General features: G+C 38.9%; 3 protein-coding genes and 1 long non-coding RNA gene across 7 annotated transcripts in view; 2 read left to right on the top strand and 2 right to left on the bottom strand.

The window, feature by feature from the left end:
- The first annotated feature begins 26,463 nt into the window (after positions 1 to 26,463).
- Positions 26,464 to 29,699, top strand: LOC147631529 (RNA-binding KH domain-containing protein RCF3-like). 3 transcript variants are annotated; one of them, XM_086808035.1, is made up of 5 exons: positions 26,472 to 26,689; positions 27,253 to 27,886; positions 28,133 to 28,669; positions 28,761 to 29,021; positions 29,128 to 29,699. In XM_086808035.1, exons 2-5 carry the CDS (start codon positions 27,323 to 27,325, stop codon positions 29,479 to 29,481), a joined length of 1,716 nt encoding a protein of 571 aa, XP_086664161.1. In that variant the 5' UTR covers positions 26,472 to 26,689; positions 27,253 to 27,322; the 3' UTR covers positions 29,482 to 29,699. The 3 variants fall into 3 exon arrangements, with proteins under 3 accessions (XP_086664159.1, XP_086664161.1, XP_086664160.1); XM_086808034.1 differs by having other exon boundaries at positions 26,496 to 26,792; XM_086808033.1 differs by having other exon boundaries at positions 26,464 to 27,886.
- A 490-nt stretch (positions 29,700 to 30,189) lies between these two features.
- LOC147631528 (uncharacterized) lies at positions 30,190 to 31,282 on the top strand. Its single transcript, XR_015267309.1, has 3 exons — positions 30,190 to 30,392; positions 30,518 to 30,589; positions 31,074 to 31,282. It is a non-coding gene; the product is annotated as an uncharacterized LOC147631528 (long non-coding RNA).
- A 2,315-nt stretch (positions 31,283 to 33,597) lies between these two features.
- LOC147631527 (Melibiase family protein) lies at positions 33,598 to 38,359 on the bottom strand. 2 transcript variants are annotated; one of them, XM_086808031.1, is made up of 14 exons: positions 38,052 to 38,359; positions 37,718 to 37,880; positions 37,048 to 37,302; positions 36,793 to 36,946; positions 36,561 to 36,625; positions 36,151 to 36,314; positions 35,800 to 35,897; positions 35,651 to 35,709; positions 35,432 to 35,566; positions 35,148 to 35,344; positions 34,906 to 35,053; positions 34,722 to 34,815; positions 34,580 to 34,630; positions 33,598 to 34,463 (listed from the first exon to the last, which is right to left on the bottom strand). In XM_086808031.1, exons 1-14 carry the CDS (start codon positions 38,120 to 38,122, stop codon positions 34,171 to 34,173), a joined length of 1,947 nt encoding a protein of 648 aa, XP_086664157.1. In that variant the 5' UTR covers positions 38,123 to 38,359; the 3' UTR covers positions 33,598 to 34,170. The 2 variants fall into 2 exon arrangements, with proteins under 2 accessions (XP_086664157.1, XP_086664158.1); XM_086808032.1 differs by having other exon boundaries at positions 36,853 to 36,946; positions 38,052 to 38,318.
- A 32,829-nt stretch (positions 38,360 to 71,188) lies between these two features.
- The window catches only part of LOC147631526 (ABC transporter G family member 32-like), a 6,434-nt gene continuing 5,533 nt past the window's right edge, over positions 71,189 to 72,089 (bottom strand). The window contains exon 11 of the mRNA XM_086808030.1: positions 71,189 to 72,089. This exon is cut by the window's right edge and continues 1,683 nt beyond it. Within this exon, the coding sequence (XP_086664156.1) occupies positions 71,287 to 72,089 (803 nt within the window). The 3' untranslated portion in view covers positions 71,189 to 71,286.

Genomic DNA, 72,089 nt, shown 5'->3' with positions numbered 1-72,089 from the left:
AGAAACAACAAAAAGCTATAGGCTTTGCAATCCCCAAGGCACCTTTTTAGAGGCTAGTGAGAGAAATTTGTGATAGCTGGCACCTTGGTTTCAGGTGGAACAGGACTGCCATTCTTTCCTTACAGGAAATGGCAGAGGATTACTTGGAGAAGTACTTTGAAGATGCAATGCTTGTAGCAGCCCATGCTCACAGGGTAACTCTGATGGCCAAGGACTTCAACACATTGTCCAGAGTGAGGTGGAGGTATGACAAGCTGGTCCATCCTGTGGAATGGCAGGACATAAAAATGAGAGACATATTATTAATTCCACCTACAAGGAAATTGAAGGCAGACAAGGTGAAGGTTGTTGAAGTGACCCACTCAATGAGCACCAGAGGGAAAGCTGCTTATGAGGAGTCACTGAAGCAGCAAATAGAAGAATCCAAATCTGCTATAGATGTGGAGACTGTACAGATGGAGCTACAGATATAGAGAAGGTTGCAGGAGCTGGGCCCTAACATAGTTGTCCATATTGAAGATGATTTTTCAGAGAATAATTTTGACTTGACAAAAGCATGCTTGGCAGCATTGGCTCATAAGAATGAGTATTGCTCAGATACTATCATTCTTGTAATGCTCTAGTAAGTGTCTTTTATTTTACATTTGTTTGCAAAACAATCCTTATTGTACCTCCTTCCTTACACCTTACCTTAATTATTGTTTTGTCCAATGTAGCATGATGAGAAGCTGGCTGAACCATGCTGTACAGCATACAGTTTATATTATTGATCCTGCAATTTCCTTCAAGTTAAGAGATCCAAAGGAAACTCCCATGGATATTTCCAATTGGTTCAGACACTGTGATTTTGATCATGTTGATATTTTGCTACTTCCATACCATAACAAGTATGTGTGTGGCTGCTTCTTTTGGGATTTTTCTTCAAGATTGAGTACTCTTGTAGCCTTTGATTTCTTAATGCTTTTTCCTTATGCAGTGACCACTGGAGCTTTGCTTCTATTGACATCCAGCAGAAGCAATGCTTTTTATTCAACTCTCTTAGAAACACACACACAGAGGTGAAATTGTAAGTGGTTTGTGTGCTATTTTTAACTTTAAACTTCATTATTTGGATTTAATGCACACTAACTGAATTATATGTATTGCAGTTGTATTAAAAGACTTCTAGATGCATTGGATCAGTGTCCTCCTAATGTCAATCTTTTGGATTCAATAGAGCCAATAGATTTAGAGGTAGAAAGTTGTTCCCTCTACTGATGTCTATTTCATGCTATGCCTTTGAACTTATTGAATAATTTTATTTTGTTCAGACATTAACAGTTTCTAATATATCTTTCCAACTATCCAGACACCACAACAAGATGATTCAAGTAGCTGTGGCTGGAGAGTGCTGATTAGTGCCAAATATATACTTTCAAGCTATTTTGAGATAGGACAGCTAGAGCTTGTAAGAAAAAATAATTTTCATTTAGCTTCAAAAAATTTGATATTGGTACAAAGTGTTCTAAATCATCATATCTCATTGCAGATGAGAGAAGATAGCTTCAACTCGAGCTATGTGTATAGTTTCAGAGCTGATATAATTTGGAAGTTTTTGAAGTATGCCTTCCCCAAACCTATTGTACCAGCTACTGTCAAGTTGGGTGATACACCTTGATGACACAGATGATGCAGATGTGGTGCCACAAGAACAAGGACCTAGTGCTGATGAGGAGAAGCCACAAGAACAAGGACCTGCTGCTGCTGATGTTATTGAGGAAATGATGGAGCAGCAGCAAACAGATGCTCCAGGGGCAGTAGAGGAGACAATGGAGCAGCACCAAGAGACTGTACACGACAGGATGGAGCAGCAGAAAGTAGATTCTCCAAATAAAGATGATACGGTGAGCTTGGACCATGTAGAGCAGCCTCTAGATCAGCCTGTAGATAAATAGAAAATTGTTGTCAAGAATATGTTCTACATATATAATTAAACACTTCTGTACAGAATTTTACATTATTGAATATAATACCTTTGTTTATGGAGTCTGTGTTATCTCAATTTTCAAACTTTCAATGTCTTTGCATTTTATTGATCTCTCTCTTCTTTTGAGCACCTGCAAAAAAGCAATACGAAACAATAGGGTAAAGTAAACTAATAGCAGTGCTTAATGAGACTAGGATAAGTCACATGGTATACCTTCTTATTGTTGTAGATAAATAAAAAGTCCTTTGAAATAGAACCTTCTGTCTCAAATAGAATGTCATTGCGCAATTGAGCTAGGGAGCAACATTGTCTTAATGTGATATTGACTAGCACATCACCATTCTCAACAACATCAATATCAAGAAGTTTATTTTCTGTACCAAAAGAATCTTCATCTTGATCCATTGGGACTAGTTTTGTACCTAGCATTCGACTGCGCTTATAATAAAAAGAAAAAATGAAATTTTGTGATGCAACCATGTACTTCATTTGCATAGAAGGTTGGACAACCTCACAAAACACTGAACTACATGTCTTCTTATCCCAACCTTTATCCAAAAATTGTGGCATGCATGCCAGACTTGTTGCTTTAACTGTGAACATTGTTTTTGAAACCTTCACTGGAAAGGTATTAAACAAGTCTACAAAAACTGTGAGAGGCATGCATAAAGAAATTTTTATTATCCTTGTGGCAATATTGGGCCTCAGAGCTTTTTGTACTTCTTTGAAAAGCTTGGCTCTATATGCCTCTGTAACACTAAAATGTGGGAGAGGCCAATCCACTGAATTCCATGCCGGAAGGTCTTGTTTTCTTAACACACCATGTGTGTTTGCATTGTCCAACAACTGATAAAAATGATCAGTAAAAAATATACCGGATTGAGCTAGCTCTGTTGCACATCGACCTTGGTATTGTTGTTCTCCTATCGATCCATGCAAAACATCTATAAATCCCAGAATACAATCGATGTTTTGCCATGTCTCATACGATGAAGGGTATAAATCTGAAATAAAATAACACAAGAATATCAATAAGCAAAGAAAGAAAGCTTTGTCTTAAAAATCCATGCACCTCATAAAGAACAAAACCACAATAGAAAAATATACAATTAGGCCTGTGTTGCGGAAGATCATTTGGATAGTCTCGCAAGACAAGTTCTTTATGCATGTACACATGCTGAATCAAAACTTCTTTCACCAATATCTTTCCTCTGGTGATTTTAAAATCTCGTACTCTTCCCTTCCATGATGCCAAGAAAATGTTTTTTGTCTGGGGTCTCTTTCTTTTACTAGGTTGCATGAGCACCCATGCTCCTTTCGAAACAGTAAACCTTTCCCAAGTTCCTTCCGTTTTGACTGTACTTGAATTCTCTACCGAAGAAATAGAAGAAGCAGGTCGACGGGGTAAGGATGTGTGGTATAATTCTGCCTTCATAGCATTATCATCCACAGAGCGTCTTCCACAAGAACGACCATAGTTTTTATTCACCATGGATACCTTGTGAATCTGTAACCACAGCAGAGTAATGTAAACAAGATAACAAAGTGAAGTTTCAAGAAAGAGAAAGTGGGCAGACAGATAGTTGACAAGAAACATCTTACTCTAAGCCAAACAGGATCAAGGGAGCAGTTTTGGAAAAGAAGAGGTTGCTGCACAATGAGGCAGTGGTGTAGAATGGTAGACCTTTCGAAGGAAAGGCAGCACAACAATTCAAAGTTCAAAGGGAGGTGGAAGCGGGAAGGCCCTTGTCAGAGAAAATGTCAGACTAGATTCTATCTTCATGTCCAAAGATCTTGTGAGAATAAAAAACCAATCTCCACATTAATGTAGCACGCTTGTACCTACATAAAATATTGTTTCTTTTATCTATTTTCTTTTATTTTTGTGAATTTCCAACGTTACGTTGGCCCTCTGTTCATTGGTTGAGAGCTTATTTTTCCAAACCGTAAAAGGCCCCAAAATGAGCTCCCTTTTTCTCTAATGGCACGGTGCATTTAAGAAGCCAGGAGCATGGCATCGCATGGAAGTCAGGCGGGTATCACAAGGTATTTTTAATGGCCGAAATTTAAAACAGCTCGAGTTTTCCACGGCGTGCCCAAGTTCAACACAAAGTGCCAGAGCTTAGTACACCAGGCCGGATTTCGAATCCGCACCCTGCGTAGCTACGTGAATGCTCTACTATTACGCTACATGCGTTTCACAAGTCCATGGGTGTGCGACTTGCTTATAACCCAACCCCTGTCCGCTCGAGTTCACCCCACGAAAATCAAACGACTGTCCTTGTTTCGTTTCAAGCACCCGACTTGTAAGATTCCTCCCCAGCCTTCGAGGTATGCAGGAGTAAGAACCTCCTTTTTTGATCTTATAAATTATTCCCTCTCCAAAATAAAAGAAAGACTCTGTTTAAAAAAGGAAGACACTTTACCCAGAATACCTTCTCAGGAGCCCACTTGTTTTAAGGATTCAGAACAATGAGTTCAGAAGTGAAAATCGGTGTTTTGGATACCAAGGTTTTGGTTTTCATTCGAGTACGGCCCAAAAGAATTCCTTTATCTCTTGGGAAGTATAAGAAGTTATTCCCCAGATATTGTGAACCTTATATCTGAATTCAATGAAAGTAGGTGACTTAGCCTACAAGCTTCTTTTACCTCCTCATCTCAAAGTTCTTAATGTATTTCATAGAAATATGTGCCAAACCCAAATCATGGAAAGACGGTAAAACTTCAGTGACAAGATACCGTTGGCTTCTAAGTTACGCTAACTCCTTCCTTTATATAAGTCGTAACTTTTACCTGTCGCTCACAGTAATCTTACTTCCATCGATCTCCCTTCTTCTTAATCTCCTTCATGGCTTGGCAATAGGAATTAGTTTTATCCATGATGATTTCTCACCTTCAAGACGCAAACGAGTCTGTGAAGAAAGATTTTATAGAACAGTATGAGCGCTCACTTTTTCCTCACTTGGGAACTTCTGTAGCTCTGACCAAATGGCGGACCTATCAAGACATAACTAGGGTAACACCCTGGGTCAGCAGCACTTTCGTAACAATGTCCGCTTGGCCATGGTTATTGAAGCTTTGGGTTTGGGTCCCCGATACTACTGCGTCATGAGATCAAGACATCTTGGGTTTTCCGAGCGGGTCTTCTTACTGGCGTGTTTTCTTCCTCATCAGAAGATATGTCTTTACCCCGTTTTTGGCTTGCCTCTCAGAGATCCTTTTGTTAGATCACCTAATACCACTGAGATAGGTGCGGCAATAACCAACAAAATTATTCCCATAGATGAGTTACCTTATACATGCGCAGCTTGTGAGTGCTACTTTTGTGATCATATGATGGACGGGCTTATAGAAGTGTAAAGAGTTCTTCTATCTTTACTGTATATGTTCCAAGAATGAATAAAGTTTAAATCTTGTTCTTGTCTTGAATCTTACTCTCTTTGAGACTTTTTTTAATTGGTGGTTAATCTTAATTAAAAATCTTCTCTCAGTCTCATACTTGTGCATCTTGCGAAATTACCCCCAGTTTGCGAGATGAGGGCATCTCGCATTTTTCAAGTGGGAGAGAATGTAAGATTCCTCTCCAGCCTCTCAAAATGTCTAGCATCTTCCCCCTGTAATCAATCCCTCTTCAGAAATATAAAAGACTCGTTTCTAACTGTTTTAACTTAGAGAGAGAAAATATTCTAGAGAGAGAATATTTAGATTTTTAATATTTTTGGATAGAAAATTATCTCATCTTATTAAAATAAGTTCCCCTGAAATAGAAAGTCAAAAAGAACTTTCCAATGTGCAATTGGAATTAATTGGAAATGGGTATAAAGGACCTTAGCCTAAGGGTCTAGATTTTCACAAATTTTTGGATTATGGTCCAATTAAGGTTCCTATGGGCCAATAGCATCAATCCATGTGTAGGGAGGAGATAAATCCAATTTGTAAAAGAAGATACCCAAAAATAAGTAAATGCTCACATAAGATGAAGAGTTGAAAATGTACAAGGTTTATTAGTAAAAAACTATGAGCAATATTAAAAATATGAGATATTTTGTGACAAAATGGAATCATTATACCCAAAATATCTCATATTTTTAATATTGCTCATAGTTTTTTACTAATAAACCTTGTACATTTTCAACTCTTCATCTTATGTGAGCATTTACTCATTTTTGGATATCTTCTTTTACAAATTGGATTTATCTCCTCCCTACACATGGATTGATGCTATTGGCCCATAGGAACCTTAATTAGTCAATTTGCTCTGATACCAACTGTGAGATCCCCCTGTTCCCACCGAGCAACAGATTCGGGGTACTAGCAGCGGAAGTAGCACTTCTCGTGCGGGACAGGGGTCCCACATTTGGGGCCTCGCCCACGGATATCCGGACAAGAGACTAATCCGACGGTTGTTTCAAAACCGAACCCGGAAAAACTTCCTTTACCCGAAAAACACGGGCGATTCCACCAAAAATCTTTTTACTCCTACGTAGTCAAGACCATTACTGATCAAGTTAATCCGATTGTACCTATAAAGATATTCGGTCAGATCAAGGAAGAAACTTGCACTTGGATCATTGGGATCAATGCTTTTTTCCCCATCAAAGAGGCACAGCCGTTGATTCTTATCCATAGAATAATTACTATCCGAGATTTACTTTATCTATCGTAATAACAAAAGTTGAGTCTCGATTTACGGATCCATCAGTCCAGCCTAACCCCATCCAATCCCATGGGTTAACCAACCGCCCAACCACTGTAGTGATGGGATCCAATTAAGAATTTGGTTAGGTTTTGTCCCGAGTACCAAGGAAAAGAGTTCCAAGGCCCCCTAGCCGGATGTTCATGCAAAAATAAAACTAGTCACACCACTCACACACCCAATATGAAATTGCCTTTTCACAGATTCAACCAGTTTAAAATAATCCTTTAATAAAACCATAGTATCACTGATCACAATCTTCCAATTTATTCGGTTGATTCTTAATTTTCCCATCATTCCTTCATCAGAGTATCTATGGCATCATTGGCAACTAGGACGCTCACCACCTGTCCACACAGGGGCCGTTTCCTAATTCCTAGCCCATAATACTCAGCAATATAATCACTTATCAAGATGGACTCTCGTTGAAGATCAGCAAGATCAACCAACAGATCCATATAAAGAGCCATGGACTCATCCATTGAAGACTAGCAAGGTCAATCAACCAGATCCATCCCCGATTTCAGAAAACAACTCCTACTCTTGTTCCAATATCTTCCTCGACGCACGTGTGGGTATCCCAGGCGACCCAGAGCCCGAGCACCGTATGGTCAGCACCCTCTAGGATCCTTCGCAGGTGACCTAGCGCTTCACTCATAGGCCGCTTCCTTGGTCCCTCATCCACCGTACCGGAAGCTCACCATTTTAATCGAACCGAGGCTGGTCAAGACCTCGGCCGACTTTGCTACGCGAGACGTCCTCCATTGACTCTCCGTCAGCAGTTGCAACTTTATCAATTAGGTCTCCATGACCTTAATCACAAGACGATCAAAATGCTTCCCCAGCATTCTTGACATAAAACAGCCATTTACAAACAGCATTTACAAACAGTTTACAAATACAGTTTCTATATTAACTCTCATTTTTCCACATTATCTCTCATTAATCCACATTATTTATATGTGTACTCATCCAATCACCTCATTTTCCATCTCTTCACTTTAGATTTCTTCACATTATTTATTCCACATTCCATTTATATGTGTACTCATCCAATCACCTCATTTTCCATCTCTTCACTTTAGATTTCTTCACATCACATATCATATATTCACATCCATATCCACATCCATACATCCACATCCACATTCACATCCATATTTCCACATCCATATCCACATCCACATCCACATCTATACATCCACATCCATATCCACATCCATACATCCACATCCACATTCACATCCACATTCACATCCATATTTCCACATTCATGCATCCACATCTACATGCATACATCCATACATACACATCCACATTTACATCCGTGCATCCATACATACACATCCTCATTCACATCCATACATCCACATTCATGCATCCACATCTACATGCATACATCCATACATATCCATCCACATTCACATCCATATTCTCACCCTATCACAAACCATATACATCTTATCCCATCACATACACTTCTTACCTCATCCCATACACATCCTATCACTTCTTAACTCATCTTATCACATCCTAACTCATCTCATATGCATCTTATCATATCTTATCACTTCCCATATCTTTTATGCATACCTCTATGCATGAAATTCAATTATGCTAAAAGTAACTCTTTTATAATCAAATAATCATCTCTTATGCATACCTCTATGCATGAAATTCAATTAGGCTAAAAGTAACACTTTTATAATAAAATATTCATCTCTTATGCATACCTCTATGCATGAAATTCAATTATGCTAAAAGTAACTCTTTTATAATAAAATATTCATCTCTTATGCATACCTCTATGCATGAATTTCAATTATGCTAAAAGTAACACTTTTATAATAAAATATTCATCTCTTATGCATACCTCTATGCATGAAATTCAATTATGCTAAAAGTAACACTTTTATAATAAAATATTCATCTCTTATGCATACCTCTATGCATGAAATTCAATTATGCTAAAAGTAACACATTTTATAATAAAATATTCATCTCTTATGCATACCTCTATGCATGAATTTCAATTATGCTAAAAGTAACACTTTTATTTTAAAATATTCATCTCTTATGCTGCATACCTCTATGCATGAAATTCAATTATGCTAAAAGTAACACTTTTATAATAAAATATTCATCTCTTATGCATACCTCTATGCATGAAATTCAATTATGCTAAAAGTAACACTTTTATAATAAAATATTCATCTCTTATGCATACCTCTATGCATGAAATTCAATTATGCTAAAAGTAACTCTTTTATAATAAAATATTCATCTTTTATGCATACCTCTATGCATGAATTTCAAATATGATAAAAGTAACACTTTTATATTAAAATAATAATCTTTTATGCATTCCTCTATGCATGAAATCTAATTATGATAAAAGTAACACTTTTATGTTAAAATAATAATCTTTTATGCATACCTCTATGCATGAAAATCAATAATGCATAATATAAAAATCAATTTCTCTAGGCTTACAATGAATATCTTTCAATTAATCTAGGATGATAATTCCTAGAATATGGTAGGAAGTCCTCTTTTCATGATTTGAATGAAATTATTTTATGCGTAATTTTTATAAAAATTTTGCCATAGCTCCGCTGCTATGACTTTTAAATCTCGATTTTTCTAACGGATAAAGCTTATCATTAAGAAATAATTAGAATGATCCCTAATTGGATCAATAATCCATAATGGATTGAATCATCAATATTCATGAAATACATAAACTAAAAGCATAGAAAAAAGTCATTAATTTGACCTCAAGTATAGATTAATCTTGGATTAAGGAAAAGCTTTATGAAAAGCTTCATTTGGATTGAGAATGGGTCATGAGTATGACCATTTCTTGAGTGAGAGAGAGAAATTTCATAAAAACCATTTGAATTAAGCATAAATGGAAATTTATGTAATTCTTAACTATCATTAATCAATTAACTTCAATAGTATTCATCAAATTATGTAACTCTTCACTACCATTCATCAATTAACTTCAATAACATTCAAAAACCATTCCAATTAAGCTTCTCAAGCTTGAGAGGGGTTGAGAAGAGAGAAACATTGAGAAATTATAGAAAATGATCAAAATTCACTAATTACCTTACAAATTGCTTGATTCTTTGTTCACGGTAGAGGCCCCCAACCAATCAATTGGTTAAGTATGTTGATGGAGCTACCAATGGGGATTGAAGAAAGAGGGAAGCTCCAAAAAACTAGTGAATTATTAATGAATTCACAGTTCTTGGCTTAGGTGGAGTAGAGTAACGATGCATAAACACTATATATTTTTCAACAAGGGGGAGGCTTCTATTTATAGGAAAAATTGAGCTCCTAAGCAAACAAACTGATTCTAGAATTTTCTTAATCAGTTTGGTCAATATTTGACCATTTTTAGGTCAGTTAAGCTAACTTTTTGGAACTAGACTTGAACGAGGAGAGAGGAGAGATGAAATATCTCAATTTTTATGAGTTTAAAACTCATTCAAGCATGTGAAATATGCACCTCCTTTAAAGAATTTCCCTTCCTTACATATATGTCAAAATGGAATCATTATACTCAAAATATCTCATATTTTTAATATTGCTCATAGTTTTTTACTAATAAACCTTGTACATTTTCAACTCTTCATCTTATGTGAAATATGCACCTCCTTTAAAGAACTCCCCTTCCTTACATATGTGTCAAAATGGAATCATTATACCCAAAATATCTCATATTTTTAATATTGCTCATAGTTTTTTACTAATAAACCTTGTAAATTTTCAACTCTTCATCTTATGTGAGCATTTACTCATTTTTGGATACCCAAAATATCTCATATTTTTAATATTGCTCATAGTTTTTTACTAATAAACCTTGTACATTTTCAACTCTTCATCTTATGTGAGCATTTACTCATTTTTGGGTATCTTCTTTTACAAATTGGATTTATCTCCTCCCTACACCTGGATTGATGCTATTGGCCCATAGGAACCTTAATTGGACCATAATCCAAAAATTTCTGAAAATCTAGACCCTTAGGCTAAGGTCCTTTATACCCATTTCCAATTAATTCCAATTGCACATTGGAAAGTTCTTTTTGACTTTCTGTTTCAAGGGAACTTATTTTAATAAGATGAGATAATTTTCTATCCAAAAATATTAAAAAACTGAATATTCTCTCTCTAGAATACTTTCTCTCTCTAAGTTAAAACAGTTAGAAACGAGTCTTTTATATTTCTGAAGAGGGATTGATTACAGGGGGAAGATGCTGGACATTTTGAGAGGCTGGGGAGGAATCTTACATTCTCTCCCACTTGAAAAATGCGAGATGCCCTCATCTCGCAAACTGGGGGTAATTTCGCAAGATGCACAAGTATGAGACTGAGAGAAGATTTTTAATTAAGATTAACCACCAATTAAAAAAAGTCTCAAAGAGAGTAAGATTCAAGACAAGAACAAGATTTAAACTTTATTCATTCTTGGAACATATACAGTAAAGATAGAAGAACTCTTAACACTTCCATAAGCCCGTCCATCATATGATCACAAAAGCAGCACTCACAAGCTGCGCATGTATAAGGTAACTCATCTATGGGAATAATTCTGTTGGTTATTGCCGCACCTATCTCAGTGGTATGAGGTGATCTAACAAAAGGACCTCTGAGAGGCAAGCCAAAAACAGGGTAAAGGCATATCTTTTGATGAGGAAGAAAACACGCCAGTAAGAAGACCCGCTCAGAAAACCCAAGATGTCTTGATCTCATGACGCAGTAGTATCGGGGACCCAAACCCAAAGCTTCAATAACCATGGTGGCCAAGCGGACATTGTTACGAAAGTGCTGCTGATAGGTCCGCCATTTGGTCAGAGCTACAGAAGTTCCCAAGTGAGGAAAAAGTGAGAGCTCATACTGTTCTATAAAATCTTTCTTCACAAACTCGCTTGCGTCTTGAAGGTGAGAAATCATCATGGATAAAACTAATTCCTGTTGCCAAGCCATGAAGGAGATTAAGAAGAAGGGAGATCGATGGAAGTAAGATTACTGTGAGCGACAGGTAAAAGTTACGACTTATATAAAGGAAGGAGTTAGCGTAACTTAGAAGCCAACGGTATCTTGTCTCACTGAAGTTTTACTGTCTTTCCATGATTTGGGTTTGGCACATATTTCTATGAAATACATTAAGAACTTTGAGATGAGGAGGTAAAAGAAGCTTGTAGGCTAAGTCACCTACTTTCATTGAATTCAGATATAAGGTTCACAATATCTGGGGAATAACTTCTTATACTTCCCAAGAGATAAAGGAATTCTTTTGGGCCGTACTCGAATGAAAACCAAAACCTTGGTATGCAAAACACCAATTTTCACTTCTGAACTCATTGTTCTGAATCCTTAAAACAAGTGGGCTCCTGAGAAGGTATTCTGGGTAAAGTGTCTTCCTTTTTTAAACAGAGTCTTTCTTTTATTTTGGAGAGGGAATAATTTATAAAATCAGAAAAGGAGGTTCTTACTCCTACATACCTCGAAGGCTGGGGAGGAATCTTACATTCTACCCTACTTAAAAAGTGCGAGATGTCCTCATCTCGTAAAGTAGAGGACAACTCTTTTTCTTAAGATCCAATTTATTCTGGGGTTCCTTATATTTTGGTCAACTCAACAGAATACTGGGATAAATATCCCTTATATAGAACTCATCATTAAATATAATTCATTCGGATCATAACATTCATATTTTTAACGCGACAATGGTCTATTAGACCGCAAATTTCTTTCTGAACATTCCTCCACGGAAATTTCAATCAAGTAAGTTCTCAATTTGTCATCCCTTAACTTGGTCTACCGATCAAGTGTTAACAGTAGCAATCTGACAGCACAATCCACTAATCTCATAGTGATTTGCTGAATTCATTATTATCATTCCAGTTATGAATATCATCACAGGGACTCGTCCCATTCACCCTCATTGTGGTTTCGTTCAGGTTATTATATTTCAACTAAATTTCAGAAATCATCATTTTTCAATCAGCATCCAATTCAATTCATCAATTCTCAAACAGAATTAAAAATCATATCAACCACATTCGAAATCATCATCTGGATAGCATTAACGCTTACAATTTCAAGTCTTAGATTTACTCGTATATACTGCCAGTAAAGAGCTACAGTTATACCCTCGGTATATACGGGTAGTCATGGTACCTAGAACTATAAGGTAAATACTATCATGTTTAGGCCTCAAGCAAGTCCGGGATTCCATACAATTGCGGTACTTCCAATTGAAGACCCAATTGCTAATTTACGAATTTTCAGTTTGAATATCAAATTGTATGAATTATATCACACAATTACAACCTTTTTGTGCTTCTTGATAAATTTTTGACATCTTTGGCTTCTCAGTTGATCTTTATTAGTCAAATTGCTCTGATACCAACTGTGAGATCCCCCTGTTCCCACCGAGCAACAGATTCGGGGTACTAGCAGCGGAAGTAGAACTTCTCGTGCGGGACAGGGGTCCCACATTCGGGGCCTCGCCCACGGATATCCGGACAAGAGCCTAATCCGACGGTTGTTTCAAAACCGAACCCGGAAAAACTTCCTTTACCCGAAAAACACGGGCGATTCCACCAAAAATCTTTTTACTCCTACGTAGTCAAGACCATTACTGATCAAGTTAATCCGATTGTACCTATAAAGATACTCGGTCAGATCAAGGAAGAAACTTGCACTTGGATCATTGGGATCAATGCTTTTTTCCCCATCAAAGAGGCACAGCTGTTGATTCTTATCCATAGAACAATTACTATCCGGGATTTATTTTATCTATCGTAAAAACAAAAGTTGAGTCTCGATTTACGGATCCATCAGTCCAGCCTAACCCCATCCAATCCCATGGGTTAGCCAACTGCCCAACCACTGTAGTGATGGGATCCAATTAAGAATTTGGTTAGGTTTTGTCCCGGGTACCAAGGAAAAGAGTTCCAAGGCCCCCTAGCCGGATGTTCATGCAAAACTAAAACTAGTCACACCACTCACACACCCAATATGAAATTGCCTTTTCACAGATTCAACCAGTTTAAAACAATCCTTTAATAAAACCATAGTATCACTGATCACAATCTTCTAATTTATCCGGTTGATTCTTAATTTTCCCATCATTCCTTCATCAGAGTATCTATGGCATCATTGGCAACTAGGACGCTCACCACCTGTCCACACAGGGGCCGTTTCCTAATTCCTAGCCCATAATACTCGGCAATATAATCACTTATCAAGATGGACTCTCGTTGAAGATCAGCAAGATCAACCAACAGATCCATATAAAGAGCCATGGACTCATCCATTGTGAAGACCAGCAAGGTCAATCAACCAGATCCATGCCCGATTACAGAAAACAACTCCTACTCTTGTTCCAATATCTTCCTCGACGCACGTGTGGGTATCCTAGGCGACCCAGAGCCCGAGCACCGTATGGTCAGCACCCTCTAGGATCCTTCGCAGGTGACCTAGCGCTTCACTCATAGGCCGCTTCCTTGGTCCCTCATCCACCGTACCGGAAGCTCACCATTTTAATCGAACCGAGGCTGGTCAAGACCTCGGCCGACTTTGCTACGCGAGACGTCCTCCATTGACTCTCCGGTAGCAGTTGCAACTTTATCAATTAGGTCTCCACGACCTTAATCACAAGACGGTCAAAATGCTTCCCCAGCATTCTTGACATAAAACAGCCATTTACAAACAGCATTTACAAACAGTTTACAAATACAGTTTCTATATTAACTCTCATTTTTCCACATTATCCCTCATTAATCCACATTATTTATTCCACATTCCATTTATATGTGTACTCATCCAATCACCTCATTTTCCATCTCTTCACTTCAGATTCCTTCACATCACATATCATATATTCACATCCATATCCACATCCATACATCCACATCCACATTCACATCCATACATCCACATCCATACATCCACATCCATATCCACATCCATACATCCACATCCACATCCACATCCATACATCCACATCCACATCCACATCCACATTCACATCCATATTTCCACATTCATGCATCCACATCTACATGCATACATCCATACATACACATCCACATTTACATCCATGTATCCATACATACACATCCTCATTCACATCCATACATCCACATTCATGCATCCACATCTACATGCATACATCCATACATATCCTTCCACATTCACATCCATATTCTCACATCCACATGCATACATCCATACATACACATCCACATTTACATCCATGCATCCATACATACACATCCTCATTCACATCCATACATCCACATTCATGCATCCACATCTACATGCATACATCCATACATATCCATCCACATTCACATCCATATTCTCACCCTATCACAAACCATATACATCTTATTCCATCACATACACTTCTTACCTCATCCCATACACATCCTATCACTTCTTAACTCATCTTATCACATCCTAACTCATCTTATCACATCCTATCACTTCTTAACTCATCTTATCACATCCTAACTCATCTCATATGCATCTTATCATATCTTATCACTTCCCATATCTTTTATGCATACCTCTATGCATGAAATTCAATTATGCTAAAAGTAACTCTTTTATAAAATAAAATAATCATCTCTTATGCATACCTCTATGCATGAAATTCAATTATGCTAAAAGTAACACTTTTATAATAAAATATTCATCTCTTATGCATACCTCTATGCATGAAATTCAATTATGCTAAAAGTAACACTTTTATAATAAAATATTCATCTCTTATGCATACCTCTATGCATGAAATTCAATTATGCTAAAAGTAACACTTTTATAATAAAATACTCATCTCTTATGCATACCTCTATGCATGAATTTCAATTATGCTAAAAGTAACACTTTTATAATAAAATATTCATCTCTTATGCATACCTCTATGCATGAAATTCAATTATGCTAAAAGTAACACTTTTATAATAAAATATTCATCTCTTATGCATACCTCTATGCATGAATTTCAATTATGCTAAAAGTAACACCTTTATAATAAAATATTCATCTCTTATGCATACCTCTATGCATGAATTTCAATTATGCTAAAAGTAACACCTTTATAATAAAATATTCATCTCTTATGCTGTATACCTCTATGCATGAAATTCAATTATGCTAAAAGTAACACTTTTATAATAAAATATTCATCTCTTATGCATACCTCTATGCATGAAATTCAATTATACTAAAAGTAACACTTTTATAATAAAATATTCATCTCTTATGCATACCTCTATGCATGAAATTCAATTATGCTAAAAGTAACTCTTTTATAATAAAATATTCATCTTTTATGCATACCTCTATGCATGAATATCAAATATGATAGAAGTAACAGTTTTATATTAAAATAATAATCTTTTATGCATACCTCTATGCATGAAATCTAATCATGATAAAAGTAACACTTTTATGTTAAAATAATAATCTTTTATGCATACCTCTATGCATGAAAATCAATAATGCATAATATAAAAATCAATTTCTCTAGGCTTACAATGAATATCTTTCAATTAATCTAGGATGATAATTCCTAGAATATGGTAGGAAGTCCTCTTTTCATGATTTGAATGAAATTATTTTATGCGTAATTTTTATAAAAATTTTGCCATAGCTCCGCTGCTATGACTGATAAATCTCAATTTTTTCTAAGGGATAAAGCTTATCATTAAGAAATAATTAGAATGATCCCTAATTGGATCAATAATCCATAATGGATTGAATCATCAATATTCATGAAATACATAAACTAAAAGCATAGAAAAAAGTCATTAATTTGACCTCAAGTATAGATTAATCTTGGATTAAGGAAAAGCTTTATGAAAAGCTTCATTTGGATTGAGAATGGGTCATGAGTATGACCATTTCTTGAGTGAGAGAGAGAAATTTCATAAAAACCATTTGAATTAAGCATAAATAGAAATTTATGTAATTCTTAACTATCATTAATCAATTAACTTCAATAGTATTCATCAAATTATGTAACTCTTCACTACCATTCATCAATTAACTTCAATAACATTCAAAAACCATTCCAATTAAGCTTCTCAAGCTTGAGAGACATTCAAATAATGTCATGCACAGGTGCCATAAAAAAAATATCTAACTTGCATCGCTCATATATGCCTCTATTATATGTTCTTCTATTTCCTCAAGGAGAGGATGGTTGGCATGTTGGAATTCCACTCAATAGAGAAGGCTCAAATGAGGATACAAAGACCGTAACTCAACGACAATATTAGGGTACAGATTAGGGAAGATACAAATGCATGCCTTCTACGCGGTGGTCGTCTTTTGCAACAACAGTACATTGTTGATGCATTTAGTAGCATGGAAGAATCTAGATTAATATGGATACACAATAACTAGAAAGCATTGCGTGCATAAGTATACCAGGGTCTTGCAGATATGGTTCATTTAAGTAATGGAGTTAATAGAGTCTCTACAGGCATTGCTAGATGCATGGTGGTACTGCCATCTACATATACTAAGGGGGCCTAGAGATATGCATCAATTGTACCAAGTTTCAATGGCTATTGTTAGAAAGATGGGTAAACCTGACCTATTTATCACCTTTACTTGCAATCCTAAGTGGGATGAAATAACTAATGCTTTATTGCTGGGTCAGGTTGCCCAAGATCGACCCGACTTGACTGCACGGGTCTTTTATGAGAAGCATAAAGACATGATGCACTTATTGATGAAAAAATCAATATTTGGAACGGTCTTGGGATTTGTTTTTGTTATTGAATTTCAAAAAAGAGGCTTGCCACATGTACATATATTATTGATTTTGGAAAGTGGATGTAAACTGATCGAGATCCCTTACTATGATATGTTGGTGTGTGCTGAACTTCCTGACAAGGTGATGTTTCCAAAGTTGCACAGCATAATTAGTCATTGCAATGTCCATGGACCATGTGGTGAACTGAATATGCGCTCTCCTTGCATGGTTAATGGGAGTTGCAAACATCGGTATCCTCAGAATTTTTGCGAGAGTACTAGCGTTGATGACAATGGGTATCCAACTTACATGCGACGAGATGATGGTAGTTTCATCTAGGTAAAGGATCATAGGGTGGACAGTCGATGGGTTATTCCATATAACCCTTTTCTCTCTTTGAGGTATAAAGCCCATATTAACATAGAAGTATGCTCTACCATTACAGCTATAAAATATTTGTATAAGTATGTATACAAAGGACATGTTAGAGTTACAAGACAGAAATGGGGTTATTGATGAGGTTAGTCAATATCTGGATGCATGGTACGTTTCTGCTTCAGAGGCATGTTGGCGCATATATCAATATGATTTGCACGATGATTTCTCCCAATGCACAATAATGTGCTTTTCAATGACCAGGATGACTTGCGTGATGTGATTAGTTGTGACAGAAACTAAAGAACATCTCTCACTGAATGGTTCAAAGCCAATCAATAGTATGCAGATGCAAATAGCATACTATATGTTGATTTCCCTTGCAAGTGGGTGTGGAATTCGGCTCTTCGCTCATGGACTAAAAGGAAAAGGGAAAATATGATTGGACGTATGTATAATGTTAGTCCGAGTGCAGGTGAGCAATATTACTTTATGGATGCTACTCATCACAGTGTGCAATATTACTTTATGGATGCTACTCACAGTGTGCAAAGGGTGTAAATCTTTTGAGGATTTGCGAATAGTGAATGGACATTTGTATCCATGTTTTAAAGCTGCATGTGAAGCTAGAGGGATGCTGGAGAGTGATGAGGAGTGGTGTATGTATCTCTATGAAGTTGCAATTCAGAATACAGGATTTCAGTTGCTTAATTGTTTGTGAGCCTATATACCTTGGGCAGCTTTGGGACAAATTCTCTGCTGAACTTTCAGAAGATTTTTTGCATTCATTTCTGCAAAGAGGGTGTGTCGATGTTGGTGTTTGTCATTCTATAGCAAAGAATCAGGCTTTGTTGCACATGCAAGATCTCTTACACCAGTATGGAAGGCGGTTAGCTGATTTTGAAGAGTTGCCTACTTCAGATAGATCAAGTGTTGCCACACAATGGTTTGCTGATGGAAGAGATGATGTTCGATTCTGTTCAGCAGGCTGATTTGTCTGTTTCCATGGAAAGGAGTCTTAATAGTTGTCAATCAAGAGCATTTGATACTATCCTTAGAGCTGTTTCTTTAAACCAAGGTGGTGTTTTTTTTCTTGATGGACCAGGTGGATCAGGCAAAACTTTACAATGCCTTGCTATCTCGATTGCGTGGAGAGAAACACGTTGCCTTGGCATGTGCATCATCTGGAATAGCCGCTATTACTCTCGAATGGTCGTACAGCTCACTCATGTTTCAAAATTCCATTGGTACTCAATGCTTCTAGCACATGTAGAATCAAAGCTAATAGCCCATTGGCCGAGGTGTTGAAGCTTGCAAGGTTAATCATTTGGGACGAGGCTTCAATGATGCATAGGTACGCATATGAAGCACTGGACAAGACATTGGACATTATGCAAAGTGATACAGTGTTTGGTGGAAAAGTTATGCTTCTTGGTGGTGACTTTAGGCAAATCTTACCGGTTGTGCCAAAGGCGTACGAAGACATTGTTGATGCAACGTTATGTGCCGATCACATATTTGGAGATATGTGAGTGTTTTAAAGCTCACCCAAAACATGCGGGTTAGACAGAGTGCTTACAGCGGTATAGAACATGAATTTGTCAAATGGACATTACAAATTGGGGATGGCACTATAGGTCAGCCAAATAATGAAGATAGAGTAGTAATTCCATCGCAAATGTTGATCCATGGCAACTCTGTTTTGAGTTTGGTAGAATGGGTATACAAAGATCTTCATAGAGTTGAGGATTATGCATGCTTCTTCAAAGACCGTGCTATTCTTGCACCACGAATTTTAGAGGTTAATGAGATCAATGAACTAGCCTTGAGTTCGTTGCCTAGTCTTAAAAGAGAATACCTTAGTGCAGATTCTGTTGTTTCTTGCGAGAATGACGCAATATTGTATCTAATTGAGTACTTGAACAGTTTGAACTTAGGTGGTGGTTACCCTCCTCACCGCTTACTTCTAAAGATTAATGCGCCTATCATTTTGCTCCGCAATTTGGACCCTCGACACTTTGTAATGGTACCAGATTGATATGCAAGCAATTTAACTCAAAGGTGATAGAAGCAGAAATCGTACAGGTACAAACATTGGAGACAGAGTCTTTATTCCCAGGATAACATTTGCAATTGCCGTTTGACATGAGAAGGAGGCAATTTCCTGTCATGTTAGTTTTTGGTATATCAATAAATAATTCCCAAGGACAAACATTGAGTGTATTGGGACTTTATCTGGCCACGCAAGTATTCACACATGGATAACTGTACGTCGCTATGTCACATGTTAGATCATCCAATGCAGTGAAAGTGTGTATAAAGCATATTGTGGAATATGAAAGTGGCACAACAGGTTCAAATGAACTCTTCACCAACCAATGTTGTTTACAAGGAGATTTTGCAAATAGCATGTCCAAGAATTTAAATATAAATGGTAGTTTGCAAATGTAAGAGACTACATTTATACCTATCTTTATGCAATGAAGGAAGCATTTGATTGGAGAATGTTTCTAAAAAGGGTAAGTGTAGTCTTTATTTGCTTTTGGATTGCTTTTATATACAGTGCTCTTATATTATGTGTGTGTGTGTGTGTGTGTGTGTGTGTGTGTGTGTGTGTGTGTGTGTGTGTGTGTGTGTATATATATATATAGAGAGAGAGAGAGAGAGAGAGAGTGTTGTATTTAATATCAGGAATATATTGCTCGGGATGGATGTGGCAAAGAGATCATTTTCGTTCATTTATGATGATGGACAAGATATTGAAGGTAAATGTTTTAGACATTTGCTATAATTTATATATTATTGTTTTCCAAGATTTATTTAATATTCATGGCTAATTTGTAGACCCTCCATTTTGGGAGGGCCAAGCAACATCTTCTCTATATCGAACTGTTAGAGAGCATTGGTGTTTTACGCTCGTTTTACGGTATATATACAAACTTTCTTTTTATGTAGCTTTTGTGTTTTGTTTGATTAATTTATATTTTTATTGAAACATTCATTTGCAACAACAGGGAATATCTTCACTTTTTAGAACCTAGATTATTGTTGGGTTTGTATGGTCGAGACAGTCACGACGAGAGCTTTGGGCTCCTAGGAATTTACAATCTACGATTGTGGAAGATTGCAGATCAACTTCATGTACGTGTAATGTTTGTGGATTATGAAAAGCCTGATAAGTTAGATTTTCGGTGCATAGGCACTGGACAATACATAATTTTTCGATTTGCTATTTACAAACCTGTTCAAACGCCGTTCGCCTCAAATATTGATCCACCAAATGAGTTTTGCAAGCTTTTATTCTTATCCAACTTTTTTCTATAAGAGTTATATTTTTAATGCTAATATTTTTTATGGCATACATTTTGCCAGATGGAGGCGCGGGATATAGGCTACCAAGGAGAGATAATCCAGTTGTCCGAAGATTATTTTAAGGTTGTGTTCAGGTGTGTTAAGATACTCATCATTTTATGGGTTTGTAATGCTAGAAGCTTCTATATGGATATATACGACAATCACGATGTTTTTATATATTAGTTTGGCAAGTTGAGGGCCATGTATACATATATGTATGAGTGTAACTAGTATCTATGGATATTATGTGTGAGATCCCTGTTCCCACCACGTAACGGATTCGGGGTACTAGCAGCGGAAGTAGAACTTCTTGCGCAAGGCAAGGTCCCACACTCGGGGCCTCGTCCCACGGATATCCGGACAAAAGACTAATCCATCGGTTTTTCCAAAACCGAACCCGGAAAAAACTTCCCTTATCCGGAAAGCACAGGCGATTCCTCCAGGATAACTTTTTACTCTAACGTAGTCAAGACCATTAGTGATCAAACTGATCCGACTGCACCTATAAAGATATTCGGCCAGATCAAGGAAGAAACTTGCACTTGGATCATTGGGATCAACGCTTTTTTCCCCATCAAGAGGCACAGTCGTTGATTCCTATCCATAGAACAATTACTATCCGAGATTTACTTTATCTATCGTAATAACAGAAATTGAGTCTCGATTGACGGATCCATCAGTCCAGCCTAACCCCATCCAGTCCCATGGGTTAGCCAACCACCCAACCACTGTAGTGATGGGATCCAATTAAGAATTTGGTTAGGTTTTGTCCCGGGTACCAAGGAAAAGAGTTCCAAGGCCCCCTAGCCGGATGTTCATGCAAAAATAAAACTAGTCACACCACTTACACACCCAATATGAAATTGCCTTTTCACAGATTCAACCAGTTTTAAAACAATCCTTTAATAAAACCATAGTATCAGTGATCACAATCTTCCAATTTATCCGGTTGATTCATAATTTTCCATCATTCCTTCATCATCGTATCTATGGCATCATTGGCAACCAGAAACGCTCATCACCTGTCCACGCAGGGGCCTCTTCAATAGTTTCTAGCCCATAATACTCAGCAATATAATCACGTATAAAAATCAAGATGAACTCTCGTTGAAGATCAACAAGATCAACCAACAGATTCATATAAAGAGCGATGGACTCATCCATTGAAGATCAGCAAGGTCAATCAACCAGATCCATGCCCGGTTTCAGAAAACAACTCTTACTCCTTGTTCCAATATCTTCCTCGACACACACGTGGGTATCCTAGGCGACCCAGAGCCCGAGCACCGTATGGTCAGCACCCTCTAGGATCCTTCGCAGGTGACCTAGCGCTTCACTCATAGGCCGCTTCCTTGGTCCCTCATCCACCGTACTGGAAGCTCACCATTTTAATCGAACCGAGGCTGGTCAAGACCTCGATCGACCTTGCTACGCGAGACGTCCTCCATTGACTCTCCGTCAGCAGTTGCAACTTTATCAGTTAGGTCTCCACGACCTTAATCACAAGATGGTCAAAATACTTTCCTAGCATTCTTGACATAAAACAGTCATTTACAAACAGCATTTACAAACAATTTACAATACAGTTTCTATATTAACTCTCATTTTTTCACATTATCCCTCATCAATCCACATTACTTATTCCATATTCCATTTATATGTATACTCATCCCATCACATCATTTTCTATCTCATCACTTCAGATTCCTTCACATCACATATCATATATTCACATCCATACATATATCCACATCCACATCCATACATATATCCACATCCACATCCACATCCACATTCACATCCATACATCCACACCTACATCCATACATCTATTTTCACATCCACATCTACATGCACATTCATGCATCCTCATCCATACATCCACATCTACATGCACATTCACATCCATACATCCACATCTATATGCGTACATTCACATCTACATGCATACATCCACAACCACATTCATACATCTACATCTACATGCATATATCCACATCTCCATGCATGCATCCACATCCACATCCACATTCACATCCATACATCTATATCTACATGCATACATCCACCTCTACATCTACATCTACATGCATACATCCACCTCCACATTCACATCCACATTTATACATCTACATCTACATGCATACATCCACATCTCCATGCATACATCCACATCCACATTTCACATTCACATCCATACATCTACATCTACATGTATACATCCACATCTCCATGTATACATCCACATCCACATTCACATTCACATCCATATATCTACATCTACATGCATATATCCACATCTCTATGCATACATCCACATCCACGTTCACATTCACCTCCATACATCTACATCTACATGCATACATCCACCTCCACATTCACATCCACATCTATACATCTACATCTACATGCATACATCCACCTCCACATTCACATCCACATCTATACATCTACATCTACATGCATACATCCACATCTCCATGCATACATCCACATCCACATTCACATTCACATCTATACATCTACATCTCCATGCATACATCCACATCCACATTCACATTCACATCCATACATCTACATCTACATGCATACATCCACCTCCACATTCACATCCACATCTATACATCTACATCTACATGCATACATCCACATCTCCATGCACATTCATACATCCACATCTACATGCATACATCTATACATACACATCCACATTCACATCCATACATCCACATCCACTCATCCCATACTCAATCTTATCACATCTCATATAACTCTTAACTCATTCTATCACATCTCAATATCTATTTATAGAATACAAGAGAATTCTTATATTTGATATAAGATTTCTTTACGCATGCATAAATTCTATTTTTAGGAGAATAACACTTTCGAAATAAAATCAATCTTTTATGCATCTTCCTATGCATAAATCCAATTTAGTAGGAATTACACTTTTAGAATAAAAGAATTTCTCTTATGCATCTTATTTATGCAAAAATTTCATTTATGATGAAAATCACACTCTTAATATAAAAATTATATCCTTTAAGCATATGTTTATGCATACAATTCTTTTATGATAAAAATCATTCTTTTAATATAAAATTTTTATCCTTTATGCATATGTTTATGCATACAATTCATTTATGATGAAAAATCATTCTTTCAATAAAAGAATTTCTCTTATGCATCTTAATTATGCATAACATAAAAATCAAATTCTCCATGATTACAATAAAATTCTTTTAATTAATCTAGGATGATAATTCCTAGAATATGGTAGGAAATCCTCTTTTCATGCTTTGAATGAAATTATTTTATGAGTAATTTTTATAAAAATTTTGCCATAGCTCCGCTACTATGACTGATAAATCTCAATTATTTTAAAAGATAAAGCTTATCATTAAGGAAATGATTAGAATGATCCCTAATTGGATCATTAACCCATAATGGATTGAATCATCAATATTCATAAACTAAAAACATAGAGAAGGCCATTAATTTGATTTTAATCATAGATTAATCTTGGATTAAGAAAAAGCTTTATGAAAAGCTTCATTTGGATTGAGAATAGGTCACGAGTATGACCATTTCTTTAGTGAGAGAGAGATATTACATAAAAACCATTAAAATTAAGCATAAATGTAAATTTATGTAATTCTTTTCTATCATTCATTAATTACTTTTTCAATAGCATTCAAAAACCATTCCAATTAAGCTTCTCAAGCTTGAGAGGGATTGAGAAGAGAGAAACATTGAGAGATTATAGAAAAGCTCAAAATTCACTACTTACCTTACAAATTGCTTGATTCTTTGTTCACGGTAGAGGCCCCCAACCAATCAATTGGTTTAGTATGTTGATGGAGCCACCAATGGAGATTGAAGAAAGAGGGAAGCTCCAATTTCTTACAAATTGGAGAGAATTTTAGAGAATAGTAAATATTAGCATTATTTCAGCATAGTTCTAGAATAGTAAAATTCTCCTCCTTTTTTTTTCAAAGGATTCATGTTCTATTTATAGGAGAGGGAGGCTCTAACCAAAGCTAACTGATTTCTAGAAATTTTTATTTTCAGTTTGGTTGAATTTGGACTAGATTTGGACCTAGTTTGGTTCCTTTTTGATTCGGTTTGGTTCAAGAGAGAGGAGAGATAAAAATATCACATTATTTTTGAGTTTAAAACTCATTCAAGCATGTGAAATATGCACCTCCTTTAATGGACTCCCCTTCCTTACATATGTGTCAAAATGGAATCATTATACCCAAAATATCTCATATTTTTAATATTGCTCATATTTTTTTACTAATAAACCTTGTACATTTTCAACTCTTCAACTTGTGTGAGCATTTACTCATTTTTTGATACCCAAAATATCTCATATTTTTAATATTGCTCATAGTTTTTTTACTAATAAACCTTGTACATTTTCAACTCTTCATCTTATGTGAGCATTTTGGATACCCAAAATATCTCATATTTTTTATATTACTCATAGTTTCTTACTAATAAACCTTGTACATAGTCAACTCTTCATCTTATGTGAGCATTTACTCATTTTTGGGTATCTTCTTTTACAAAATTGTATTTATCTCCTCCCTACACATGGATTGATGCTATTGGCCCAGAGGAACCTTAATTGGACCACAATCCAAAAATTTCTGAAAATCTAGACCCTTAGACTAAGTTCCTTTATACCCATTTCCAATTAATTCCAATTGCACATTGGAAAGTTCTTTTTGAATTTCTGTTTTAGGGGAACTTATTTTAATAAGATGAGATAATTTTTTATCCAAAAATATTAAAAATCTGAATATTCTCTCTCTAGAATATTTTCTCTCTCTCTCTCTCTCTCTCTATGTCAAAACATGCAGAGACGAGATCTCTTATAATTATGAAGAGGGAATTGATTACCGAGAAAGATGCTGGATATCTTGAGAGGCTGGGGAGGAATCTTACATTATGGGTGCGTGCGCATACACAGATACACATTTACATGTGTGTATGTGACATGCACACATGCATTCATAGGCGCGCACACACTTAGACATATCTTCCTGTTGTGACATGTATGGTTTCAATGGATTTCACGGACACGTAATCATACGTACATGTACATATATACGTACATCTTTATGCGTGTTTGTGTGTAACTCGATGTGCCTAGAAAGAAAGGGTGATTTTACACATTTTTTTTGCATGTACCTAAATGCAAAATGCTTCGTGGAGTGGTAGCGACACTAGTTGTTTCAAAGAGAATAAAGAAGGATCATTAGGTTAAACCTTTGAAAATCGGAGGGCCTCTTTTAAAATAGGCCTTTATATAAATTTTTTTGGCAACCGATAATACAGGTCCCGTCTAGTTCTAGGGTTTACCAGAACTTCTTGGTCTTTCAACAGTTCGTCGTCGTAGCCGAATCCGAAACCCCCACAGCCACGCCACAGCCACGCCCAAACACTTCCACTCTCCGTCTGTTGTTCCGTCAATCTCCGACAGGTCAGAGAGAGAGAGGTAGGCTGTACCTTCAGGTTCTGATATCGCAGCTGCAGCGGCCGAGTTCTTGAGTGTCGGATTCCCCTTCGACAAAGCTTTCTTTCAGAAGCTCTCCCAAACCGTAACCCTAGCTCCTCGAACCTAACTTCCTTTCCTGTCTGTTTGTTTTGTTTCCATGTCAAAGCTATAATCTTTTACAGAGGCTCGTTTCTAACCGTTTGCCTCGTAGCCAGTTCTTTGCAGATTTTCCTTCATGAACAAAACGGTAGTTATCTTAGCGGTGAAATCTTAGGGTTTTTAAGCCGTACGTGGTCGCAAACGTTCTTTCCTCTTGTTGCTGAGCTTTCCTTCAAAATTTTCAGATAATGTCCTGATTTTGACGTTCAGATACTTCATCTGAATAGAGCTTTTTAGGGTTTGATTGGAAGCGTTAAGGGCTTTCCTAGTCATGCGGCAGAGCAAGTTCTTACCTTGTTTTTCGACTGTCTTTCCTGTTTCCTGCCTCGTGAGAGCATGCTCGATTGTTAGGGTTTGGCTCTGCCGTATTCCCTGTTCAACCAACCCTCCATGTCCTCTTTCAGGTTGCTGGAAGCTTGGCATAGCACACCCTAAGTCCTTGGGTCGGGACTTACCGGTCTGTATCTTCTTTCGATGGATGGCGGTGTGCTCTACGGCTCTTCAGGGAAGCGCCCACATCACGATGTTGAAGGTGAAGAGCGCAACGGCAGGCAGAAAAAGCGAACCAGCCTGAACAATGAACAGTCTACACCGACTTCTGAGGATACAGAATATCGCATCCTATGCCCCGGAGGCAAGATTGGCAGCCTTATTGGCAAAGGAGGCTCTATCATCAAAGCTCTCAGATCGGAATGCAGATCCAAGATTAAAGTTGAAGATCCTGTTTCTGGCTCTGAGGAGCGCGTGGTTCTCATCAGCTCATCTTCAGACCAGTTCAGAGAGTCAAGCCCTTATGTTTGTTCTGCACAGGAAGCGCTTTTCAAAGTGCATGCCAGGATTGCTGATGTTGAAGATGACGACGAGCCTCCACAGCCAGTTACAGTCAGGCTTCTGGTTCCCAAGAACCACATTGGCTGCTTGCTGGGAAAGGGAGGCAAGATTATTGAGCAAATGAGGAAAGAGATTGGTGCTCAGATCAGAATTTTGCCCAAAGAGCAGCTTCCGCCTTCTGCTACTTCTACAGATGAGTTGGTCCAGGTGAGGCGATGCATTCCCTTCTGACACAGCTGTCTTTTTTTTTCCTGCAAATTAGTGTCTCTAGAATTTCGATTAAGGTCTATACTTGCATAGTAGTTCCTAGAAGTCTTCGAGCGCATCTTGATATGTGCCCAGTTCCTCTTAGATTCTATTTTATCTGATTTTTTAATGTCAACTTGGAGTAGTGTATCAATTTGTGGGCATCTTTATAATGCTCAAGTCACAGTGCTAATTACTGGCATGTAGGTTACTGGAGATGGAGCTGTTGTTAGGAAGGCGTTGTTTGCCATCTCAAATCGGCTGCATGAGAATATCACTGGTGAACGCACCCAGAGAGGAGCCTACATGTCTCAAGGTCCTGGACACACGATGCCATCGATGCTCGCTGCTGGTGGATTGTATCCTTCAAGTGGCTACTTGTCACAGGCAGGATCTCTCCTTGGGCCATCCTCCATTGGAGGCCCTTTGGCAGGCCTTGGATATTCATTTTCTTCTTATGGTGGGGTATATGGAGAGACTGGCATGGGAAGTGTGTGGTCTTTGAGCTCTGGTTTGTCCATGCCACCTGCAGTTGGTACTGCTGGTGCTAATGTGGAGTCCGATGGAGCTTCTGAGGAGGAGCTGACTATCCGGATCTTGTGTCCAAATTCCAGGATTGGTAGCATTATTGGAAAGGGTGGTAATGTGATTAAGAAGATGAGGGAAGACACCAGCACGAAGATTAAAGTTGGAGACCAAGTGCCTGATTGTGATGAGAGAATTATTCAGATCTGTTCTGCTGAGGTCAGTAGTTGACATGGTTGCTTGTGTTATGTGCTTTGGTACGTTAATTGTGTTGACACCCATACAACGGGTCTCTCTCTGGTGTTGGCAGTTTGTGGACAGCTACCCTTCGCGTGGCATTCAAGCAGCATTACAAGTGTTTCAGCGGCTTGTGGAGTTGCAGATGGATAAGGACAAAGATAACAAGTCTTTTATAGCCCGATTGCTTGTGCCATCCAGCCAGATTGGCTGCTTACTGGGAAAAGGTGGTAGTATTGTAAGTGAAATGAGAAAGATCACGAAGGCAAATATCCGGATCTCACCAAAGGATGAGCCTTCCAAATGTGCAGAAGAGAACGATGAACTTGTGCAGGTAAAAATTCTTGTTTTTTTAATGTGTACAATGCCTTGATGGTTTTTAAATAAGATATTTGATATCTGATGACAAGATTTTCAACACTGACATTGCTCATGCACAGATTATGGGTGACCAAAATGTGGTTCAGGATGCTCTCATCGAAGTTCTTAATAAGCTCCGCGGCAACTTATTCAAGGGACAGGAAGGCCGAGAGGTAGGCTCGGTGTTGCCGTTATCTGGTGCAGTATATTCTGGAACTAACATGCTGAGCAGCTACGGAGGCAGGCTTGACTCAGGCTCTTCTGGGGGAATGTATCCATTGACAAATATGGGTTACCATAGCATGGATTACGGTTATGGCAGTTATGGAACAGGTCTAGCTGGAACAGGGCTACCTGGGACTGGATTACCTGGAACTGGATTGCAGCCTTCCTCTGGCAGAGATGCCAAAGAGTCAAGGCGCCGCCAAAGATAACTGATAGGATGTCGCTGCCAAATAATTGCTGTGGCCTGGGTGTTAGCTGAAATGAAAAGAAACTGTGAAGTAATTTTTGTGGATATTTCTTATTTGGTAGCTTGAGTTTTCAGTTTTGTATGCTCGAACTGTACTCCTTAATGCTGCTTGGTAGAACTTCAACTCCCATGCTCTTTCGATGTTGATCTTTAAGTTGCTCAGTTAGTATTTTGAACCTACCTCCTGGTGTGCTGGATACTGCTTAGTAGGATTTTGATTCATCAATTTCTCTTTGATACGTTAACTCTCAACATATTGCATGACAGTCAATCCTGTTTTGATACGCAGCTGTTACCCTGCTCTGCCATTTGTATGCAGCCTGATGCCTGCAATCAAAAAGCTGTTTCTGAGTTCTGGTCCAAATGTGTTGTGAAGCCTTGTGCTGTATTTTATTGAACACACCCCCCCTCCCTCTCTCCCTCGGCGGCCCCCCCCTCCCTCTCTCTCTCTCAAAATATGCTGGTTTGCTGTGAAGGGATATCTTCAGTGCTGTCTCTTTCCGTTGTCTCTGCTGGGGCTCTGACACTTGCAGCTAACGTTCTGGATTTTTTTTGGGATAGTTAATTTGTATTGATGATCATGTGCCATCTTGTGGTCCCATCTACCCTGCTTGTTAATGGGCTTGTGCTTGTGCCTTTGCTTGCATCTAATTCAAAGTAAAGCATTTCATCTGCTTGGTTCATGTAGCCTGATGTTGTTAGCTCTGTTCAGCAGGTTGGTGTGCGCTCTCACAAGAAAGCTGTGTACTTAATCTTCGCGAGATGTCCTTGTGCTCTCTGTATTTGATCAACTTATGTGGCTTCTTTTGAATGTGCGTGCTTAATCAGAAGTTGATGATCTCGACTGAAGTTATCTGCAACTGTGTCAAGCATGTAAGTTGAGTTGCTTTTGTGAAAATTCTGTGCGTGTTATACCAGTTGATCAGAAACTGCTTTGACCCGTTCTTCCTGAGTGATGTAGCATGCAAGATGTGTTCTTCTGAATGCATTATGTACAGATGTGTAGAACACCGCTTCCCAGCCCCTTCAGTTCTACTTTGATGATGTCAAGTTTGTTCCCTGTCAAACATGTAAGTTGGTTCATTTGCTTTTGTGAAAATTTTGTGGGCGTTCTACCAATTGATCAGAAACTGCTTTGATGCGTTCTACTTGAGTGATGTAGCACGCAAAGATGTGTACAACACTGTTTCATAGCCTCCAGTTCTACTTTGATGATGTCAAGCCTGTTCTCCTGTTTGGTTGCAACCGTCCTCACCATTTTCCCCTAGTGCTTCACTTGTTTTGGCTGGTCTTCTGTCGCATGATTATTTAATGTCAACGCTGTTCTTCTCTCTTATAGTTGTGGAAGTCTCAAATCTGACGATTTTGCTCCTCTTTTCCATCTCTTACAACTCACATAAGTGAAGAAAGCCAGAGACCCAGGGCTATATTTTTTCCTTGATAAAGCATTTTTTTCCATTTTAAATTTTCACTGAATCTATGTTCAGCAATATAGCGAGCTCACTCATTGCTGAGCTTCTGTGGCCTGATCTGGACGTGTCAAACTGAAACCAGGGAAGCATGCCTGGTGGTCTTGATAGCAGTAAAAGATTGCTAAAGAAGCTCTACAAGAATCCCGAACTGAAGAACTAAGGGTCCCCTCTTTTACTTATGGATCATGATCAACTAAGCAAACTCCCAAAATGAACGGATGCTCTCACCCCCCTGTTTCTTCATTCCCAAGCTGCTTGTATAAGTATAGGTTGGTGGCAAATTGAGCTTGTAAAGTGGCCAATGTGACCTGAGAGACAGTACAAAGCTGATAAGTGCATGCCACCATTAAGCCGCATGATTATTGCCTTACTGAAGAAAGAAAGTGGAGAGCTTTACTCGGGAAAATGAGAAGTCCTCAACATGAGATTTATAATCATTACTCTCACCATCATCACTTGGAGAACACTTCGGGACCACAATAGGTAGCAAGTGGCTACCCAGGGCCCTTGATTTTAAAAGCATGAGTTCTGCACTGAATGGATCACGGTAGGATATTTTGTAAAACCAAGTGAATTCCCATGAGTGAAGAAGTATGAGTTCTGCACTAAAAGTGGACATGGTTGGATGATTTGTAAACCCAAGTGAATTTCCGTGAGTGAAGAGGAATGCGTTCTGCACTAAAAGGATCATGGTTGGATATTTTGTAATTCCAGTGAGTGAAGAAGTCTTTAATAATATGCCCGAGTCCCCTTGTAGCGTGTTGAGCCCATACTATTTTGGATATACATAAAAGGAAAGATTGTAGCAGAAGATTACTCTCCATTGAAATGCTTGTTGCTAAAAATGGCAACTAGATAAACTTTATCAGATGGATTATCTTTTCACACATGAGTACCTTGAGATGCATCCAGGATGACAAGTTGCCAAAAGCAATCTGTCCTAATGTTTGACACATGAAATTTCTCGTTCATAATTATCTAACATTTAAATTTATGTAACAAATACAATCAGTAACAACCAGTTTTTTTCAGCACCTAAAAACATCTTGATGTTAACGCATGAAATTTCTCGTTCATAATTATATAACATTTAATTTTATGTAACAAATACAATCAGTAGCAACCAGTTTTTTTCAGTGCCTAAAAACATTATGATTGCTTGCAAATCCCATTTCTTGACCGAAGTAAAACGTCTTGCCGTGGGTGCCCACATGTTCGAAAAGCTTAACCAGACGTTTTGACTCTCGAAAATGCAAGTAGAAACTAGGCCCTTGCATGACCAAAAAAGAGATCTACTCTATGTAAACATGACAAGAGTCCGTGTGAATGTGTGTGTGTGAGAGAGAGAGAGAGAGAGAGGGAGAGAGAAGAAAGAAAGAAAGCTATATTAACGTCTACTAGAGGCCGAACTCGACCTATGAGACAAATCAATGTGTGAGAGAGAGAGAGAGAGAGAGAGAGAGAGAGAAAGAAAGAAAGAAAGAAAGAAAGATTTTATTAACGTCTTCCAAAAGACCGAACTCGGCCTATGAGACAAATCGGAGTACCTGTATGGGGTATCCTCTGTCATCCCAACAAAATGAAAAAGTACTGAATAAAAAAGCTGAATCTGGGTGTGCAGGGGATGGAGCTCTACTACTAGGAGAATGCAAAGCTATATGCATGGAGTATACAATCATGATATGCAACCTAGCTAGCTCCATCCTGTACCATACTGGGGGTATAAAATGGTATACATCAATGAAGGGGGTGTCCACAGCTCCCTGAAGAACATGCCTGGGTGTGCTTTGAAGCGAGCCAGTCGCTCCGCACCCTCTGTGAAACTGAGCTCTGATCTCTGTCATCTCTCTTTGGTATAGGCGTGGTGTCCGAAAGCCAGGTGTCCTCCGTCTCCTGCGAGCTCTAAGTGTCTCTGCTCTCTGGAGAGTAATTCCTTGTCGTGTAGGGGCTGGGAGGGGGATGGATCTCTGAAAAAATGTAGTAATCTGTGTTTGTCGCCCCCCCTCTGGATCTGTCTGAGCCTGTAATAATGTCTCTCTATGGCACTGTATGTCTAGAATGTATCTCCCCAGTATGCGCTGGTCTGCTGCCTCAAAGATCTGGCGTAGGGAATGTGGCTCTCTGAATAAAATGGGATATCTCTCTCTGATGGCTGTATATGCTCTGCATCTGCATACATAATGCTCCTCACTCTCCACCTCCTCTCTGCACAATCTGCATACCCTCTCCTCTCGGGGGATCCATGCTGCTCTGCCAATCTCAATCTCCAATCGGTGTGATGAAACTCTGAGCTGACCAATAGCCACTCAGGAGCCGTGTGGTAAAAAGCCCTCCATGTATCTAGGCCTCTCTATAAATCCATCATCAGTGATAGTATCATATGGCTTTCCAACTCCTTTTTAATTGCATGGTGAGTGTGCATGTGTGTGCATGATACAACGAAAGAACTTCTTACTTGGGGAATACTGCGTGATACAACAAGAGGCTTTTTATGCGAGGGAATACTGCACATCTAAGCATGAGTTGTCCATTGGGTTAAAAAGAGAGTGCATTACAAAAATCATATGCATGTCATGTAACCTTACAAGTGTAGAGAAATTCCTCCATCATTTAAACATAGTGCTTTATTATGAATTATGGAGATATTTACATGATGGACATCACATGACCATTAGGCCATATAGCATTATTGTATCGTAATTACAAAATAATGGTAGCACACTAATCCTACGTGTCGTCGATTGAACTGCTATTAGAAGACAATCCTTGAAGTGTTAATAACTTTGCTGGTGCATTCCTTGTGCATGGACTTGCACACCTCTGCTGGCAAGTTGTAATATTTCTCACCATGATGCCAGATGATAAAGCAACCTTGCATATCGTGGATTGGTAGGGCTCATAAACAGAGAAAAACTGAAAATGGGCAGAACAAGATTTCCATGTAGGCAAAACCATGGCTGGACATGATTTTGATGATGGTCATTATTGCATCTCTAAGCAACCTTCTATGGATGTGCTGCGCATCTTTCATTGGAAAGTTTAGTCCCTAAGAAAGCAGGGTTACTCAAGCAGCAGCCAACTGTGGAGTTCTAAGTTGCCCGAATTTCAAAGGATTGCAAACCTATACGAGTGAGTGTATCACGTATGGAAATTCCTATGATCAATTTATATTTGACTGGTTAGATCAGGTTGCAGTCTAGTGAAAAGAGTGCACATCCATGAGAGGCTAGTCTGGCAGGCAAGCTACCCTTGACTATCCCAATGTCTTGGTTGCTCCAAACTTCTTGCCCACTACACTGGTAGCCGGAGCTATTGCTCTTGGAAGTTGCCATCTCCCACTGTTCTTTTTTTTCTTGCCCTGTGTTTTTTGCTTCATGGGCGCTTGGTAGGCCTGCCCCAACTATGCCAGCCAGTGGCACAGAAATGTCGACAGCCTGCTCTTCGAGGTTAAACAAGGCAACATAGTACTCTCCTGCCATGCAAATTCACCAATAAATACATGTGTTTTACATGAATAAGGAATCAATAAACTGTGCTTACAAATAGAAGGTGGCGTCGAGTTCTGTAAAGACTACAGCAATGCAATACCTTGTGGACCGTGGGCCATCCATATCCGGGTATTGATGCTTTGCTTTTGGTCTGGCAACAATTATGAAGCTGACATCAGCCATATATTACTGATGGTATGCCATAGTAGAGAACTGATTTAGAAATGAATTATTAACACTACCATTTGAGGTATTATTGAATTTCAACCCATTCACAACTGCACAGAGCTCAGTAGCGTCGCTGACAAGCTTCCCATCAGCTTTGACATGCCAGATCTGCCAGCACACATGACCATGGCTAAACAAGTAGCAGAGGTTTATAGAATGCCAACATATTCCTAGAGAAATGGGGTGTAGGCGAAAAACCTGATTCCTGTGTTGGGAACATAGGGAGAACCCGTATGGTGTGCTGGCTTGTGCATCAAGGCAACTTTGCCCATTTTCATGAATCAAGGCTCGCCCCGAAAGCTCCATGGAGTCAACAATGGCTCGTCGTGTGGTGATCTTAGGTACACTGTTCATACCATGTATTCATCAAGTCAGATCAGAAGAGCATAAAGAGGTAGCCTAAAAGCAAGGCAACCTGGAGACATGCATGGAGTCATTACTCAGATGCAGAGATTGCAGTTGATGGTTCCCAATATAGACATCCATCTTCTAGGAGTTGTGTATGTGTCCAGCAGAGCTGATCGTTGTTCCTTGTTGCAGTACCATATTTCATTCTCCAAAAGGTTTCTTTCGCACCTTTGCAATCAAGTAGGCTTACAGTGGGGATGAAACATCGTGTTACATTCGATACCTGCACCTGTTTAAGACATAATGCAAGTTCTTACAAAATTATGGCATTTTGAAGCTTCTAAATTGACGGGGTAATCAGTGTATCTTTTACTACCTCCATGTTGCCAAAGCTGTTTGCATTGATTTCAAGGGCGATCTGGTTTGTGAGCAGATTGAGAGTTACGTTATCTAAATTAATCATGTCTCCTCCAAACATCAGAGGAGATTTAGCCATGGCCCAGAGTGTCACCTGCATGTTTCCAGTCACGTTATATACCCAAGATCTTCAAAGAAAGAGTGTCGTCTATGGGATTTCACAATTTCTATGCTGCACCTGTGTTCTCTGCTCATCAAGTGTGAGTCGTGAGAACCTGTTTGGACCATGATTAGCACCTGTATTGAAGATCATTTATAAAATCAGACTGAAACATGTCCACATCAATCTGCACCAGGCACACATGATGAGTCTGCTTAAGATATAACCTGGATCTGTGAGATATCCTATAGGAAGCATATCCAAGTCTGGCCAAGAGAAACCAAGCAGGCCTGTAGCACCTATCAGACCTGCGGCAGCGAAGTCCCTGTGGAAAGCAAAATGCAAACTCATCAAGCCATTGATGGCATATAATGCCCAGTGGAACATTTTAACTTGCTTTGACGCTGAGTTCATATCATTTTAGGTCTTTTCAGCCATGTAAAGTTTCATGACCCTCTTGTGACAGACCAAATAGTTTACTCAGGTCCTTGATGGCTTTACAGTAATAGTTTACTCTAGACCTTGATGGCTTTACATTGAACTAAAAAGGAATTTGAAAAGGGGACAAATCATCACACCTGGCAACATCAAAGTGAGAATGCAAATCATTCCATGAGTCCCAGTCATCACTTGTGACTCTGTACATGTTCACAAGACCATTGGTAAGTCTGGCCATAGATGGATTTGCTTGAACTCCTGGAGAGATGGAGTACAGCATAGGTCGGCCTGTTGCTACTATGGCCTGCATCATTATCTGGCAACAGTCAGCTGGTGCAACATAACATAATCTCTGTGCATCACTGTGTGTGTGTGTGTGCAGGCGTGCATTTTTGTGTTTGTGTGCACGTGCACGCACACGCACGCATGCACGCACGCACGCACATATATATATATATATATATATATATATATATATATATATATATATATATATATAGAGAGAGAGAGAGAGAGAGAGAGAGAGAGAGAGAGAGAGAGAGAGAGAGACCTGTGACACAGTAGTGATCTCGTCGAGGCTCAGGTCATTGACTCCAAACACACAATCATGCTTTACTGTAGTCAATACACATAAATCATAAGGAAGTCTTTTGCCTGTGTGAAAACTTGTGAACACCGAGTACATAACTGCTACACAGATGCAAACTATTTTTTTTAAGTTTAAACCCATAGCTTCCTTCGCAAATAGTTTTGCAGGAAGCACTTGGTATCAGATATTGTACCATAGTCGATCTCCCAGGATGCATATAGATCATAAAGAGACTGTATGAAAGCTTTTCCACCTTCAGTGCTCTCGTTGACACTTACAAAGCACTGTTGCATCCAAGAGCAGCGCTGATTTTGTAGAGCTATGTCTCTTGCTCTCCATGTTTGATTCTGCATTGCATTGGAAAATCAATGCATGTTAGCACACAGTTTGGCATGCAAATCTGCATAGATGGTCATTTTGGATGCATGGGGTTGCTTATAATTGTCACCTGTGTTCCAAGGATAGGGGTGTTCTCTTTCACAGCTTGTGTACTTATCCCTCTCATGACATGTATCCCGAATTTGAGGCCCATGGCATGGACTTGATCAGCTACTGGCTTGAAGCCCTGGCCACCAACTGAAGAGGGCCATCGGGCAGGGTCGGGGATGGGTCGACCCCACTTGTCAATTGCATCGAATCCAGCAGCAGTGACAGAGGCCCCCCTTTCTCTCTTCCTATACCAGAGGAAGTCCACCACAACATACTGTAGCACAGAAAACAGCAAAGTCACGACAATGTGTTCAGGCAGAAACCATGATACAGATGAGTGGCAAGGTCGCGAAGAAACTAAGGCTTTTAACACTTATGTGGCATTATGCTAATGTCATTGAAGGTTAGTGGTATTCAGGGCTTATATGTGGGTTTGTGCACATACATTTGTGTGCGTGTGCCCCATCATACATGCACGTATGTATGGATAAACGTGCCACTGCACATATGCATGTACAAACGTGCGTTGTATGTATGTATGTATGTGTGTGCATTTATGTCCCATCATGCTAATGTCATTGAAGGTTAGTGTTTTTCTGAGGCTTGTATGCCCGTGTGTACACATGCATGCATGCATGTATGCATTCAAAGAGCAAAGAATGTGCATGCCAAAGATATTAAATGCCCACCTGGTAACCGAAAGGGAGGAGCTTTTCGGCTACAAGCTTTGCATTTTGAAGAAATTCCTCTTCTGAGATGATCCATGAGTAGGAGTCATAGGAATTCCAACCCCTTGGAGGTGTCGTAGCTTGGCTTTGACTGGCATACTCATGGACACTGCAAGACATGAGCCTGCATGGTAATTATTGCGTTCAATCAGCAAATCAGGGGCAGATTAGATTATAATTCTTTACATGAGCCTGAAGGGTCAATCAGCTAAACTAGCAAATTAGGGGCAGATTAGATTATCTATACAATTAAGATATCACAGAAGAGTAAAATTAAGCTGAGCAGAAATCGCACCTCGACTTGGAAGCCAGCAGGAGGAAGAGAAACATGGCCAAGATGTCGCAATAATAATTAATCATAACCATGACTTCCGAGCTGAATAACCCTAACCAATAATAATCAAGGGAATGCAGGCCTAATATATATAGTCATTTTATCGCTTGTTTACAAGATGATCGGTTCTCCATCAACATCATCGTCTCTTCTTCTCAAAGACATAAATTTTTTGCCTAGCAAGCACGTTAGCTACCATAGTCTTGCATCATCAGCCAGAGAAAGACTAGTAGATTTGTAGCTTACTATCGCACCTTACCTTGCAGGCTAGTTCTTCTTGTGGTACCAACTTACTTAAGGTTCACAATCATTTCTACTTTCATTTCAAGAAAGGACTAAATACTAACTAGCTCTTTGAAATTGGTGTGAAATGTGCACTTTTTTTTTTGGGGGTTTTTTGGGTGCATTTAGTGGAGAAAAGGTGTAGCATGTCTTTAGTTAAATGGGATGTGGGAAAATGGTATAAGGTGCTTTACACACCACCCAAAGGAAAAGATAAGTTGAGGGGGTGCAATTCTCAATTGTTGGATCCCTTCCAAAGACCAATGCGCCTTACACACCGGTAAGGTGAAATGTGACTGATGTCCTATGTGTATGGTAACCCACGACAATGCACTAAGTTGCCATGGCTCGTAACGTTGAAAACATGCAAGGGCGTCCAATCATGTTTTATGCTTGAGTGCAACACGTAGAGCAACATTACACACCAACCAAAGGAAAAGGTAAGTTGAGGGGTGCAAGATTGACTCTCAATTGTTGAGATAGTGCTGCCCCTTGGCATATAAGTGAGGTGAAGGGTGATTGCTATCCTATGTGGATGATCCCAGCCCATGACAATTCGTAAGGTTGCCATGACCTACCTCCCAAGGTGGATATGTTGAAAACATGCAAGGGAGTCTAATCACGTTTTATGCTTAAGTGCAATAGGTAGAGAAACTTTACACACTACCCAAAGGAAGATTGCATCTCAATTATGGGATCCCATCCATTGCCCCTTTACACACCCCGCTGAGGCGAAGTGTGCTTATTGGATGTTGAGGAAGGGGTCTTGTGGTGGTGTAGAGGCCTTTAAGTTGGAGATAGTTGTCAATGTCAAGGTTAGATTTTTCTTGAGAAAGGGTGTTGACATCGAGCCTCTAGACTTCTTTGGAAAGGCTAGTTGAGGTTTGTGGAGGGGTTCCTCTTTTTATGGGAGGACTTCCAACATAGAGAAAGGGACTTGAATGTGAAAAGGGGATTCAGTGGTGGTGAGGATCATTACGTCCTTGGTTTCAAGCTTTAGGGTAGGCATGCGTTCTTGCCAATTAATATGGCATCAATCCACTCTCTTCCAAGTATCACACCCGACCTTAGAGTGCACATACCAATTGATATGGCATCGATCCACTCTCTTCCAAGTATTTTCCGGCCTTTGAGTGCACCTACATCATCACATGTAGACCTTTTGATCAAAGAATCCAACACTCTTTATCCACATTTCACTAGACATGGCAATATAAAATTTGGCTAGTGTAAGTGCTACTTGGGCCTAGTGATTTCTAGGCTTCCATCTAAAACTTAACCCCAAAGTTTTGATTGTGAGGTCTCGGATGATACCCAAGGGTTTTAGTGTAGAGGGAGGCTTCAATCTCATACTTCATGAGCTTGGAAGAGAGAATTTCTATGTGGGTAAAAGTAGGAGGGGGAGAGAGAGTGGGTAAAAGTAGGAGGGGGGGAGAGAGAGAGAGAGAGAGAGAGAGAGAGAGAGAGAGAGAGAGAGAAGGAGAGAGAGACTCTTTAATAGCTCATTTCTATGTGGGAAACTAGTTGAGATTGTTTAAGATAACCATTAGGAATTTTTTGAGGTCATGTAGAGGGCCTTGTAATAAGGAAGTTTGATCAGAATATTCCCTCCAAAAAGGGCACCGGATAAATGCAAATGAACTCCAAATTCGTCGAACTTCACATATTTAGATTCTACTCTTCAAAAGCTATCCATTTATATATGACACGATAGGGTTCGGAGAAGGGACAAGATAAGATACCTAGAAGATTCCTTTTTACCTGGGGAAGATTCATGTAACGGGTTCGGAGAAGGGACAAGATAGATACCTAGAAGATTCTTTTTTGCCTGGGAAAGATTCACGTAACAACGGGTTCAGAGAAGGGACAAGATAGATACCTAGAAGATTCTTTTTTACCTGGGGAAGATTCACGTTACGTGAATCTTCCCTAGGCAAAAAAAAATCTTCTAGGTAGTAACGTGAATCTTCCCCAGGCAAAAAGGAATCTTCTAGGTATCTATCTTGTCCCTTCTCTGAACCCTATCGTGTTATATATCAATGGATAGCTTTTGAAGAGTAGAATGTAAATATGTGGAGTCCGACAAATTTGGAGTTCGTTTGCAAAAATTTATCCGGTGCTCCTTTTTGAAGGGAATATTCCAGTCAAACTTCCTTACAAGGCCCTCTAAATGACCTCAAAAAATTCCTACTGTAATCAATACTCTAGATGAACTCTCTATGGACATCTTCTTTAGAGTAGCATATATTTCACCACTTTGTCAATCTAGAGTGAAAATTTCTATGTAAGGAGCTGACACACCAAGATGATAACTCTGTACTTATGCCCCACTGGCATGGTTGGTTAGATTATGGCACTAGAGGGTTAGAGACTATGTGACAACCATTTTGGGTTACTAGAGTTGTGGCATAGTCATAAGGCTAGCTTATGGTCGGGTTCACACTATGGATTGACTTTTGTATGTTATAGTAGGAGAGTACTTTCCCTTATAGTATGTACTCTTATCTTTATATTATAGTTATAGAGAAGAGAAGAGGATAGAAGAAAATTCACCCATCCATCTCCCTTGTGTTCTTGTCTACTGTGTGTGTGTGCACTTGCAACAAGGAGCTCAAGCTCACCCTCGCCCCTGTAATATTCTCATGCTATTAGAGCATTGATTCGTGTGAAGAGCTCAAGAGGCAAGAAAAGGAAGCGGTACATGGGTAAGGGTAAATCATTTTCCCTCCCTTTGATTTGGAATCGAATCTCTATAAGTAGCTGGTAGGCAAGAGTAGCAGGCATAATAGTAAGGTGCATTGTCACATCTTGAGCTACCCCTTGTGGCGAAGTAAAGGAATGATATATTGTGTGGGGTAGGTCCAAAGGACCTTAGTGATTATAAAATTTAAATTCGAGGCTATTTTTGGGCCCCGTTTTAGCTCTGCAAGTTTTCCACAGACACTCTGTAAAAGTGTCAGGTTCGACTATATATGTTCGATGAAAAGTTACTATAGAAATTTGGTTTTGTAGGAGGGAAGTTTGTTGAATAATACACCAAAACATCTACATGTGACATTGGGGACATGGGCATATGGTTCAAAGGTCTTATAGCCATCATATATATGTTAGACTATGGAAGGAGGATCGCCTACTATAAGTGGAGGGAGGATCTTACTTCCCTCAAAACTAGGCAATGAGTGCTCACTTCAAGAGTTTATTAGGGTTTTGCTTAAGGGGGTTAACTATACCCTAATCCATTGTCTTCTAGCCTATATAAGAAGCTCACATCTAATAGAAGTGTACAACACTCTCGCTTTCTCATCATCTTGTTGCCATTATGCTATTCATTGCTCTAATCTTATGTGATTAGGTTAATATCATTTTGCTTAGCTTAATGTTTCCTTAGTCATGAGCTTCATCATCATGTTTGATCCAACATGGTATCAGAGCTAAGTTTCTCACTCTTTATGCTTACTTAATCTCTGCTTATGATCTACACCATCACAACTAGTGATTAATTGGTGATTAGTACTTTTCATTATGATTTAGGGTTTTTACCTCTGCTTTTGCTCTACCCATCAGTAGTAAAGGATTGATTTCTCTCCTCACACCCAACCATTGAGCAAGCCACATCTTGGAGGCTCATCCTAGCTCATAGGCAAAGCCGCACATCATGTCAATGCTTCACTTCAGCATGCACAGTAGCTGCCATTATCGAATCTACAAGAAGGTACATTTTTTTTTGGAAAAACGTAAAGCAAGCTGTCTATGGTGTTTTGGTCTAATATCTCTTGAACTTTGGGGTTTTCAAGCTTTGTAAATCCACCTGCAATGTTTGTTTTGCGAATAATCGACCATAACAGTAGCCCTGATACAACACTGTGTGCTTCACAAAGACCGTTTTTGGCGAAGGTAAGATTAATATATGATTATTATTGTTAATAATGTGCTTATGGACTTGAAACACATCTACCTCTTGAGGCTTTTCCAAAGACATTTTGTGAACGACCTTCGATTTCACACTCCAAAGTGGTCCTTGTTTTGCACTATGAATAGGTAATTGCTCTTCCAATCAAGTGATTAATGCTTATCAATCATTGAGGTGATTTAGGACCATTGGGGGTTCAATCATACCATTGGGGACCTGCTATATCTTTCCAACACTTCATATTAAGAAAGCCCCTTGATTTTCCCCTTCGATAGTGCTCTACAAATCAATGTATTTTCTTTAGAGTTAACAAAAAATTGCTTTCACTTATACGTTGATTAGTGCTAATGATTTATTTTTTTAATAGAAATTTTATGATTGGATCTACATATTTGGATGTTGCTCAACCTTTGTAAAGCATAAAAAATGTATTTGAGTGGTAATTTGCTAATCTAAAACATGGTATAAATATGCATAAGCATTGTTTAGAACAATGAGATTTATGAGCTTGTATGCATTATGTAAATCATTGTTCATGCTTATTAATCAATTATAAAAGGGTAATACACTAGTCATTGATAAGGCTAAGACCCCATTATTCTTATTAATTAGTTATACAAGGTCAAGACACTAGTCACATTGATAAGGCCAAGACCCCATTATACATATTTGTTGCATTATCTTTTGACAGGGATGGCACCATCATATAAGGCTTCATGAACACATTGACACAATGATTTATCTTTGCCTACATGGATTTCATAACACAATGAAATCAAGGATAAATATTAAGAGATACATCTACATCATCAAGATGTACATCAACGTGAAGAAGATCAAGAGCCATATCGACAAGAATCAAGATCAAGAAGGAAGCATCTTCAAGCAAGGAAGAAGAAGCCTCATTCGGAGCCATCTAAATTAAGGAGGACAACAGGGCTTCCTAGACCAACTAGGGCATGCCTACCTATAGTCACCCCTCTATCCTAAGTGAAATGTAATCATAATTATATGCGTAGCATCTATCTCATCATCATAACTGGCATTGTAAACCACCATGAGTAAGACCTACGGGCACTTGGATGGTCATCATAACCACCATGAGTAAGACCTATGGGCACTTGGATGGTCATCATAACCAGCATTGTAAAATAGTAACTAGAGCTAGAATTGACATCATAGTAGCCATGGATATTTGTTTGAGGGAGGGTGCTAAAAGAATACACCAAAACATCTACATGTGACATTGGGGATATGGGCATATGGTTGAAAGGTCTTATAGCCATCATACATATGGTAGACTATGGTCAAAGAGGATCTAAATTAGCATATTATAGGCGCCTCTACTACAAGTGGAGGAGGATCTTACTTTCCCTCAAAACCAGGCAATGGGTACTCACTTCAAGAGCTTATTAGGGTTTTGCTTAAGAGTTAATTATGCCTTAATCCATTGTACTCTAGCATATATAAGAGGCTCACATCTAACGAAAGAGTACAATACTCCCACTTTCTCATCATCTTGCTATCATTATGTTGCTCATTGCTCTAATCTTATGCCCTAATCCATTGTACTCTAGCCTATATAAGAGGCTCACATCTAATGGAAGAATACAATACTCTAACTTTCTCATGATCTTGCTATCATTATACTGCTCATTACTCTAATCTTATGTAGGTTAATCTCATTTTGCTTAGCTTAATGTTACCTTCATCTCATGAGCTTCATCATCATGTTTGATCCACCATGAAAGCCAACACAGTTTGTGTAGAGAATATAAGATTTGCAGGTTGTTGTGGTTAATGTATGTTTATGTGACTAGCTCACATAAAGTTATAGTATAATAGGTTTACAATACTACTATGTTGGAGATTAAAGTGCAGAAGTTTTTGCAAGAACTATTTAGTAAGTTCATAATTGATAGTCTATCCCAGATTGTGAGCGAGAAGTTTTCGAGCATAGAAGTTCAGGATGAGAAACTTCCTCTCATGGAAAAATGATACTAGGAGTTTATTTTACGTGACGAGGATCCTAAGCTTCCGGAAGAAAATATCACTTCTCAATAGGCGTACGCATTTAAGTCGTAAGAGAGCTAGAAAAGTGATGTATTGGCTATTTATTAGTGTGGCGTTAGATTCTATGATTGGTCATATACAAGATGCAGTAACACCTAAGGATGCATGGGGGATACCTTGGAAGTTGCATAAAACTAGGGTAAATGGATGGAGGCTAAAACCATATTTCAATAGAATCCATTTAGAAGATCTAATTTAAAACAATGAAGATTAGAGAATTTGAGGAAACTTAATTAAGCAAGTGGAATAGGTCAATTAAACAAATTAGAGAATTTCAGGAAACATAATGGCTGAATCTCAAGCAAGCAGAACATGTCAATTAAACAGATCAAAACATGAAGGTGAAGGTGGATGTCATTTAAACAGATCGAGAAACATAATGGCTGAATCTCAAGCAAGAAGAACATGTCAATTAAATAGCTCAGAACATGAAGGTGAAGGCGGATGTTCACGTCTTCCATATGAGAAACTAGAGGAGTGGTTACATGAAAGAAGTCAAAATCTTGTAAATCACATCATATATCCGTATCATCTTTTTGAATTTCTGAATTTCTCTTTGCACATATATGAATCAATTTTTGAAGAGTTTATTGGGTTCATTTGAAGTGTGGATGTGGAGGATGGTGTTACATATCCTCATGACCTTTGCTTATCTCATATATATCTACCTTGTGTGATATTACTTGGGCTTTGCAAGTGATGAGAGAGGAGCAGCCTTGGATAGGACTTAGTTTTCTTTTATGAAAAGGGATTTTAGTTTTTTTAAATCCAAGCCACTTGTGATCACCTCTACCACTACAACATGTTGGGGGCATAACAGTGTTTCCTAGCAGCATTTATTTTTTCGGGATGTCGGGGATTCCACTTGCTGGTCCGGCAAAATAGCAATGCCGAACAGGGTTATTTTGTTGTTGAGAGCAGCACTTATAGCAGTGAATTTTCGCTATTGAACAGCATTTTTAGCAGTGTTATTTCGCTACTATATTGTGATTTCGCTACTGTGCAATGAAATTACCAGCGAGATTACGTTGCTATTTTCGCTATATAAAATTCCAGAGAGTTGTTGGATGTTGAATTTAAGTTATACATGTCACATACACACAGAAAATAATCTATAGTTTTACAAAACATCTATCGGAACCCTTGGAGCCATGTTTTGAGAAAAAAAGATAATTGAAAACTTTTGAGAAGCAAAACAATGTCAAGATCATGAATCTATCCCATCTTGTAATAAATCCATATACGTGTTGCTTCATCAATGTCTATATCTAATGGAATCTCAATGAAAAGATGGGATTCTATATCAATATCACTATCATGATCCAATGAAGCATTGTCATGATTGATTAGGTGACTCATCATCTTCTTTGGATTGATGTTCCTCATACTCTTGATCGGCCCCCTCCAAAATGTTTTCTTTATCGTCTTTTTCCAATGAGCCGATTTGAGGTAGTACCTACACCTCATCCATAGATTTGACCTCCACATCTTGATCTTGAAAGATATGTTTTGAACGAGGGAAACTTGTATAACATACTCCCACTTTGGATCAATTCGATTGGCGTGAAACACAACCTAATATCACAAAGCAAAGGGGTTACACTTTTATTATACTACATCAAGATTTAATTTGGGATTGGTTAGGTTACTAATCTGTTGACAGTGTTGACGTAGTACGAAAGTATCTTTCTCATCATTCCAAAACTTGTTGGAATCAATTCGAAAGAACCCATTTGGATGTTTTTTTTTTCATGGTTTCTTGAGCACCTCTATATATCACCTTGAACCATTTGATATCAAAGATGAATAGACTAAATTCTCTAAATCCAACCTCAAGAATATCTTGAATAGTTCCACAATACTCAAGATTATCCTCTATGACATTGGTATCATGTCTACTAGCTCGAGTTTCTTGCTTAAAAGTCGCCCATCACACCACCACAATCAAATGTGTTTCTTTTAGAATCCACATGCTGTGTGCAAAAGTGCCTTCCCATTGCATTATATAGTTTGTACTAACATTAAACAAAAGCATGACATTTAGTATAATGCATTAAACAAGGTATATACATGAGATAGAGATGAAGAATGTACTTACTTGAGGGTCACATCCTCTTGCATAATCATGCTCTTCTCTTGTGATCATCTCTCTATTTTGCGATGTTATCGATATTACCATATGAAGCCATTCTATATTGATCACATTTGGTAGAGGTTCCAAGCTGGGTGGGAATGGCAAGCGTCTATTTTCTCTTCTGAAAGCTCTTCTCTCACCCTTCGTCTATTTATTGCATCCTTGTATCTCCCAATCCACTTTTCCATGATGGGACTATTTAGAATGCAGAATGTATTCACCTTGTGGCGTAATGCTTCATCCAGTATTCGTTGCCTTCCTTTTTCTTGAGGCACATTAGTGATTAGTTGGTCATCCTCCTCATTGCTCCACAATCGTGGCATGGAAGGATCTATGTGTGATAGATGTTTTGAGATATACACAAGAGACTCTTGCATCAACCATCCCTCTACCATGCTTGCTTATGGCCTTACTCTTTGTCTCACAAAGTCCTTTAATATTTTCATGAACCTTTCAAGGAAAAACATCCATCAAACATGAGCAACACCACACAATGCCACTTCATCAACCAAATGCACTACAAGATGCAATTGGCTAGTAAGAATTATTCTAGAAAAGTTGTCCTCGATCATACACACTGACTCAATAGCATTGAGACGAGCCTTCTCAATGGATGTAGGATCTATCTTCTTTAATGATATGTACCTACATAGATAGCAATCATGTGTACTATTTACCAATATATAACTTATACATCCATGTTCACCACCTTATACTTGCCTGGTACAAGGAGAGAAAGCATGATATAACCTTTCTTGATTGCCACCCATGGAGGGAGGTTGTAATTCACCAATACAATAGGCCAAGTAGACCATGATGTGGACTTGAAGCCAAATGGATTAACACCATCCATGCCCAAGCCAAATGGATCAACACCATCCATGCCCAAGCCAAGACGTAAGTGACGGGGATCATCTTTAAACTTTGGCCATTGATGCTCCACATGTTGCCATGGTTAACTAGCTACGATCCTCATGATGCCATCAATTGAGCGATGAGTAACATGCCATGTCATGAGTTCTGCAATTCCCTTATATTTAAACATGTGTTAGATGCGAGGAATGATAGGGAAGTGTCTCAAAACCTTATGGGAAACTTTATCTCCTTGAAAATCATCCCTATAGCGGCTCTCCCCACATTGTAGACATTGTGTTGCATCTTTATTAACCCCTCTAAATAGCATGCAATCATTGGGACATGTATGTATTTTTGTGTAATCCATACCTAGCATAGAGAACATTTTACTACACCCATCTCGTGAGTTCGGTAATAGATTTTGAGGGGGAAGACTCTTCTTGAGAAGCCTACAACATAACATAAGAAATCATATGTTAAAATATTAGCAAGGAGAGCATATAGAACATGAAACATTTTCTATTTGAGAGAACAGAATGAGGCGGTCTTACCGAAGAAGATTGGTGACACTTGCATCACTCCATCCATAAGTTGTTTTCTATTTGAGAGAGCATATAGAACATGAAACATTTTCTATTTGAGAGAACAGAATGAGGCGGTCTTACCGAAGAAGATTGGTGACACTTGCATCACTCCATCCATAAGTTGTTTTCAAGTTTAATAGCTCCAAGTTTGCTCGCAATGTGGAGTATGAACATCCATCATACAAAGGGGTGCTTGCCTCTCTATATGCAAGGTTTCCTCCTCTTGTGACATTGGAGCTTGCTCACTATTATCTATGGCCTCCCATCTAAAGAAGTCATTCACCACCATGTCATCCATGTGATGAGATTCTCTTCCTCCTCATGTGTGGAAATGGTGGAGGCACCTCATTCATTGGTGGTTGGGGAAGATGAGTCTCAGCCATGCTTTCCATATGATGAAGCCTTGCCACCTTTGGTACTCTACCCGATGTCACCGAATGGTGTGGCATGTTACCTAGCATTCTCCTATGGTTCTCCTCCATGTTATCATCCTCACTTGGTCGTGCCAATGCCTCATGAAGACTATATGTACGGACATACTCAATTGTTATACGATGTTGTCGTATATACTAGCCCTTGTATCGATCACACACACAACAATTTTTCTCTCTCAACCATGCCTCCCTCAGAACCAGCTTCTGATTTAGGGTTCATACCAAACACACAACACCATCCAGAACTATTGACAGAAAATTACCTAGGACTTCGCTCTGCTACACAATGATGACAACAGCGTTATATCGCTGCTCATCAATGAAAACCCATTGGCTACCAACAAAATTTTGTTGCTGAGCAGCGACCTGGAAACTGAGACTCCCACCTAAAATACCGTCGACGGGAGTCAAGTTATTTACCTACTTCCAATAGCCTGCACATACAGAAGCTACGCCTGCAATCCGTCTATTCCTCCCACCACACCTCTTCTTTCAAGGCTATTCCATCAATCATCTCTTCCTCTCTAAGGTAAGTGTCTCTTTCTTTCTTTCTCCCAAGCTTTCATGGAAAGCTTCACTGTTTTCCCTTATTCCAAGCTTTCATGGAAAGCTTTTACATAGCTCTATGTGAGATTTTCTTCCCCTTCCCCTCTCTTTCCTCTCCCTTGCCCTAACCCTAGCCCTATGCATAGAGCTTTAATAGAGAGCTTTGATGGAGAGCTCTCTATCAACGCTATCTATTAACCATTCTATGTATAGAGCTAGGGTTTATGCTTAACATAAACTAATTTATTTCAATCACTTATGCATTAGGAGTAGGGTTTAGGGTACTTACCTCTTTCTTCTCTTATTCTCCTTGCTTGTTAATGTGTTAGTGAGAACTAACTTTTTTATTTATTATGTTTCTTTTTTATAGGTTTATTCAAGTGAACACGGTTTAGGCCAATCCTCTCATACGACTTCTCATTAAAAGAGGTAAGCCCTCTCATACGACTTCTCATTAAAGAGGTAAGCCCTCTCATACGACTTCTCATTAAAGAGGTAAGCCCTCTTTTTTTATTTTCTCTTATGCTTCTTCTCTTTGTGTTTTTGCACCCTTAGGTGCCGAGGATTAGAGTTAGGTTAATAGGCTATGCATAAGCCTTATGCAATAGCTTATGCATAAGCCCTTATGCAATAGGCTATGCATAAGCCTTATACAATGGGTTAATGCATATGCTTATAAAATAAGCCTTATGCAATAGGTTTATGCATAAGCCTATTGAATAAGCCTTATGCAATAGCCTTATGCAATAGGCTATGCATAAGCCCTTATGCAATAGACTTATGCATAAGCCCTTATGCAATAGGTTTATGCATAAGCCTTATGAAATAAGCTTATGTAATAGGTTTATGCATAAGCCTTATGCAATAGGCTAATGTGTTAATGAGAACTATTTTATTTATTTATTATGTTTCTTTTCGAAGGTTTATTCGAGTGAACAAGGGTTTAGGCCAATCCTCTCATCATACAGGTTCTCATTGAAGAGGTAAGCCCTCTTTTTTCATTTTTTGTTTATGCTTCTTCTCTTTGTGTTTTTGCACCCTTGGGTGCTGGGGATTAGGGTTAGGTCAATAGGCTATGCATAAGCCTTATAAAATAGGCTTATGCATAAGCCCTTATGCAATAGGTTTATGCATAGGCTTATGCATAAGCCTTATGCAATAGGTTTATGCACAAGCCTTATGCAATAGGTTTATGCATAAGGCGTATGCATAAGCCTTATGCAATATGTTTATTGCATAAGCCTTATGCAATAGGTTTATGTAGTAGGATTATGCATAAGCCTTATGCAATAGGCTATGCATAAGGCCTTATGCAATAGGTTTATGCATAAGGCCTATTACATAATATGTTAAAATGAAGTAGCTTTTTGATTTATTATGATAATGTTTAATAGGTTTATTCAAGCAAATAACCACCAAGGGTTTAGGCCACGGGGCAGCTCATAAGGATTCTCAAAGAAGAGGTAAGTCCTCTTTTTCCATTCTTTGTTTATGCTTCTTCTCTTCAAGTTTTTGCACCCTTGGGTTTTAATTTAAAAAAAGAAGAAGCTAGGGTAGACTGGGGAGTCTTGTGCAAACTCGTTAGTCTACCCTAGCTTTTTTTTTACTGTGTAGTACTTTCACACTGAGCAGTGAAAATAGTAGTGAAATATCGCTGCTTAGCTGAGCAACGCAAATAGCAGCAAAAATCACCCGACATCTGTCTATCCTTCTAGTTATAAAAACGTTGCTATTTTCGCTGTTACACCCTCATTCTATTGTAGTGTACGCTTAGGGTCTACTAGGGTCTCTTGCTGGCACTTTGGGAGAGCTATCACCATGAGTTGAAGATGTCTTGCCTTGCTTGTGGTTTGAGAGGCCTGGGTTGGTAGTAGCTTAGTTAGCCTGATGGTTGTTGTTTCCTAGAGGTGTAGAGGCCATCTCTAGAAAAACTCAATCATCATCGCTAGTAGATCTTCTATCCAAGGTGCTAATAGCCGAATCTACATTAGTGTATCCATACACCTGTAAAACTATATATACTAGCCTTATAGATGAGGCCATAATCTACTGTGGACCTCATGTAGCATAGTGTGTGCCTCACACTATCCAAATGTAGCTTTCAAGGAACCTACATAAATTGGCTCTCCAACCCAACTATGTAGTTCATGTCTTGCTTGTGTAATTGTCATGTAAGACAAGTTGCCCACTATCTTCCTATACATAGTGGCATTCTCCAAAATCTCACCTGCATTTGCACTCAGCTTGCTATTCTAATCTAATAGTATAAACAACCAATCATACTATATTTGGACAACATGTCTAATGTATACTATCTCTCTGACAACCATATTCTCTCAGGAGTCCTAACGATCTCAATGCTAAGAAAGTATCTTAGCTCACCCAAATCCTTCATGTCAAACTTCTTCTTGAGAATACTCCTTGCATTCTTAACTTCCTATTCATTGTCACCCCTAACAATCAAGTCATCCACATAGATGATGGTGATGATGACCACAATCCCCATATCACTATTTTGCACAGAGTGAATGATTAACATCTACCATATGAATGCCAATGGTGATAAGATACTCTGTAATCTTATTATGCTATGTTCTTGGTGCCTATTTCAAGCCATACAAGGCTTTATGTAGCCTACACACATAATCTAGGTGACTCAAATCCTCATAACCAAGTGACTATTCCAAATATACTTCTTCTTGCAACTCACCATGTAAGAATACATTCTTTACATTAATTTGATGTAAAATCCAACCTTCTGATATGCAGCCACTGTAATAATAGCTCTCATGGTTTCCATATGAGCAACGGGCCTGAATGTCTCCTCATAATCAATGCCGTAGGTTTAAGCATAACCTTTGGCAACCGATCTTGCCTTGTACCTGCTAATGCTTCCATCTAAGGTGTGCTTCACTTTGTAGACCCATTTATATCCAATAGCCTTTTTATATGGTTTTCCACAAGAAATATCTTTGAACAAAAATAAAATGTGACGGCTTATTGAGCTGGTGGCTACACCTTATCAACTGATTGTGGGAGAACTATATAAGCTAGGAAAATATAATGTCCTCAGACAGTGCGTTAGAGAGGATGAATTCGTAACCATATTGGAAGAGGCTCATTCTTCAGGGATAGCAGGCGGGCATTTTGTTGGAGAGATCACAGCTCAAAAAGTGCTTCAAGCAGGACTATGGTGACCTACGTTATTCGGAGACACCATAGAATTTGTCAAAAGATGCGAAGAATGTCAACGTTTCACTATTTCACATCAACAAAAGGACAAGATGCCGCTCACCCCTATTATTGTAAGAAAACCATTTGAGAAATGGGGGATAGATTTTGTGACACCAATTAGTCCAGCGGCACATCCATCTCAAGCCTGATACATAATCGTGGGGCCACGGACTATTTCACGAAGTGGGCAGAAGCCAGAGCCTCAAAGAGAGCTGATGTGTGAACAACTGCAAAATTCTTATATGAGCAAATCATCTTGAGGTTTGGGCCATTAGAATTAGTGAGTGATCGCGGCTCACATTTTATCAATAGGTGATTGATTATTTACTTGCACGATTCTTAGTGATCCATCAAAAATCATCACCTTATTATCCACAGGTCAATGGTCAAGCAGAGAGTACAAACAAGATTTTGTGTACTATCTTTAACGAAAACCTTGGAAGCAAATCGAACAGATGGGAAGATAAGCTAACAGAGCAGCCCTATGGACCTATTGAACATCATATAAGGTAGCGAGGACAGGTTACACTCCCTTCTGTCTAGCTTATGGTATGGAAGCAATTATGCCTATGGAATACCTACTCCAAGCTTAAGGATCGCCATATACAAGAGTAGCTAATGGAGAATGAATTAGCCGAAAGGCTAATTGACTTAGAAAAGCTTGATGAGACCAGATTGATAGCATCACATGGACTCATGGTTGAACAATTATGAAGGAAATAGTGGTTTGACAAAAACCTTAAGTAAAAAAACTTGAAATGGGAGACCTTGTCCTCATGTATGGTGTCGGTAGCGCCAGGAAAAAGAAACTTAACTACCGAGGCCTAGGATCATTCTGAGTATCGAAAATCACACCTCAGGGGTCTGTCCGAATAGAGACAATTGATGGCATCCAAATGGAAGGTTATGTCAATGGAAGTAAATTAAAAAAATATTTTGGACCACTAACCCAAGAGATGCTCTTGCAAGAACATCTCTTGAAACAACAAAAACAGCTTGCAAAAGAAAAGATACAACAAGCATAAGAAGAGGCTAAGGCTAGAGAGATCAAAGCCAAACAATTACTGCACAAAAGACGATACATGCCAACATGGCTTCAATGACACTTTTGGATGAAGGGGACCTAGAAATTGAGCCAGCACGACTCACTTGATAGCCACAAAAGCCAAGGGATTTTTAAATGTTAACATTTCCATAAAAAATAATCCCTTGGTCGGGAAGGTGTTTGTCATGCCTGCAGGTTCTATGGAAGAAGATATAATTCTAAGAAGGTCTTGGATCTGTGCTAGTAAATGCAACATCCAATGGTGGGAAGAATGAACATCATTAATAAGCACAAGAGAGAAGGTCATGTCCATACCCTTATGGAGCTTGACAAACAGAGGAAAGCAGATCATAACTGATGAGCAAACAACGAGTGCAATGGTAACACCACAGAGGACAGGACCAGCAATCATTCTGCGATGCTTACCCACACAATACCCTACATCTAAGGGTACACAGAAGAGGGTTCCCACCAAGAATTAACTAACAGATCAACCAAACAAGATGGACACCATAAATGATATAAGGAAGCCAAGAAGAGCCTACAAACAATTCAAAAGTCAAACGTTGTGGACTCAGGACTCTAAGCATCCAAAGAGACCTCAAGGAGCCCATGAGCAATGGGTCCGATACTACCAAGGCAATGCAACAATATGGTTACCCAAAACAAACTCAGTGGCCAATACCACAAACAAGTCAAGTCATCAAAAAGAGGGTGCTAAGAGTGTGCAACATCTACTCCCAATCCAAATTAGCACCACAACAACCCTTCTGTGGAGGAAAAAGAAACCCCAACCAAATGGGTTGGGAATTCCCAAAGCAATGAAAGTACCCACTTTGGCTACAGAACCGAGCAGGGAACTTAAGGGTAAAAACAAAGGAATTCAGCAAGGAGATACAGATGGAAGCCCTCCACAACCAGACACAACAACAAAATTGTTCAGTTGGGTGGAAGGAACAATAAAAAACTCCCACATGGAACTAAAACGACTGCATCAGCAAAAGCCCAAAAGTGCCCAGGTGACCCCTTGGTCCTCATGGCGAAAAACAAAAGGTATCCAATGAGTGCACAAATGGGTACAAGAGCAATATCACTAACTCATCATGTGCATGTTTGACTGCTTGAGCACAAAGGAAAAAATGAGAAAAATTCGATCTTATACATTCCACACGAAATTGCAGAAAAAAGGGTTCACGCCGTGAAAACCACATTACAACCGTTCACGTCGTGAACCACCTTATAGAGTTTCACGCCATGAAAGAGTTCAAAACAGTTCACGCCGTGAAACGATAATTTTTTGATAGCCAATCATGTAGCACCACTTGGCGTTCTTTATTGAGAGAGCCTCCCTGTCCGATGGCTGCGTTATAAAATCAAATTTCTTTCCTTTTTGGTCATTTTGCATCGTGTGATTGGAGTGATCATTGGATTCACATCCCTGTGCATCGTGTGATTGGAGTGATCATTGCATTCACATCCCTGTGCATCTTTCGAGCTTGCCATCTCTCAAGATGGGAGCTTGATACTCGTTTTTCTTTACTTTCCTTTTTCTTTTTTTTGGTTGTTGTTTTGGTTTTCGATTTGTGTTCTTCAAAACACGACACACATTAAGAAGTAGCACAAATAATCTGGCTTTCTCACGAGTAATTTAATCAAAAAATTTATAAAAGATTGGTGTCTCCACATACACCAAATCAAATGATTGAATATAATATCTGCACTCTCACAGAAATTATGTCTGCACTTTCACGCCTGAGCCTTTCACGGCCAGAGCATTTCACAGAACAATTCTTGCACTTTCAGGGCCAGAGCCCTTCATGCCTGAGCCTTTCACACTAGAGCCTTTCATGCCAGAAACTTTCACACTAGAGCCTTTCATCGCTAGAGCCTTTCAACGGCCAGTGCCGTTCACGGAACAATCCCCACCAAAGCCATTCATGCCAGAGCCTTTCACGCCAGAGCCTTTCATGCCAAAGCCTTTCACGCCAGAGTCTTTCATGCTTGAGATTTTCACGGCCAGTGCCGTTCACAAAACAATTCCTGCACTTTCACGGCCAGAGCCCTTCACGCCTGAGCCTTTCACGGAAACTCTTCTTGCACTTTCACGGCCTGAGCCTTTCACGGAAACTCTTCCTGTACTTTCACGGCCTCACCTTTTCATGGCCTGCACATTCATGTACTAACTCCTACTTTGCCATGAACTGACTATTAAAATACCAATGGATTGTACATATACTAACACTCTCTTTAACCATACTGACCTATTCCCACTAACATCAAAAAAAAGAAAAAAAAGAAAAGAAAAGAAAAAGAAAAAGAGAATGATATCAACCCCACTAGTCATTCGATTGATCTTATGTGCCTGATACAGATGTCGGCCTCAGAGTCTGAAGCCCACGAGAACCCATCAACCACTCGAGCAAGCAGTGCCACTAGATCCCCAGCCAGCCAAAAACGACGGGGGACATAGAAACCAAAGTTGAATTTCTTGGGTCCTTACACCCAGACGTTCCATGGGACCCTCATCTGGAAGGAAACTGTTATAGCCCATGGAAAGGTAGCTCTCTAGTACCACAGCCCGGAGTGTCTACAGATACTAGACGATGCTAAAGTGAAGGCCAAGTTAGACAAATTCGGTCTCGGAAGAATGGCAGAGATACTCCCTCTCTCGGAATATCGACACAGAACTCTGCGAAGAGTACTTGAAGACATATGACAAATAGACCAAAAGAAGGAGAATCACCAAGGCAGATGGCACTACTACTGTGAAGAGCTCCTCATCACAGAGGACTTAATAAGAGAAGCTCTGCTGCAATGAGGGCCCACATACACAACATTGACAAGATGCCTTTGAAGGACATGCTGAAGAAGAATTCTTATAATTTGAATGGTGCAGTATATGAAAATATCCAAGATGAAGCTATAGAGAAGGCATGTAGGGCAATGTCCTTAATGATGCAGATAAAGCCTGTACTAGACAGATACAACAGAGTGGGTCTTAACAGAATAGCCAAAGTACATGAAGAGAAGGAAGAAGATTGGGCATTCTATCTACATAAGGAGATGGAAAACTAATTGAAGGCCCACCAATCTAAGATATCTAACCCTTACCTTCTCACACATGTGCTCAATCATGTTGCCAAAAGACCTCTCAAGGAGCCTGAACCTCATAGAAACACATGCAATTGGCATTGCTACCAGACCAGCTCACATTAACAACCGAAGATGTACAAGAAGGACATGCCATCTTAATGGAATCCAAGGATATAATCAAGAAAATGAAGAAAGATCAAAAGAAGAAAGTAGAGAGAAGGATGAGGGGGGTAGTCACCCAATGTTGCAACAGAGTCATAGAGACTAGAGGAAGAAGTGGCCACCGAAATCCGTACATACCAGGAGGCACTAAAGGAAAATATTCTTACTCAGATAACATAGGAACCCTAGCAATAGCTTACTCCTCCAAACAAGCCTGCCCAACTTATATTTACTGACTTATCTCCTTCTCAAGGATTCAAGTCTGGCAGACACACCAATAATAGAAATAGCTCCAGAACCAGCAACACTCATACAAGTTGAAGAAACAAGATATGAAGAGGCAGTCATAGCCCAAGTACTAGAACCTGAGGCAACCATGGAAGCAAGTAAACGCCAAAGAAATCTAGAGCCGTCAAGTCCGAGCAAGAGGAGGAGATTGGAAGATGAAGAAAAACTACCACAGCTCGCCTCCCTCCAAAACATTGATTACCAACAATTCTTGCAGGAGACTGTAGAGGGACTTGACGAGCTACTCAACCAACCATCAACTGGGCTAGAGACAAAATCAGGCACCAATGCAGTGTGGGAGCAGGAGTAGAAAGTTTGGAGATCCCATCTCCTAACAACACATATGCTCCATGACCGAAACAATGCACTGTGGAAGCAAGTCAAAGATACATTAGCACAAGTGCAAAAGTTAAAGGCAAACCTGGAAGCAGTTGAGTCAACCCACAAGGATGTCATTATATGAAGAGTTTGAAGGCTAGATAAGAGCAGGAGAAAAGGTACACCTCACTGGAGAATAATATCCTTGTGTTAAGCCAAACAATAGTACAAAAGATCAAAGAGAATGCTGATCTCAATGCCAAACTGGAACAAGAAAAAGAACAACTCCAGAAAGAAGTCAACTACACAAAAGAACTCACGACACTCCATGAGTAGAAAGTACAGGACTTCCAAGACAATGCCAGGGCCAAAGAAGCAGCATTGCAAGACCAAATTATGCAACTAACAGCACTGCTCAAAGCAAGGAGGAGAAGACACTACATCTGCAGGAAAGAGAACAAACCAACAAGGCCCATGTTGAGAACATCAGAGGTCTCAATGAAACAATAACTACAAGCTAGGCTGAAGCACACAGAAGTGAGTTGGCACACAAGGAAACAGTGACTTAGCCCATGAAACAACTTCAAGACACTGAGAGGTTAGCAGCACAAAGATTACAACAAATCATCGACGCTTAAGCAAGGGAAGCAACAGCTCGACGAGCCCAAGAAGAAGCCACCCGAAGATTTGAAGAACTGGATGTTGTGCGGATGGTCAGAGAAACAACAATATCAAATCTCATTAGCAACACAGAGTCTCGCATGCAAGAATTGGATCGCCAGCTTGCCATACAAGACAGAAGTCAGCGGCCAGAACCCAATGAAGATCTTCGTCTACTCCTTGAGTAGGCCTCCGAGTTGGGACAGTTGCCAGTAACTCCTTGGGCCCCTCCTCACACTCTCTCTTTGTTTTTCTCTACACTAACCCTCTCTTTACTTCAATATGACATAAATCTACCTGATGATATAGGCCTAGGAGAACTAACCTTAATCAAACAAAATACGAAAAGAGACACTAATCCCATCATAATCATGGGAATTTTGTGGGGTGACTTAGTATTGACTAACCCTCAAGATATCTTTTTCTATCCCCTACATCCTATTGTCTTAAACCTTCATAGTTGGTGTCACTTGCTCCAAAACTCAGAAATTTTGGATAACAATGTCGAAAAATTAGACCTGTTTGTCCCAAATGACATTCCAGAGATGCCCACCAACTACGAAGTCGTAGCACATAGTTACCAGTGGGTCATAAGTCACGACTGGTTAGAGGTCTATAACACTCACCAACATCTAAACCTTTTGAGTCCACTCTCTATCACCCTTATGGCATTCTAAAACTCTACATGAATATTTACAAACATTTAGAAGCCATGCTGACCACTGTACAATACAATTTTGATGCTACCCGTATAGAGTATCCAACTATAAACGAAGAGGAAATTCCAGACTTAAAGGGAATTTATTAAGTCTCATAAGCCTAGTCACCCACCACCTAGCACATGAGAGGGTCAAGAAGAAACTTCTTCTTCATTTCAAAATCCACCTAATGTCGCTAGTAAACTACTTAACCCATATCCTAACTTGCAACCTACTAACATCTCAGCAACAGAATGCATCTTCTCATCTTTTTATCCTCCTAAGATAGATTTTCCCACTAACACTCTCACCTCCGAGGAGGTACTGGCACCTACCCATCTCCAACGAGGCATGCTCAAGAGGTAAGACAAACTGTCTCGCATGATCAGCTATTGTTTCTACAGGTGGCGAAAAGCAAACCCCATGCACACAAGAGGTGGCTACGCCACAATCGTAACTACTGAAGAGCAACCCCGCCCCTGGAGAATTTCAGAATTCAACCTGATTGGAGGAAAGAGTACCTGGCGATTCCAGAATATAGCCAAGTGTACATGACCGTGCCACCAAAGTTGCGAGTCGATCCATTGTACATGCCAATTAAAAGAAGATGGACACCGCTGGAGTTTCAAGAAGCCAAAAGGCATGACTCTCATGTGTGCTACAACTTCCCAATCTTTGTACCAATAACCTTTGGCCACATTCAGGAACAAAGATAGCATATACTGACATGGATCCGGGCATGGTGCAACATTCCTGACCCTGCCACCATTATAGCCAGTGTCAAAGTTTTAAAGTTAGTGGTGGTACTCATAGACCAACCAAAGGAGAATTATGATGGCTATGAGGTAGAAAACTTGAGGTTCGACATGAACCAAGGCCCATCAGATAGAGGGATCATGCTCTATTACCACTGTCTTTGATGTCTTCCAAGATACATGCACATCACTTTTGAAGACGGTGGATACTGGATTGTGGAGATCCCATTCTGCTTTCCGATGTACACTTAAAAAGCTCCAATCCAGGAGAAATTTTTACCGACATGAGTTCGGTGACGAGGTCTTCTGACCTCGGTATAACAAGTTCTAAGGACAGAACCTACATCAGGAAGGGGGGATGTTAATCCCATCGAAGCATTGGTAAGTACCCTATGACAGTTGTGATCTATTGCTCATCCATTAGGTGAACGTGTAGAGTTCCCTCTTGGAGGTGTGGTAGCCCATAACACCTCAGGAAAAGGCACCAATTCCCATGTCTTATTTATGCATGTGTATGTACATCTCTTCCATACCATCTCGTTTGAGAAGTAGTGGGAGGTATTGGTGGTGCATGTGCAGGAGAGTCATCCATGGCTTTATCCCAATGTACATGTACAACATCATCTTCAAAACATGTGGGTTCAACCTCTTGCACAACCTTTTCCATATATGTATAATGATGAGCTACATAACCATCATACATTAATCTTTGAATAGGGTTTTTGACCCTACCCAACCTATGTGGTCCTAGATCTATCCTTGGTGTCCTTGTGGCTGCCTTAGCCTTCCTTGCACCAAGTGTCCTGATAGCGGGAATCCCAAACTCCTCATCAAGGTAGTCACTAGACTCTCCAACACATAATGCCATACTGAAATGTCAAGCATACCATGAGACTCATTAACCTTCTCTTTACCTTTATGTGATGCACTTGTTGAACTTGCAGGACTGATTTTCTAATGCAACCTGCCACTCCATGGTCTATCAATAGACCCATTACTAGAGGACTCTCTTAGTCTACTCAATGACTGTAATTGATAGTGGCTGACAACAATAAGACCGAATCGACTCTTTTACAACAATATATACCAACTACTCATCTCATCAAAGACAATATCTTTGCTCACCCTTATCTCACGTGTGAAAGGTTATAACATGTATACCCCTTTTGCTTAAGGGAGTAACTAATGAACACACATTTTTCAGCCTTTGGATTCAACTTATTGTGTAGCTCATCTCAGGAATGTGTACATATGCAATATCCAAACACTTTTAAGTGTGACAAATTTGGTTTTTTACCAGTATACTTCTCCTCCTCTCCTTCTCCTTCTCCCTCTCCTTCTCCTTCTCCTTCTCCCTCTCCCTCTCCCTCTCCCTCTCCCTCTCCCCTTCCCCTTAGATTCACTAGTTTTATCCTTTAAATCTATCAACATTTCATGGAAGTCAAACATTTCTCTAGCTTCTTGTTCTTTCCTCTCTTTTGCTGCTTCCTCCACTTTCCTTCCTTATACAACAACTCTCTATAACGTAATTCTTCTCGATTTAATACGTTGCCTCATGTGTCACATTTTACCTGTGTGAATTTGATCTCTGCTTCTAACTCCTCATGTGATTCTGCAGTAAAGATGTCTCTATGGGCGAATGCTAATCGATCATCTAAGCACATCCATTGCCACAAATAGTCAATAACCCACATAACGAGAAAAGCTTGCAATCATTGTGGACCCATCGATGTGAACTTCAGCAAAATTGTGTATGTTCCATGTTTATTCAACAAAAATTTGTACGGGATGTCATCTAGTAAGATTGTATTGGCCTCATTGTATCCTCGAATGGCCTCCCAAAATGTCTCCAAATTCTTGAAGAAGACTAGCTTGCGATTTGGAAAGCTAAAATCTATAGCATCACACATATCTTGCCCCCAAAATGCATTGATGTGCTCATTCACCCATGAGGAAAACATTCTCAAAATCTTCTAGCAACATTTTTAACTTTGGCACAACTCCAAATATATACGTCAAACCATCTACAAGCCTAGGATAGAAAATATAGGGCATCCTTATGCACATACTAGTGAGTTTCATTTTGTATTCCCGCTATAACATTGAATTCCTGTATCCACACAAGAATACTTTCCAACTTAATCTATTATGGGTGTGCATAAGAACCCATTCATATCAAAAATATGTGCCGTGCATTCTTCTGTTATGGGAAGTGGATAGTTAAGTGCTCCTTGACAAGGTAGCCATTCATATGTGCATTCTTCTTTAATGGGAAGTGGATAGCTAAACACTCCCTAACAAGATAGAATTCTATTGTGAAAGGGGACATTTAATAGCCCTATGGCCATGAGACTAGATGGCTTTACCATTCCATACTTTACCTCTACTTTTCTGTATAGCTTGTAGGGAAACTTGTAGGGATTTTGGGATTTTCTCTTCACTTGAGACTTGGGGTGACATGAATTCTGATAGACATGCAAAGACGGTGGGGGATTGGTGTCCCTATCCAAGGAGGCCACCTCTAGCATGAAACATTCCTCTACAAAGCAAGTATAATAATATTAGTTAGAGTGTGAAAATAATCATCACATAAAAGAGAGTTTTCACAAACTGTACAACAAAAGAAAAGGAGATTAGTAGGACATAAAACAATCATTTTCCAATGTATAAAGGAAATAGGAAACAAAACATTTTCCACTATATAAAAGAAATGGGAAACAAATGTTTTACACTGTATAAAAGAAATGAGAAACAAACATAAGAGGAAACTGAAATAGCTGACATTTTATTAAATAGGATTGGAAAGCACCTTTTCCACATCCTCAGTGGGCTGCAGCAACACCCAAGGTAGCAACCCTATCCAAATCACCTTCTTTCTCAATAGCATAGCTTTGTCCTTGAGCAGTACACTCCTGTTGTACTTGCTTCCCAACATTCTCATCATTGATGCATTTCCCCCCCTTCTAGAGGGTGACTGTCTACACACCCACATCATTCACAATACCAGCCTCTAAGGCACTGTGAGTAGGGCTAAGTTGTGCAATGGGAACCCACATCATTCACAATACTAGCCTCTAATGCACTATGAGTAGGGCTAAGTTGTGCAATGGGCTTCTATGAGGAGCCAACTTGCAAAATCTCTACATAGCCTACATAAAAAAATTAACGTATAATGATAAAATAAACATGTACTCTGAATATTACTTTATTAGATCAAACTAGGATTTAGGATAGAAGCAATACAAAAATTGTTGTTTTGAGAAAGGGGTTTCTACTAGTTGCTGCATCATCTTAGTTTCACTTGGGGCTTCCACTATAAAACCAACAACTCATGGATTACATACTGAACACAACTCACTTATAACAAGCCAAACATGTGTTTTTTCACTTTCATGCATTGCTTCAATGCTCTAAAGAGCTAAAGAATATTTGGACTACTTTTAAGTAGTTTGCACTACTTGAAAGCAATTAGAAAATACTTTAATACATTTTAAGCAGCTTGTACTTCGTTTTAAGAAGTTTGTACTACTTTGAAAGCAATATCTACTACTTATTAAGCTCCCTATACTACATTTAAAGCACTCTACACTTTCCAAGAACTTTGGATTGATTTAAAGCCTCTAGGTGGGGTACCTCTATAGTATTAAGCACTATAAAAGCTAAGAAACTACTTCTTGGTCCTCGCAGGCAATGCTTCTTAGTATGCACTACTTTTAAGCAACCTCTATTGCTTTCAAAGCAATAAAGGCTTTGAAAGCCAAGAAAAGCTAAGCACTTTGGATTGATTTAAAGCCTATAGGTGGGGCACCTCTATAGTACTAAGCACTACAAAAGCTAAGAAACCACTTCTTGGTCCTAGCAATGCTACAAGCAATGCTTCTTTGGTAGACACTACTTTGTAAGCAGCCTCTACTACTATCTACTTCTCTACTTTGAAAGTAGTTTTAGTAGAGACTTCTTAAAAGTAGTACATGCTACTTATAAAGTATTGAAGACCAAGAAGCAGTATCCATTGCTTTGAAAGCAGTCTCCAATGCTTTGAAAGCACTCTCCACTACTTTGAAAGCAACCTCGAGCTACTTTGAAAGCATTCTCCTTTGCTTTCAAAGCACTCTCCATCCCATTGCTTTTTGAAAGTGGTCTCTACTACTCATAATAAAAAGAATATACTGCCTTTGTAGCACTATGGACTCATTTAAGGCATCCAAATGGGGCATCTTTACACTTCTTAGACGATCTCGCAAGTACTACTTTTTTGCACTGCTTTTTAAGAAGTTTACAGTGCGTTGTAAGCAGTTTCTATTACTTTGTAAGTTCTCCACGCTGCTTTTAAGCACTATAAAATACTTTCTAAGCTATCTAAAAAGTGATTTAAAGCATTCAAATGGAGCACCACTACAATACTTAGCACTAGAAAAAGCTTCACACCTCTCGGTGCTATTAATGCTACCTAGTAATTGCTACTTCTTAGGCTTTACTACTTTTTAAGTAGTCTACAATGGTTTATAAGAAGTGCCTATTGCTTTGCAAGGTCATTATACTAGCTTCAAAGCACTCTATACTAATGTCTAAGCTATTTGGACTGATTTAAAGCCTCCACATGAGGCATCCTTATAGCACTTAGCACTAGAGACCACTTAAGGGAAACAAGTAATGCAATGTTACTAAGCACACCACTAGCACATAGTGTAAGTGAGATGTAATGAACATGGTAGCAAAAAGTGCTAAAAACAACACATATTTCACCATTTTATGGTCAAAAAGTATCCAAGGATAACTAGACACTGTCATTTTTAAAGCATTGGGGAATCTCTACAGGTGTGCACCCAAACTGCAAACAATCTTCCTTTGCATGGCACACATTAGCAAAACATAGAGGATGGTAGGGGTGCCTACATGAAAGCATGTAGACACCCACTACATTGTCCTCTATTAATAATCAAGCAACACACTTATTTACAGTTAGAAAGCTCCACTTATAAACACTTCTATGGGCTCCAGGAGGTGTGAGAGACAAAGTAAGAAGTTGACTCTTCTCTACTTGTTTCAATAAGTCATCCACAAAGTGGCATTGTGCAACTGCTTCTTTGACTTCATTCAATAGAGAAAGGTGTTATTCCTATAAAAAACATAAGACAACTTTTGCCACAAGTATACATTCTAGAGTAGCTCTCAAATAACTTTTACTTCTCTCAAATAAACAAAAATGCCAACAAAAAGGTCCAGCTATTTGAATTCAGCAAACTTGGAATGAAGCCACACTTGCATCCAAGGTGGCTGAGTGTACATCAAGGCCAAGAAAACCTAATGCTAATTCACATCCCATGATCTAAGCTTTGCAATTGCATATAGAATCTCATGTAGAATTAAAGCCTTTTCCAAAACTTGCACATCTTCCTTGGCCCTATTGATATGATCTTGTAGCACAATGGCAACATGCCTGACACCTTCAACTTTCTCTCTCTTGATTTTTGCCTCATCTACTAATGAGGCTCTAACTTGCTCTAGCATTTTTTTCTTCTCTTCTAGCTTTTCCCTTGCTATACTCACCATGCTTTTCCCTTATCTTCTAGCTTTTCCCTTGCAACACTCACCATGCTACCTACCATTTGAACATGTTCTAAAGAAGCTGGCTACATTAAATGTGCCATGTTTGGTAGACAGGATGTAAGGTTGTCCTGAAAATGCATAGAGGTATCGAAGTTTTTATGCCCCATAAAGCCCTGTGATGCCGAGGGGGTGCTAGTTCTATGCACATTGCATGGACCATTTTTTGTCCTCCTTTGGTCCATCTTGTTAATACAAATTCTTATGCCCAATCACATTCTTGATTACACTCTCAGCAAATAGTACCTAAGAAATCTTATGCCTTATTTTCTTTGAAGGACTCCGTGCCAAGCTACACTTCTCAAATGAGAGCAAAGTGAATTGTGATTTTGTTGTTAGAAGGTGGGATAGCCTGATAGATCCTAGGGTACAATAATGCATAGTCCTCGTAAAATTTTGGTCGCATTGATCTGAGACCAATCTTCTCATTGTTGGTTTGCTTATGTGTGAACATAAGTATCATAGGGTCTATCAAGCTATGTGTGAACATAGCTTGATCTAGAACCTCTGGTACAATAATGCATAGTCCTTGTAGAATTTTGGTTGCACTAATTTGAGAAGAATCTTCTCATTGTTGTTGTGCTTATGTGTGAACATTGTAAGCCATTGGTTCTCAGGAATATCATTGTCATTCAAGTATCGAGGGTTCTCTCCCTTCAAACTGAGGTTGTACTCTTCATGGAACTCTTCCTTCATTTGGCAAAACCATGTCTATCGAGGATAGTTTACGTTTGGTGCATGCCAATGTATAGTGCCTAGAAGACATAAATCCAACATAGAAGTCAACATGAATCTCAAAACATCTAGGTTTACATACACACACTTCCTTTGTACATATACTAAAGAGAATATGATTAAACATGTCCACATATTTGGTAAATAATATATACAACCCAAGTTGTATCTTTAACGGGAAAAAATTCCATTTAATCAAGCACTCTCTTAGAATCCTATTTCGTAGAATTTCTCATAAACATCTAAAATATCTTCAGGTCCATATGTCCATGCACCATTGGCATAACGATGTGATTATCTTATAATATGTGCTTAGGTTTTGGATGATACTTCTTTAATAAGATGACATGAAAGACATTGTGAACCTTAAGATGTGGATGAAGAAGAACCTCATAAGCTTAAACTTTAATTTTTCTTGTAATAACATAGTATCTTAGTAATAACTTATTGTACTTACCTAAGGATAAATAACTTCTTTTGGGTTGTACATGAAGAAAAACCATATTGCCTTCTTCAAACTTGCGACTCAAACCTATTGTAATTACCTAAGGATAAAGAACTCCTTTTGGGTCGTACATGAAGAAAAACCATATTGCTTGCTTCAAACTCGCGAAACTTATTGTACTTACCTAAGGATAAAGAACTCCTTTTGGGTCGTACATGAAGAAAAACCATATTGCCTTCTTCAAACTCGCGACTCAAACTTTTTGGATCTACAACATGTTTTTGTCTATCTTAAAAAAGCAACTTTAATATCTTTTCTTATAGTCTAAAGACTACATTTTGTTGTCTATTTCATTTGGAAATCCCTACCTTCATTAGAGAGATAGACCAAGTCAAGGATGTAAGGCAATCTTGACTATATAGAGCTTTGAAAGGACTCATACCAATACTCCGATGATAAGAAGCATTATAGGCAAATTCTACCAGACATAGGTAGCTCAAACATCTTTTTGGCTCAGTCCTCCATAGAAGACCTAAGGGTGTCTTTAATAAATTAATTGACCCTTTTAGTTTGACCATCAGACTCAAAATGATAAGCTGTGCTAAGATAAGTCTTAATAGCTTCAAAAAATAACACCCAAAATTAAGACGTAAACTTTTCATCTCTATTGCTCACAATTCTGTGGGGTAATCCATGTACATAAAGAAAGATTTCTCGTAAGAATATTCTGGTGATGTTTGAGGCAGTGAAGGTGGTATAAGATGTGCAACCTTTGTAAGTATGGACCACCACAAATATGGAATGATACCCGAAACTAGAAGGCAATTCGGTGATGAAATCCATACTAATGCACTCATATTTTATCTTCAAAATATCCAAGGGATGTAATTTTCTAGGTAACTTGACACTTCCAGCTTTAATCTTTTGACAAATAAGGCATTGTTGGACATGTTTCAATACATCCTTCTTTACTGATGGACATGTTTCAATACATCCTTCTTTACTGATGGACATGTTTCAATACATCCTTCTTAACTGATGTAAAGGTTTGCGTAACCAGGATATTTTGTAATTGGGCTAACTCATGAAGGACATCTCGATGCTTGAGTGGGGGAGAAAATAATAATGAAAAAGAAGAGGATGTAGCTAGAGATTATCCCTAGTTTGTGAGATGAGGAAATCTCGATACTTAACGAGGGAGAATGTAAGATCCCTCCTATCCATGTTTAAAGAAAATCTTAAATAAAAGAAATAAATTGGCTCAAAAACTATAAATTCTTGAAGAATAATTGCACATGAAGAAAATACTCAAAAATAAGAAAAAGCCTTTGAAATTAATTTCTAAGTGTAACCCTAAAATTTTCAAAGGTTCCTATACTCAGAAAATTATAAAAGTGCAATTGTGCACATGTATACACATGTGTGTATACCCTGTGTAAAAGCACTTAGATCCCACATACATTTCAAAAATCTAAACCCGTAATTATATCCAAAATGTGGGGTTTAGCCAAGGACCAAGAGCTTGGGGGGTGTGTTGGTAGCATCTTAAGAAAAATAAATTAAATTGGCCTAGCCTAAGTGTGTGTATTATTTGAAAAAAATTAAATAAAATGGTCTAAGGTTTAAGGTTTGGGGTAAAAACCATGGTTTGAGAAAACCAACTAGTAAGTGGAGAATGGTAAGTCATAATATGCACATGGTCTTTGTTAGGTGTGGCATTGATAAACCATGGGAATGCTAGTGGTTTCTTGCATGAGTGGTGTTGGTCTCACATCAGTGCATGGTTTGAGAAAACCAACTGGTAAAGTGGTAATATGCACATGGTCTTTGTTAGGTGCTATTGATAAACCATGGGATTTCTAGTGGTTTCTTGCATGAGTGGTGTTGGTCTCCCTGAACTCTTGTTACATTAGTGCATGGTGGGCTCTTATTATAGTAAACCTTAGTATAGCCCCTTTTTCCTCGAGTTAACTCATTTGAAGTGACGTGCATGGTGGCTGGGACTCATACATGCCAATTTAGTGAAATCCCATGTATATGAAGAGCCTTCACCTATTCAAAGAGGTCTTCTCTCTAATTTTCACTACACGCCTAGTAGAAGCCTCATTATTAGCTTTGAAAATACTCTTTTACACTTCTGCAGTACTTTTATGACATCTTACACCTAGTAGTACTAACTAATTAGTTAAAAAGGGCATTTAAGCCATCCTAGAGAGTGAAAAGGACATTGAATCTCATGCTTGAAGTAGACGTGGATTTCTTGAAGGATTGGGAGTGATTTTTTAATTTTTATTTTGCCTAAGGTAACCATTAAATGTGTAAAAACCTTTAAGTTGACCATCTTATTGTAGATTATTTATAGTCCTTATTAGATGGGTAGCTTATTGATCTAGTCTCCCTTCCAATTCATATTTTATCCTAGTCTAAAGACTTATATCAAGTCAAGGTAGATTATTAAAGCATGTTCATTTAGATAAACCCTTGTAACATATATGGACATGAAATTATGTCTTATAATTGGAAGTCCTTATAATCTTAGGCATAAAAACCCTCTAATTTAGAAGCCTTAGCATAATTAATAATTCAGAATGTGCCCAAGTCAAATTGAGCCCAATTATGCATATAAACCTTATTTTTAGACATGGTTTATGGGTGAACGTACTTAGTCAATGATTCATACTTTAGTATAAGAGCAAATTAGAATTGGAGGATTGAGGTGCACACAAGTATACTCTTTTGTTCATTTATGAGATAAAGGCAAGTTATTGAAGATGTACACACTTGCCAAACTGGTGTAACCTAGATACACCTCAAATGTATAGGGCCACATACCATAACTTTTATCTGAAATAACCCTATCTAGAAAAGGTGGAAAAATAATAAGGACTAGTTCTCATTAATGACTTAAATAATGAAAGGAAAAACCTTGTGAACGTGACCACAATCCTAACAAAGGCTTAATTATCTTTAGAGAGAGAGAATACTTACTCTAATATAAATTATCCTTATAGGAAATGAAAATAAAGGCGAGTTTAATGATAAAAGTAGAATTATACGGGGAAGAGTTTAAATTTAAAAGAGTCTAGAGTGAAGAAGAGACCCAAAATTTTGCAAGATTCTAGAGAGAGGTAGTGAAATTGTAGAAATAGAAAGTGTAGAAATTAAGAATTAAGAAAAATCTAGGTCAGTAGAGGTTTAAATGACCTTGAGGAAAGAATAGATACTAATTCAAATGCATGTTAACAAGACCATAGAGAGAAATTTAAAGTAGTTTTTCAAAGCCTAATTATAAGTTAACCTGGTGGTATTGTCCGATAAATGACAAGACCTTACCTAGATGGATTCTCTTCTAGATTTGCAGAATAAATAATGCAAGAGAAAGGTCCTAAAGAAAGGATAAGAATCCCAAGGTCTACCTTGGAGTCATCAAGTTGGTTGAAAAACTAGAAGCTTGAGATACTGAAATTAAGAGCTCAATAAGAAGTTGACTAAAGACAATTAAAACCTTAGAGAAACAAGAAGAAACCACAATGATAGAAAGAAGATTGGAAGCTTTAAGAAAAACTGTATAGATTAGAATCAAGAGCTTGTACATTGGACTAGTGAAAGTTCAGATTAAGGCTCATATTAATACAAAGGATCAAATTAGAAACAAGTAACCTTATCCTATAAGTTGAAAAGACTAGAATTGTTATACAAAGGTTTATATGGAAAGTGGTTGAATAAAGAAACACATTTGGAGCGAGACTATCTTATCAGAACTTGCGATGGTTTATCTCGTTTTAGGATGCATGCGTGATGCATGGTTGCTTGATCATGTTTGATATTTGTCTGGATATTGTTTATAATATACTTAGTAAAAATTATTAAAATACTTAGTGAAACTTGTGAGTGAAGATACCTCATAATGCTAGGCGGATGTCATCCGAGTGGAAGGTGCTATCGTGAAGATGGTCATACGAGATCTTGACCCATTGTAGTAGACGTGGGTGCTCCTGACACGCTTGGTGTGAGGACAAAGGCATCTTCGAAGTGTGCTGGGTTGGGTAGGTGTGAGCATAACCTAGAGTGTTCATGCCTTGGGAAGGATATGGCCATCATAAGTAGCTCCTCTCGATCTGAGATGTGAGACTTGTGGGCTCCTCACCGGATGGTAGCATAAGTTGGATTGCTCGGGCTCGAATAGGTGCATATCTTCCTGGTTTGAGAAGTAGATGCATAATGCAAAGAGATATTTTAGATACATATGATATTATTACTATTTGTTAAGGTGGACGATATTCTAATGTTTTCAATATGATTCCTAGTATACGTATGTCTTTTTGTACTTTGAAAAGTTGTAAGAATATAGTCAATTTTCAAAGAATTGTATGATGTGGAGTGTGTGCGTGAACTACCTTCCATATTTTAGTTGGGTGTGTAAGAAACGAATCAAGAATATCAATTATGGGTGTGTGAGTTCACGTTGGCTCCATAGGTCTAGTGGTAGGGTGGCAAGCTAGACCCAGGGGATTGGATATGGTGTAAGCTGTGCCTATGGATCTGGTCGAAGTAGAAATTGGATACATCGTTGGAAAACGAGAGACAGGATGGGCTTAAATAAATGGATGCTTTGCAAATGAAACCAAAAAATAGTTTGAAAACCTTAATAACATGGGTAAAACATGTTTTTTATTCTAGAAAAATGCAAAAATTCGAGTAGAAACGCTCCATGATCCAGAGATAGGATGTTGGCAATCTCTCTGAGTCGTTGATATATAACTTCTATCCATGAGAATTATGGAGACACTTTCTTGGAGGAAATGTATACAGTTCTTGGTACAAAGTCTATTCCAGAACAATTATGTGAAAAGTTGCTGGAATAGCTAACATTAGGATAGTGTTGTTAATGAGGCCCCAAGTGAGATGCTCTACCCTTACATTAGTAGATTACCTTGTAGTGTTTTGAGTGTTTATAAGGGTGGGGTTCTCAATTGATGTACATGTAAGGATATTAAAAATTATCCAACGTCTGATTAGGAGAAGTCTCCTGTAGTGTATAAAACTAGCCTCCGTTCGAAAGCCAAGCAATTCCTTCACATAGTTGAAAACCTTACGTGTTGGTTTGTTGGACGACTCTTTGATGATGGCAACCACAAGGGGAGAGATAAAGAGATAAAAACTCTCTTGCTACGAGACGGAGAGAGAGAGAGAGAGAGAGAGAGAGAGAGAGAGAGAGATACGGAAGTTGCAAACTGACGTTTGATAAAATAAAAAGTTGTATTAAGGTTGCCTTAAAACCTTACAAACACCTTCACTAATTAATCAATTTTCATTTTACACAGTTAGTTTTTTTTGTTCATCTGTTGACGGGGTTCGCGTTGTGCCTGAAGAAGGTGAAGGCCAAGAAAGCTAGAACGGCGAAAACAGCCGCCATGCCCAGCAGAGCCGCGAAATCCAGAGGGACGCTGTTCTCTCGAATAGATCTCACCTCGTCCAGCCGGTCCCAGGAGAAACTGTAGTTCAAATTGGAGAGCTGTGTGCAGGGGCAGCCTGGGCACGGCTCATTGACCACGCACTGCCGGCATGCCGGCGTCGACGTGTCGCAGTAAAAGCTGACGGCCGTCAGCGTGTTGACGACGTACTGGTAAGGGTTGGACCAGAAGACCCACTTGTAGGCTTGGCTTATTCTACTGAAGGGAACCACCACGCCCGAGCCGGTCACCCACACGGACGTGACGATGGACACCACGAAGGCGGCCAGCACGGGCTGCGGGGTGGCCAGCGTGAGCAGCATGCCGAAGTAAGTGACGGAGAGTGTGAACACGAACAGACACAGCCAGTAGGTGAGGAAGTTTATCAAGGAGTCCGTGGCGATGGCGGCAATGGCGTTGCCGATGCCAGCGAAAGCCAGAGACGCAAGCAGGAGGTAAGGGATCTCCGCCAGCACCCAGGCTATGGGGTAGAACACAGGGTGGTACATATGAGCTCTGCGCTCCCTGTAGTATGCGAGCCTGTCGGATCCCACCTGCGGAACCACGTTGTTGGATGTAATCACGCCTATCAGCATCACTTGCATGTAGATGTAGAGAGACCTGGACGTAAGGCTGAAGGTGTCGGCGTAGCTTATATGTAAATAGATAGATCCCATGAGAAGACCCA

This window comes from Cibotium barometz, chromosome 14 (genome assembly GCF_041138505.1).
Source record: "Cibotium barometz isolate CiBa-2024 chromosome 14, ASM4113850v1, whole genome shotgun sequence".
In the NCBI taxonomy this organism is placed as follows: Eukaryota; Viridiplantae; Streptophyta; class Polypodiopsida; order Cyatheales; family Cibotiaceae; genus Cibotium; species Cibotium barometz.
This window is presented reverse-complemented; position numbering and strand designations above follow the sequence as displayed.

Coding starts and splice junctions, on each gene's coding strand:
- LOC147631527 (XM_086808031.1), bottom strand. CDS start 38,122: ATGGTTATGATTAATTATTATTGCGACATCTTGGCCATGTTTCTCTTC. Junction 35,898..36,150: donor TCTCACTTTGATGTTGCCAG/GTGTGATGATTT, acceptor TGCTTTCCACAG/GGACTTCGCTGCCGCAGGTC. Junction 34,464..34,579: donor GATGGCCCACGGTCCACAAG/GTATTGCATTGC, acceptor TTTGCATGGCAG/GAGAGTACTATGTTGCCTTG.
- LOC147631529 (XM_086808033.1), top strand. CDS start 27,323: ATGGATGGCGGTGTGCTCTACGGCTCTTCAGGGAAGCGCCCACATCAC. Junction 27,887..28,132: donor CTACAGATGAGTTGGTCCAG/GTGAGGCGATGC, acceptor ACTGGCATGTAG/GTTACTGGAGATGGAGCTGT. Junction 29,022..29,127: donor AGAACGATGAACTTGTGCAG/GTAAAAATTCTT, acceptor GCTCATGCACAG/ATTATGGGTGACCAAAATGT.